The 60,948-nt window shown below is 38.0% G+C and overlaps 1 protein-coding gene across 3 annotated transcripts; it reads left to right on the forward strand.

Moving 5' to 3' along the window:
- Nucleotides 1-24,776: 24,776 nt before the first annotated feature.
- Nucleotides 24,777-57,929, forward strand: LOC140694096 (uncharacterized). Of its 3 annotated transcripts, XM_072957537.1 has the most exons (15): nucleotides 24,777-25,343; nucleotides 27,386-27,506; nucleotides 28,804-28,869; nucleotides 29,668-29,731; nucleotides 31,078-31,145; nucleotides 33,108-33,239; nucleotides 34,585-34,692; nucleotides 36,544-36,654; nucleotides 37,033-37,095; nucleotides 39,321-39,405; nucleotides 48,036-48,280; nucleotides 50,287-50,412; nucleotides 54,047-54,090; nucleotides 55,044-55,130; nucleotides 57,794-57,929. In XM_072957537.1, exons 1-6 carry the CDS (start codon nucleotides 24,811-24,813, stop codon nucleotides 33,153-33,155), a joined length of 900 nt encoding a protein of 299 aa, XP_072813638.1. In that variant the 5' UTR covers nucleotides 24,777-24,810; the 3' UTR covers nucleotides 33,156-33,239; nucleotides 34,585-34,692; nucleotides 36,544-36,654; nucleotides 37,033-37,095; nucleotides 39,321-39,405; nucleotides 48,036-48,280; nucleotides 50,287-50,412; nucleotides 54,047-54,090; nucleotides 55,044-55,130; nucleotides 57,794-57,929. The 3 variants fall into 3 exon arrangements, with proteins under 3 accessions (XP_072813638.1, XP_072813640.1, XP_072813639.1); XM_072957539.1 differs by lacking the exons at nucleotides 48,036-48,280; nucleotides 50,287-50,412; nucleotides 54,047-54,090; nucleotides 55,044-55,130; nucleotides 57,794-57,929 and adding an exon at nucleotides 45,529-45,654; XM_072957538.1 differs by lacking the exons at nucleotides 48,036-48,280; nucleotides 50,287-50,412; nucleotides 54,047-54,090; nucleotides 55,044-55,130; nucleotides 57,794-57,929 and adding an exon at nucleotides 42,305-42,560.
- Nucleotides 57,930-60,948: the final 3,019 nt, after the last annotated feature.

Below are 60,948 nucleotides of genomic sequence, written 5' to 3' on the forward strand. Positions count from 1 at the left end.
CTATTCTTCAGCTATCTTTTGTTTTTCCCAGTTGGTATGTAATACATAATTAACACGAGGGACTCTGTAGTCTACAGCTTTGGGTTGAATTTTTTCTCCATAATTATGAATATCTCTTATGAATAACAATTTTTGTATGTTATATTATTCTTACAGGTTGAGCCAGGGCCAATGGGAGCAGTGCCATCATTTCACATAATGTTCCTAATGTAAGACACACATATTATACTAAGACCATTATCCATTATTAATGTTAAATCATGAAATATTCATTTTAAGGAACATATAAAACTATTCAATTATAATGAATAGTGTTTAATTTGTTCCTATTATTTGAGACAATCTCATCTAAATGACCATTGCTCCTGGTTTGCAATGTCAGTGGTAACACCTGAATTAAAATTATTTAGCCTTCCTTGAATGGCAGGCACCCATCTAACAGATTTGCTCCATAACTGTATAGGAAAAAATGTACTTTAGTAAGGATAGTTTAGTAATCTTTTTAGCAGTTCCAACTGCACTAGCCAAATTTCAACTTTTCTAATTATAATATGAGTGAACATTTTACAGCATCCTTCAATCTCACCATAAATAGCACTGAGCCTCATATTCGAGTGTTCCAGTAAGTAGGTAAAATTCTAACTGGGTTAGTGCTAGTAAACACAGATTTTAGCTGTTGACTAACTATTGTTATATAATTATATAGGTGAGAGATTGTTACAATTCTTTAGCTATAGTTTGTTACAATGAAATTTGATTCAATTTTGTCCAGTTCCAGATGCAGCCCCCGTTTCATTCTTGTGCAGTTGCCAGGTCTTACAGTGGGTCATGATCCCATAATGCTTGCATCTGAACTCAACATTGCTGACTATAAGCCCTATATCTCTGTTCATATATCTCTAGGGCCATAAGTAGATCTATAGGATTAATTAATATTGCACAACTGAAACTTTGTCCCCTTTGGCTAATCCGTCCCTGTTTTCCCCTCCCTCCTAGACCTTGGAAACCACCATTCTATTCTCTGTTGCTATGAGTTTGACTATTTTAGAGCCCTCATACAAGTGGGGTCATGTAGTATTTGTCCTTCTATGCCTGGCATATTTCACTTAGCATAATGTCCTCCAGGTCCATCCATAGTGTCACAAATGGCAGAATTTCCTCCTTCTTTAAGGCTGAATAATATTCCATTGTATATGTATAGCACATTTGTTTAAAAAATCTGTTCATCCACTAATGGACATTTAGGTTATTTCTGCATATTGACTATTGCAAATAATGTTGCAGTGAAGGTAAGAGTGCAGATATCCCTGCTAAGAGTGAATTCATTTCCTCCAAATGAATACCCAGAAGTGGGTAATTTGCTGGATTATGTGCTGGTTTTATTTTTTCTTCTCTGATGAACTGTTTTCCATAGTGGTTGCACCAATTTACATTACCACCAACAGTGTTCAAGGCTTTTCTTTTCTCCACATGCTCACCAACACATGTTATCTTTTCTTAAACTTATTTTATTGATGTATGGTCAGTTCATAATGTGTCAATTTTGAGTTCACAGTATAATAGTTCAGTCATATATATACATACATTATTTGTTTTCATATTCTTTTTCATTATAGGTTATTATAAGATATTGAATATAGCTCCCTGTGCTATATGGAAGAAACTTGTTAATCTATTTTATAATAGTATTTAGTATCTACAAATTGTGAACTCCCAATTTATCCCTTCCCACCCCTCTTCCCCCTTGGTCACCATAAGTTTGTTTTCTATGTCTATGAGTCTCTTTCTGTTTTTTTTTTAAATAAGTTCACTTGTCTTTTATTTAGATTCCACATATGAATGATATAATATGGTATTTTTCTTTCTCTTTCTGGCTGACTTCACTTAGAATGACAATCTCCAGGTCCATCCATGTTGCTGCCAATATTATCCATTTTTATGGCTGAGTAGTATTCTGGTGTGTGTATGGGTGTGTGTATATGTGTGTGTATATCACAACTTCTTTATCCAGTCATCTGTCAATGGACATTTAGGTTGTTTCTATGTCTTGACTATTGTAAATAGTGCTGCTATGAACTTTGGGGTGCATGTATCTTTTAAAATTAAAGTTCCCTCTGGATATATGCCCAGGAGTGCAATTGCTGAATCATATTTTTAGTTTTTTGAAGAATCTCCATACTGTTTTCCATAATGTATGCACAAAACTACATTCCCACCAGTAGTGTAGGAGAGTTCCCTTTTCTGCACACCACCTTCAGCATTTATCATTTGTGGACTTTTTAATGATGGTCATTCTAACTGGTGTGAGGTGATGATAATAACCAACTTAAGAAGTATGAGATGATACCTCGTTGTGGTTTTGATCTGTGTTTCCCTGATGATTAGTGATGCTGAGGAACTTTTCATACACCTCTTGTCCATTTGTATGTCTTTGAAATAACATCTATACAGTTTCTGTGCCCATCTGGCCTGGTATTTTGTTTTTTGAGTTGTAGGAGATTCTTATATGTTTTGGATATTAACCTTTAACCACATATATGGTTTTCAAACCTTTTTCTCCCTTTTCACTATAGCATTTTCAAACTTCATCTATGTTGTAGTATCAGTTCTTCATCTCTTTTTTGGCAAAATAATGCTCTATTGTATAGGTATACTACATTTAGTTTATATATTTTTCAGTTAATACACATCTGGGTTGCTCCCACCTTTTGGCTATTGTGAGTAACTGAAATCATATCTATCATTTTTCTGACCACAGCAATATGAGACAAGAAATAAGCAAGAAAAAACCTACAAAAAACTAAAACCATGTTGAGGCTAAAAAGTATAATGCTAACCAACCAGGGGATCACTAAAGATATCAAAAAAGAAATTTAAAAAAAACTAGAGACTAATGAAAATGTAAACACAATGATCCAAAATGTATTGGACATAGCAAAGCAGTTCTCAGAGGGAAGTTCACAGCAATATAAGCCCACCTCAGGAAAGAAGAAAAATCTCAAATGAACCACCTATCCTTACACATAAACAAACTAGAAAAAGAATAAACAAAACCCAAATTTAGTATAATGATATAAATATTAAAGACAGAGCTGAAATAAAAGAAATGAATACAAAGAAAATAATAGACAAGGTCAATGAAACCTGAGGGCTCATTCTTGAAAAGATAAATAAATTTGACATATCTTTAGCCAGACTAATCACAAGGAAAAAAGGTGGAAGGGCAAATGAATAAAATCAGAAATCAAAAAGTAGAAGTTGAAGCTTGCATCATGGATATATAAAAGATCATAAAACATTACTATGGACATTTATTCATCACTAAAATAGAAAACATAAGAGAAATGGGCAAATTCCTAGAAATTGACTGAATCAGGAAGAAATAGAAAATGTGAACAGATCAGTAATGAAATTAAAAAGTCCAGGATCAGATGGCTTCACAGATGAACTTTACCAAATATTTAAAGAAGAGTTAACGCTCATACTTCTTAAACTATTCCAAAAAATTACAGATTAAAAATGCATCCAAACTCAGTCTGTGAGACCAACATCACTCTGATACCAAAGCCAAACAAGGATAAGACAAAAAAATTATAGGCCAATACTACTGATGAATATAGATGTCAAAATCCTCAAAAAAATTTTAGTTAAACAAATTGAACAATACATTAAAAGGACCATAAAACATGAACAAATAAGTTTTATCCTAGGGCTACAATGATGGTTTAATGTCTGAAAATCAATCAATGTGACACACTACATTAACAAATTGAAGAATAATAATTATTTGATTCTCTCAATAAATGTAGAAAAATATTTTGACAAAATTCAGCACCTATTCATGATAAAAAAAAAAACTCTCAACAAAGTAGCTATAAAGGGAAAATACCTGAACATAATAATGGTCATACAGGAGAAGCCCACAGCTAGCATCATCCTTAACAGTGAAAAGCTGAAAACATTTTGCCTACGATGAGGAACAAGACAAGGATGTCCACTGTTGCTACTTTTACTCAACATAGTGTTGGATGTCCTAGCCACAACAATCAGACAAGAAAAATAAATAAATGACATCCAAAGTGGGGGGAGGAGATAAAGTAAAACTATCACTGTTTACTGATGACATGATACTACACATAGAAAATTCTAAAGATGTCAGCAAAGAAACCTACTAAAACTCACCAGTGAACTCAGCAAATTTGCAAGATACAAAATTAACATACATATGTCTATTACATTTCTATACTCTAACAATGATCTATCAAAAAAGAAATTAAGGAAACAATACCATTTATAATTGCATCAAAAGGTATAAAATATTTAGGAATAAATGTAACTAAGGAGGTAAAATTCCTGTACTTGGGAAACTGTAAGATACCAAGGAAAAAATTGAAGACAACACAAATAGATGGAAAAATATAGTGTGTTTGTGGAAACAAAACAATCCTGAGAAAGAAGAACAAAGCTGGAGATTTCTTGGCTGTAAACTATACTACAAAGCTACAGTAATCAAAACACTATGGTACTGGTACACAATCAGACACATAGGTCACTGGAACCGAATAGAGAGCCCAGAAATGAACGCACACCTGTATGATCAATTAATCTATGACAAAGGAAGGAAGAATATACAACGGGGAAAACACTGCCACTTCAACAATGTTGTTGGGAAAACTGGACATCTACATGCAAAAAAACCATATTGGACTACTCTTTCATGCCACGCACATAAATAAATTCAAAATAAAGTAGAGACTTAAATCTTAAATGTAATTTCTGAAACCATAAAACTTCTAGAAGATCACATAGGCAGTGTGCTCTTTTACATTGGTCTGAGCAATATATTTTTTGATATGTCTCCTCAGTCAAGAGAAACAAAAGCAAGAACAAATGGGACTGCATCAAACTAAAAAGCTTTGCACAATGAAGGAAACTATCAACAAAATGAAAAGGGCACCTACCAAATGGGAAAAGATATTTGCAAATGATATATCTGAGAAGGGCATAATATTCAAAACATACAATGAACTCATAAAACTGAACTTCAAAAAATAACTCCATTAAAAATGGGCAGAAGACCTGAATGGTCATTTTTTCCAAATAAGACCTAATGGATGGCCAGTAAGCACAAAAATATTCACAACATGACTAATTATCAGGAAAATGCAAATCAATACCACAATGAGATACCACCTCACTCCTTTCAGAATGGCTATTATCAAAAAGACAGAAAATAACAAGTGTTGGGGTTGATGCAGAGAAAAGAGAGCCCTCGGGCACTGTTGGTGGGAATGTATATTGGTGCAGCCACTGCAGAAAACAGGATGGATATTCCTCCAAAAATTAAAAATAGAGCTACCATATGACCCAACAAATCCACTCCTGGGTATTTAGCTGAAGAAAATGAAAACACTAATTCAAAATGATATATGAACCCCTTTGTTCATTATAGCATTATTTACAATTGCCAAGATATGGAAAACTTTTTAATGTTCATCAATTGATGAATGGATAAAGAAGCTGTGCTATATGTGTGTGTCTGTGTTTACATACAACGGATTATTACTTAGTTACAAAAAATGAAATCTTGACATTTGCAACAACATGGGTGGATCTACAAGGTGTTATTCTAGTTAAATATGTCAGATAGAGAAAGAAAAAATGATTTTATTTATATGTGGCATTTAAAAAGGAATGCAAATAAATGTAACTTAACAGAACAGAGTTAGCTCTAGATACATAGAAGAAACAGGTGGTTGCCAGAGGGGAGAGGGGTGGGGGGAGGAAAGAAATAGGTAGGGAGATAAAGAGGTACAAACTTCTATATGCAAAATAAATGAATCATGGATGTGAAATTTGCAGTGTGGGGGATATAGTCAATAAATGTGGAATATCTTAGTATGGCAACAGATCATAACTAGACTGATAGTGGTGACCATCTTAAAATGTATAGAAACATGGAATCACTATGCTGTGCACTGGCAACTAATGTAATGTTGTAAGTCAACTGTACTTCAAAAAGATACAAAGAAGTAAGTAAACAAACTCATACAATAAGAGATCAGATTTGGGGTTACCAGAGGCAGGTGTTCAGAGTAGGAAGAACTGGATGGAGGTAGCCAAAAGGAATAAACTTCCAGTGAGAAGATAGGTTAAGTATGATGGAATGTAATGCACAATGTGATAAATGTAATTAACACTGCTCTATGTTTAGATGAAAGTTGTTGAGAGCAAATTCTAAGCGGTCTCATCAGAAGGAAAATTTTTTTCTATTTCTTTAGCTTTGTATCTATGTGAGTTGATGGGTTTCTGTAAACTTATTGTGATAATCATTTTATGATGTATGTTAAGTCAAATCATCATGTTATACACCTGAAACTGATACAGTGCTGTATCTCGATTATATGTCAATAAAAGTGGAAGAAAAAAAATTTTAGCTCCATGTAAAATTTCAAGTTTGATACTGAAGTTCTCTTTCTTCAGCTCTATAGCAAAAGAAAATCCATTGTTTTCTTAACATACATTGTTGCTGTTGAAAAGTCTGATGTCATATTAATTTCCTCTTCCTTTCTGAGTGATTTTTTTTTTCTCTCTGGAATTTTTGAGGTTTTTCCTTTCACTTTGATGTCCTAAGTTTTTATAACATGTTTATGGATTTGGGGGTTTTTTCTGGTCCTCTCTATCCTGTTTAGCATTACTCAATTTGACACTTTTAAAATTGACCTTAACGTAGAAAATTCTCTATCATTTAAAAATTATCATTTTCTCCACATTGCTTTCTACTCTCCTAGTGCTTTCGTTATACAGAAATACGACCTCTACTTTCGCCACTCATATCCCTGAAGGTATTTCTCATTCTTTACATTTCTTTATCAACCTAATTTCTTGGCAGAGTTTTATCAATTGCATTTTCCAGCTTCTAGCTCTAAAACGGCAGTAGTGAAGATGTGATACTCAGATTATCACATGTGAAAATTTCATCAACGCCTGTCATTCATCAGTAGCACTCAGGTCTCATTTGCCATTTCCCTCCCTTATTTCCATCATTTCTGTCTCTACAAGCCTATCTCATAATTTTGTATTACATATTGGAATACATAAATTACCTCCTGAAGCATTTCCTGTTTCACCATCTTCTTTTAAATAAGAACTCTCCAAGTATTTATTTTCTTACACATCAATTTTGTGCTATGCAGTTTTTTATGTGTGAACAAAAAAAATTAAATTGAATATACAGTATATTTAAAACTAATTTGCAATTGCCATACTTCTTGTTTCAGTTGCTCACTTTAATTTCAAACTATTTGATCCTAATTTTGGATATATTTTTCTTCTCTAAAAGTGTGTGTATATTTGTATTTTTTTATCTTAAAACTGAGTAATTAGAGACAATATGTTCTTAACATAGGAAGGTGATAACTAAATGTCTATCCAAATCCTTTTGGACATAGCTTGCTTTCAATTGTACTCATAAAATGTGTCAAGATATATTTTTCTTCTGCTATTAGTACATTGGGAAACATTAATCTCGGATATTTGAGAAACACTGACTAAGCTACTAATTTCCAATGACACATTTGTACCTGTCATTTAAATTGATAGAGTTATAATGGAGTATAATAGTAAAAAGGGTACCTTCTTTATCATTGAATATTTAGTGATTATTGAATTACTTACCTAATGCAACCATGAGCCTTGAAGTTGCTTACAGTAACTAAATATCAGAGTCATAACAATAAAGGTAGATGATCTGTTTAAGTAGATGTAACCTTTTTTAGGGTAATACTTCATCTTTTGTGTTAAGTTTTTGCATCTAAATTTGGAAATCAAACATTTTTTCCCAGAAAAACGTTAAGGCAATGAGTATTCCTGAAATCTATAACTGAATCAAATATCCTGGGAAATTTAACAAGAAAATATAGGCAACAAGGGTGTTAAAACATGCACTGTTCTGCGTAGGGATGTTACACGGCGTTTGTCTCTGTGCAAAAGCCATAGTTTGAGTAATTTAAGAACTGGGGGGAGAAATGTTAACTTTTATTTATTTCATTAATCTTATACTATTATTTTGCATAAATTGATAAACGAACTTGTGTGTGTCTGTGTGTGTGTAGAATAGAAAGCATGATACTGAGAGAAATTTTAATTAAACGGGAAAAAACTGCATTCATACCAGTTGTCTAACAAAATGACAGCAAGTTTGTTTCTGAAAGAGAAAGCATTCATTTGGTTGCAGTGAAAGGACTCTAATGATAGTATTTCTAAGATTCAAAAGGAAATTTGGAATGAACATGGCTACTTCCCAAACTGAAATACTTTGAATGTGGGATTACCTTCAAATATATATCCTGAAAAGGATCTCTCTGATGAAAAACAGCTAACGTTTCTGTCCATTTTAAATCAGAGAAATACATTTTAAATTTCACTTCCTTTTACCCTGTGTGAAAAAATAACTCTTCCTCTTTTGGGGGGAGAAACAGTAATAATCACACAGGGGTACCCTTGTGATTTCAACAGCTCGGTATATTTTACATATTAACAAGTTTTTAAATTATGAGTTTTTAAGGATATTGAATCATGCATAAGATTGCAATATTTAATTGCATAACTAACAGAATCTATGATAATGATTGAATGGTTTCTTCAATACAAAGTGAATTTTATGTTTAATTTAAATGTAAAGATCAAATTTGCCTGGAATGCTCAGGGAGTGGAAAAATCAGTTTTCCTTAAATTGGATTAATTGCTTCATTTCTTTGTTATATATTGTATTCATACCAATGCTTCATTTTTTAAATTTAAATTGGCATTGGTGGAATTATTTGTATAATTTAAAAAATGTCTGAAGTACAGTCTTCGCTCAGATTTCTTTGGTCAGAACAGAGCCACCTTTTGCTGCAATGCTATGTCTGTATATAACACATCTAAATGATACATTTGCCCATCTTCCGTGATATGCATTGTCCTACTGTGGATAATATTCCACTTAAAACATTTGATAATTTGCTATTAAGTATGAGGCACTATTTAGGGACAACATTAAACACCAAAGTGCACGTAACACAGCTCCTGGTTGCAGGACCAGTGCCCATCTGAGGTTCCTGCTCCAGACTGCATCAACTTGATGGCTTCTTTTTCCTTCCTTCCTCCCTCTCTCCCTTCCTTCTTCCTTCCTTCCTTCCTCCCTCCCTCCCTTTCCTTTTTCCTTCCTTCCTTCCCTCCTTCCTTCCTTCCCTCCTTCCTTCCTTTCTCTCTTTCTCTTTCTTTCTTTCTTTCTTTCTTTCTTTCTTTCTTTCTTTCTTTCTTTCTTTCTTTCTTTCTTTCTTTCTTTCTTTCTTTCTTCTTTCCTCTCTCTCTTTATTTTCCTTTTTGTTAAAAATATGTCTTTTTTTAATTTCATTTTATTGAGTTATAGTCAGTTTACAATCTTGTGTCAATTTCCAGTGTAGAGCACAATTTTTCAGTTATACGCTAACATACATATATTCATTGTCACATTCTTTTTCACTATGAGATACCACAAGATCTTGTATATATTTCCCTGTGCTAGACAGTATAATCTTGTTTATCTATTCTACATATACTGTCAGTATCTAAAAATCTCGAACTCCCAGGCTGCCCCTTCCCACCCCTCTCCCTCCGACAACCAGAAGTTTATATTCTATGTGAGTCAGTATCTGTTTTGTATTTATGTTCATTTGTCTTTTTCTTTTTCATTTTTTTAAATAAGCCTTTAAACAGGACACACATTTATGGGGAATTTGTTATTTGTGCAAGAAAGTGTACAGTGAATTTTAAAGCTGCTTGTAACAGTGGCCTCAGTGCCTGTGTGCCCTGGAGGAGGTAGCCTTATTTCTGCTCTGCAGGTGAGCCAATGAGACCCACAGAGAGAAGTAACATAAAATTCTGACACAGCAGATGAAGTGTTTTATTACTTTCGTGAGTAGGACCACCAAGGTAACATATGGTTAAGCAGTTAATTAATAAATGCTTCCTAGTGAAATAATAATGGTCAGCAACATTCAGTTTTTCCACAATGTCTAAATGTATATTATAATATTTCCCAATTTTGAGAGGCATAAAGAGTTCAAAATATAAGTAATGCTCCGATCTATATGCATGTTGGTTTGCACAGTCCTCTCTGCAGTGGAGAAGGCCTTTAGCTTTAAAGGGGTGCCTGTGGTGAGAGGAAATATAGCTGAGGATAATGGAGACAGTGGGAATTCATACACTTCAAATGAATCTCGCACCCACTTCCTTGCAAGTCATCTAACCAAGGTCCATGATGCATTTCCATGATGTTGTTAATTGCAGCTAAGGGTCATCTGGACAGACAGGAGCTACAGTTTCCAGGTTCCTCTGCAGCTGGATGGAGCCATGTGACTAGTCCTCACCCACAGAACAAGAGGACGGATGTGCCTCACCTCCAAGTCAATATGAGCACGAAGAGGGGAACTTTCTCTGCCATCTCCTCCCCCATGTGCTGACTCGCAGAAACTGACAGCATCTCCAGGACTGATCCCTAAGTGATAGCTGAAGACGGAAACCACCCCCAACCCCTGATGAAGAACACTTGGATTGTACAGTCATGTGAACAAAGAATACATTTTTATTGTAAAAAGCCTCTGACATTTTCAAACATGAGAGTCAGAAGAGCTCTTATTGGCTCATTGAATACAAGTTACTTCCACCGCGAGCCCTGTGGTCACTTTTGACCTTCAAGGTATGTGATTGACTTATTTTGATTTTTATTGGTTCTTATTTAGAGTTAAAATAAGAGTAAAAGAGAATTATTCAATATAAGGAAAGAAGAAAAGTGTAAATGATGCCAGACAAATTAAAAGCCAATCAAAGAAGAAAGCTAGGAATTTGCTAGAGTACTTTCAACGAGTCAGTGAGAAATGCATGCAGAAAAAAATATGGAGGGTTCTATACGACATCCCCACTGGACACTAATTGATTTAACACTCTCAGAATGAAAATATACAAATTCACAATCAAACAGGGGAAAACATACACCGGAGTGTGTTGAAGAAACTCTGTCAAAATACAAACAGGTTGTAGGCACTATTTTTCCCCCTTGGCACACCAGAGTAAGGTTGAAATCCAATAAAAGAAAACAAATGTAAAAACACAGGGCTCAGAGATGTGAGTGAAATATTTCCAAAGCTCTACAAAGACTATTTGGAAAACTGTGTACCTGAATCACCACATTGCAATTCAGAAGATGCTTTTACAAAGCTAGAAATAATTTCATCATGTAAAGAAAAGGAGCTGAAACGGTAGGAAATGCTGTCAGTCTCCAAGGAACTACAAAGAACGACTTCCAGAGGCTTCCTTCTGGAAAGGCAGGAAGAGTCCATGAGTGGCTGAGCTAGCATTCTTCCCGTGGGCCAAAACGTTATCTAAATAAAGCCTTCTTCCTATGCGTGTGAAGTTCAACCAACTTCTGAAACCAGATTAAAGCCAAGTTACTACAGATCTCAGCGGAAGAAAGGATCTCTCACAGCAAGATTAGAACATTTGATTATGAACTGCATGGTAATGTAAGTGCCACTGTGACGATTTAGTGCCTGCGCCACACCGGCTGTTCTGTGGTTTTGAGAGATTCTCTGTTTTAACTCCACAGAGAGTCATTTTCTTCCTCTGAAATGCAAGGTGATAGCTAAGGCTCTGAGATGACATATACATAAAAAGTGTCTGGGACCTTTTTCTTTCTTTTTAAATAGTTGTGATTTTTATCTCCAAATCATCCTGTTTACAGCATGTGATTAATTTTTAGTGGATATTTTAACCTACACTTCTTTTGCATGGATTAGGAATAAAAATGTTTAAAATTAAATATTTTTAAAGAAAAACTCCCTCACCTTTTTTATCCATGTTCTCGGCTCCAGTGTTTTTAGTTTTTCTCCAGTTTCTCAGGAAGGAAACCCCAAGGCAAGCTGTGCTCCATAAAAAAGAGCTTTCCCCATTTCTTCAGTGACTGCCCTGATGTTCAGGTGCTGTATTTCTGGAGATTATACCAGACCCCAGAACTCTATTACAAAATTCTTCTAAATGCAGCAGGAATGAAGGCTCTGGACTAGCTAATGACAGTGCCACTTCCCTTCATGGATTTTTACATCTGTCTCCTTCTGAACATCTGTACATCCACCTGCACGGTAAACTTAACTTGAGAATAGACATGAATATGCCTGTAAGTGTGATGGAATCCTGGTTTGCTTGAACAGAGCACAGTGACAAGCTCATGTTATTCTTTTTTTTTTAACACCTTTATTGTGATATGGTTCCTGTACAGTACACTACACCTTCCTCAGATGTATACTTGGATGAATTTTGATAGATGTCTTCACCCATGATACCACCACCACAGTCAAGATATAGTTAGCATTTCCATCACTCCCCAAGTGGTGCAATTTTCTTTTCTTTTTTTAATATACATTTTCTATTCAATTATAGTTGGTTTATAATGTTGTGTCAACTTCTGATGTACAGCACAGTGATTCAGTCAGACATGAACATAAAGATATTCTTTTTCACATTCTTTTTCACTGCAAGTTACTACAAGATATTGAATATAGTTCCCTTTGCTATATGGTATGAACTTGTTGTTTGTCTATTTTATAAATATTAGTATCTGCAAATCTCCAACTCCCAATTCATCCTTTCCCACGTTCTTAACCCCCCAGGTAACCATAGTTTGTTTTCTATGTCTGTGAGTCTTTGTTTTGTAAATAAGTTTGTTTTTCTTTTTTTGTTGTTGTTAAGATCCATGTATAAGCGATGTCATATGGTATTTTTTTCTTGCTGGCTGACTTCACTTAGGATGACAGACCACGCTTCAATGGACTTGTAAAAGCAGAAGGCTGGACAGAAGTCATCTAGCCCAGTCCCTCACTCTGTGGTTCAGGAAACTGAAATCTAGAGATGTGAGGTGATTTGCCAAAGGTCGTATGGGAAATTGGTGACAGAGCTAGAATAAAAACTGTCAATGCATTCCCCTTTTGACATAAGACAGTGACTTTCGTGGCTGGATAACGACCTGTCCATAAAGATTCCTGAGAGCATGGGAGGAATGTCCGTGTTCCCCTTATTGCCATTATCCTCAAATAAAAGGCTGTATAACAGTCACCAGGGAGGCTGGCTTTAAAATGTGGTTTTCCTGGACACTGTGGCCAAATATTCTGAGCCGAGAAGTCCAGTATGGGACAGAGCACCTGCTCAGAGGCGGATGTCCTGCACACCACCTTTACAAAGCAGCTCATGCTGAGCAAGTAACTTTCTGTGACGTCTTTCACATCCTTGCTTCAGCCAAGATCAGGAAACTCAAGTTCAACATGTTTTTATTTATTAACAATGAGTTTATTAATTTATGAACAATGAGTAGTGTACTCAGGACCCATTTTACCATTCAGATGATGGCTTCCATCATTTTAAATACTTCTCAAAAGACATACGCCATCATCTGATACACCAGGGCTTATGTAATTATACCCGTGAATTATTTAAGAGTCCGGATAATTCATGTATGGTTTTTATTGGCACTTGGACATTTATAAGTTATACAGATAATTCTTCATTGACCTTGATAACTTACTCTGAGGAAGGTGACTTCTCTACTTAGAGTTGTCTTTTCTGTAGAAAATAAACAGCTCATTTAATTCGCCCAATAACAAATGGAAGTATTTCATAGATTCACTCAAAGACATAACCCAAACCTGTGAAATGTTCATACTTTAAATGGAAGAACTTACAATGAGTTTTTTCAAAGGCTATTTAAAGTCTGGTTAAAATTGAAATATTGATACAAGCACTCAGGTCTGTCTCACATGGAAAATCATTTTAATTCTCCACTAAGATCGAGAATTTACAGGCATCACCTGGAAAAACAAATGCCAGCATCTACGTCATTCTTTCCTGTTAGATGTTCACACTGTGTTAGCCTAGTCTTTGTTCCCCACGTTATGGGAGGAAAGGTGATCTTACTGAAAGTGTGCTGGTTTTAAATGATTTTAAATCATCAACACCCAACAATTTCTGCAGAATTAAAGTATAAATTCCTATGTGGAGAATAAGAAAATAATTTGGTTTCACACAATGTTCCTTAAGAGAGATTTTACAGCTTTTCTGCCAACTTTCATCTCTTAACATAAAAACCTCATCACAGAGTAGAACTGAAAATGTAACATGTTATAACACAGAGTAGATTTACAGAAAGCATTTTTAGCCAGAACTACTGAGTCATAAAAGAGATAAAGTGCTAATTAACTTACCCAAGACTGCTGATAATATATGAGAAAAGCAAATACTTGTATCTGAGATTTTCTCTTTATTCAGGACTTTTTGTCCAGAAGGATAAGTGTTTGAATATCTGATATAGTAAATAATTCTGGGACTAGAACCTCATACATTGTTTGTCATTCTTACTAGTTTTCTCACAAGGGCTGGCATTATTTTAGACAATTTTATACTTCCTATCATGAATTTTATAGCATAATGTCATAACTCTGTTAGTCAAGGTTAAAACTCTAATGCAGCTTTGTGCCCAAATTGAGAAGCTACGTACCTTTAAAACAATCTTCTGTTTGGAAGGAAATACTAAACTCAAATTACCCTCTTGAATTTGCACTGTATTTTAGCCTCTGTGTCAAAATACAATTGATGTTCTGTATGTTGATACTATACACAGCCAGCTTAGACATCTATTGTTTCTAACAAATTCTCTGGGAATGATTTAGCTTCTTTTCATGCTGATAATTATATAATTGATACATGTTACTCTTGTTTCCCCCTCCTTACGTTCCTGGAAAATTTCCAAATATCTACTTTTATCAAAAGTAGATATCAGAATGCAAAGCTCCCATATATCTATCAATTTTGTACAATAATAATCAACTCATAGGTGGTCTTATTTTAAAGCATAATGACAAAGCATCACACCTAAAAATTGTTTACATGATTTCTTATCATCATCACGTGTTTAACCAGTATTCAGTGTCCTCAGCTGTCACATGTATCTGTATTTTTACAACAGCTTTATTGAGACACAGTTCCATAGATTGAATCCCGCCATTTTAAAGGGTACCATTCAGTCATTTTTAGTATATTCGTGAAGTCGTGCAACCATAATCACCATCTCCATTTTAGAATATTTTCATCAACCCCGAAACAAACCTCATATTTAATCCCCTGGCCACTAGCAACTCCTAATTTCCTTTATGGATTTGCCTCTTCTGGACAGTTCATATAAATACAATTATTATATATGTTAAGATTTTTGCAACTTCCTTGACTTAGCACATATTTTCAAAGCACATCCACATTGTAGCACATCAGTGCTTCATTTTTCCCCCAAAACCTATTTTATAACAGGTGCACAGAACCAGGAATATGAACAATCTGCTAAATGAACCCGAAATTCATTTTTCTGTTTATGAGTTAAGTTACTGCACCTGTTGGTTAGCGGGTGCATTCCAAAAGTAGGCTATTTCCAGAAATAAAGCCTGAGGGTGGAGAAAACATCACAATAAGACAGGGAGACACAGGGCTCTTCACAGGAGGGGCTCACAAGCTCTCTGGTCACAGCTCCCGTGGGTGGGGCATAGCCAGCTGTGCACAGCACACTCCTACAGACACAACAGAGCCCTTTGTTAAATACCTAGAAAATTTGTCAGCCTGTTGTTAAACATAGCCACTGTTATGAATTAAATTGTAGAAATTTATAATTAATAATTATATTAAAACAGAGGTAATAATACTCACAATTCCTCACCTTTTAATAATTTTGCTACTTTCTACTAATATCTTTGCTACTGAGGTTATTTAAGTCCATTACAGCCAACACAGAAATACCATGTGATGGTGTGCTACTCTCATCCCTTCTCACTTTGTTTTAAAGCCAAATATTATTCCATTTTACAGATATGCCATATTTTGTTTAGTCATTCATCATATGATAGACAGTTGAGTCATTTCCATCTTTCTTCCTACTAAATAAACACTCATGCACAAGTTTTAATGTGGACGTATTTCAGCTCAGTTGGTCGTATACCTAAGAGTGAAATTCCTACATTATAAGAGTGTTTAATGTTTTGAGGAACTGCCAAACTGTCTTCCAAAGTGTCTGCACCGTTTTACATTCCCCACCACCAATGGAGGAGGGTATTAATTCCTCCACACCCTCGCTGACACGAGTGATAGTCTGTCATTTTGATTCTAGCTAACATAGTGGGTATGAAGTGTATCTCACTGTGGCTTTGATTGTATTTCCCTAATGACTAGTGGTATTTGGCAACCTTTCATGTGCTTATTGGCCATGTGTGCATCGTCATTGGAAAAATATCTCTCCTAAGCCTTTCCTAATTTTAAAATTATTCATCTTTTGATGATGGTTGAGCTGTGAACATTCTCTATATAATTTGAATCTAAGTCTCGCATCAGATGTATGATTTGTGAGTATCACTTCTCATTCTGCGAGTTGTCTTTTCAATCTCCTGCTGGGGTTCTTTGAAGCACAACATGTTTAATTTTAATAATGTCTACTTTATCTGTTTTTTTTTCTTTTGTTGCTTACGCTTTTGTGATTAAGTGATTAAGGGATCACTAAATGATTCAAGGTTATGAAATAATTCTACTTGATTTTCTTCTATTAGTTTTATTGTTTTGTTCTTACTTTTAGGTCTTCAATTCACTTTGAGTTAATTTTTGCACAAACCATGAAGTACAGGTCCAACTTTTTTTTTTTTTTTGCATATAGATAACCAAGTGTTTAGAAACCATTTGTTGAAAAGACTATTTTTCCTTCATTGTCTTAGTACCCTAAGTCAAAAATCAGTTGACCATAAAGGTGAGAGTTTATTTCTGGATGCTCAATTCTGTTTCTCTGATCTCTATGTCTAGTCTTATGCCAACATAATCCTGTTTTGATTACTGAACTTTGTAGTAAGTTTTGAAATTGGGACATGTGAATCTTCCAACTTTAATTTTTAAAAATTGTTTTGGTTATTCTGATCCTCTTGCATTTCCTAATGATTTTTAAGATCAGCTTGTCCAATGTTGCATATAAAAAAGACATCTGAGTTCTTGGTAAGAAATCACCTTGAAATTGTAGATCAATTTTGAGGAGTATAGTATTTCTGTGTGCTAACATTGAAGAAACAAATTAAAAACAAGAAGGCAATTTCATTTACAACAACATCAAAAAGTCTAATATACTCAGGAATAAATTTTGAAAACTAAAAGTAAAACTTCGACTCTGAAACCATAAAAATTATTTTTTATGTTTCAGAAAGAATCATAAAAGAAATGAAAGGAAACTTAAATAGGGAAACCATTTCAAATTCATAGGTCAAACTTAATATTATGAAAACGTCAATACTTCCCAAATTGGTTTAAATGACATATTTTACGGGTACAGAATTCTAGGTTGATAATGATTTTCTCTCATGAATTTGAACATTTTTCACTTTTTAAAAAATATTTCTGGTGCTGTTGAGAAATCTGTCAGTTTAATACTCACTTCCTTGTAGGTAAACTTTTTTTCTTTTTCTTTCAAAATAAATCTTTTGTTTCTACAGTTTTATTGCAGTATTTCCATTTATTTTTGCTTTAGTTTATCCTGTTGGGTATAGATTGTGAGTTAATACCTGTGGATCCTTATCCTTCTTCAGTTTTGGAAAATTCAACGTGTTATAATTACAAGTGTAACTTCACCTTCCTTCTCTCTCTCCTATCCTTTGAAGGCACTCATTAGACAAATGTTAGATATTCTTAATTTTCCTTCGTAGGTTTCAATGTTTCAAAAAATATTTTCCATCTCCCCTAAATGAAAATTATAGACAATTTGGGGGGTGTCTTCCGTTCACCAGTTTTCTTTATGTTAAGTCTGAAGAGGTCCACTCATCTTGTTTGTTTGCTTTTTTTCCCCAGCTATCTAAATTTTTTTTCCTAAATGTTTCATTTGGTTCTCTTTCAAATCTGCCTGGTCATTTTTGATAGTCTCTTACTGGTCATTTTTGTGACCTCATTGGTCTTACCTTTAAACATTCATACGTGGTTATTTTATATTCTGCTACTGATGTTTGCAAGTCTGAAGTCCTCTGGGGGATGCAGGTCTCCCCATCCAACCTACTGATTCTCACTCCTCGTGGAGGTTTTGTCCTGGGCTTGGTGGCCTTTAACTCTAAACTCGAATGCCGTTGGCTTTCATCAGTGGCAGCCAGAGGCCCTTATTTCTGCGAGACCCTGCGACGGTCTTTGTCAGGAACCTGGGGATGCCACCAACCTTGGGCACTTTACCCCTTTTGTAGGACTTCAGACTTAAAGCCACAGTCTCCAGTCAGCTCTAACGACCTGCCCAGACCCAGACTTAGGAATCCAATGACAGTGCAGATGTGGGGTTTGTTCACAGAATGAGTTGTTATTAGTAGTTTCTCGGTGCTCAAGATTTTGCTCCAGCTTTATTTGCTTATTTGTTTGAACAGGAGGAACTTAGCAGTTTCCTTGGCCAGAAATGTCTTTAAAACATCTCTCATCCAAAAACTAGTTGTTTTGTATGAGGACTTTTCATAGTGTCTCATTTGTCAGACTAACAAAAACATGTGTTGTTATATTTTTTAAATATTAGTTTTATGTTTTTTAACGAATTTAGACAGGTGTCTCTACCCATAATAGAATGACAGAGCCCAAATATTATGAAAGTTATCTGAGTTAGTGACTTAGATAAAACGTATCTGATAAATGACAATTACTGTCATCACTAGCATCAGTATTAATATCACACGTTGTTTATGTATATCAGACATCAAACTAAAACTCAGAACTTCTCTGATGATATCCAGTGTTTCCAACAGTTCATGTTGTTTTGACCAATCAAGTGCAATACAGGTGTTTTATAAGTGTCCTACTAGAATGTTATGTTATATCTTATTACATGTAAAAGCCAGGAAATACTGATAGAATTTCAAAAATACAAGGTTCTCAAAAATTATTACTTATGCTATTTTAATAAAACAGTTTATGTGATATAAAGAGAGGTTTATATTGAAGTAAGAATTGGAAAGAGATTAGAAAAATTTAATCTAGCCAAGTTTAGGCTGATTAATTTGTTCACTCAATGGATATTTCTGGAGCCAGAATTTGTGGGGGGAAAAAACCAACAGTGCATTTCATGGTATGTAGAATCACTTAACAAACATTGCTTGAGCCAAGAATATTTATGGTATGATTCAGGATACAGGCACCTCAAGGATTTAGTTTTTTTTTTTTTCCTGTAATGGTAAGAATTGCAAATATATACAAATCGATGCATATGCCAGGAAGTATGCAAAATATTGTGTATGCAAGATCCAAATTAATGCTCTGAATTAAACCAACAAAATGGGTTCAGTGATTACCTATGATTTTTCTGATGAGAAAATTTGAACCTAGAAATTATGTAAATTTCCCAAGGTCACTCTCCTCTTAACAGACATGGATTAGCCCTCATCCAATCAGGCGTCAGAATTTATGCTTCTAGTGAGTACACAACGCCCCTCTGTATCACTGAATTAGATTCAATAATTAAAGGGCACGACACAAGGTCCTGATAATCCGTATGGAAAGACGTACGCTGCCTTGGAGAGAAGACAAAGGTGTCGGAGTGGAAGCGTATTTGAGGTGGATATGGGAGCAAGCCAGTCTGAGCTGGGGCATTGGCACAGAGGAACTGACCACGCTTAGATGCCAAGGCTAGAGAGCAGGATGACCTGTTCAGAAAGGAAAAGGGTCCGGGGCGGTTGACGCTTTACTGAGAACCCCAGCAGGTGAACAGACAGATCGAGACCAGCGTGTGGAAGGCTCTGAAGCCAAGATAAGAAACTTGAATAACTTTCCCAGTAGGCACATTTACAAGCCAGTGAACCTTTTGTAGGGGACAGAAATGAGACGTGACTTGGATTTTAGTGGATGACTTTAGCAGCATCCTCAAGACAGAGAGCTGAGAACTTCTATGCAGGTAGAGCACTTAAAATGTTATAATGTTATTGACAGGGCATAAGCATCAAAGGAAGGGGTAAGAGCTGTGGAAATGGAATCTTTCCAGCCGTAAAAGTGTTATACATTTTTAAGCTCCTAACCCATTTCCAAATTTCTGAAACTATAGTGTTCTCCTTTAGATCTAATTAAAATGTAGCTTTATATAATTTGACAATATTCCATATTTCCTTCTGTGGCAATTTAATGTTCAAGTAGTAGAAATATCTGGAGTGCATATATTAAATTTTGGTTCATCTTTTCATGGTTGAGTTGTAAACGTTCTTTATATACTTTGAATCTATGCCTCACATCAGATGTATGATTTGCGAGTATCTTTTCTTATTCTGCGAGTTGTCTTTTCATTATTTTAGACAATGTTTTACTTCCTATCATGAATTTTATAGCATGGATTTTATAAATTTCAGTTCTTATTTATATTACTCAGATGTTAAACCCCAAATCTAATCTAATTTGGGGGGAGTGTATAGCCCAGTGGTAGAGCACAGGTTGAGCATGTATGAAGTCCTGGGCTCAGTCCCCATACTCTCCACTAAAAACATTTTACACACATAAATTATAAATTCAAATTGGAAACCAAAGAAATTACACTTCAATTGGTACTCCATGTTTGGCAGTCTTTTCTGAGGTCTTTGTGAAATAACATTGTGAGTGTTCTACTGTCAACAGCTGATGAAAATACTTTTAGACTTGTATGCGTTAGTAAAGCTAAGAGAGTGATGAAAGGAAACATCTGTTAATCACTTCCATAATTGATCATCTCAATATTAAATTACAAGATGCATAACTTGGTCTCCACGTATCCTGCAGTACAAAATAAACACCGAAATGCATAAAAATTTCAAAACAGTAAAATCGTGCCCCGATGTGGTCAAGCACCAAATGCAACACAGAGTGTCACTGCAACGGTCATGTTTTCTTTTTTTGATTATTCACACTGTCTTTCTACTCTGTCTCAGGAGGAGTATGAAACATTCCTGAGTCATAAAGCATGTAAAGAAAAATCCGCATCTCCCAGAAGATCAGTTTATCACATTACCATATTTCTTATTCATGAAGTTTGATCTAATTGCCTCAGCATAAAAGTGTATTACTTTTACGGATCATAATGATGCATGAATGTAATTACATTACTGATTTTCACATATTAGCAAAATAATGTCTGTTTTTAGCAGTGAAATAGTGTTTGATTTCTTTGAATTGCAACCTACAAATTACATGCATGTTAAAATTATTACATTCATTTCAATAGCTTATGATACTATGACAAGTGTAAATTATAAATATTTTTATATATACTGTTTTCCTCTTAAATACATGGTTCAATGCATTTAGGTGACTTTATAGTTCACATAGTTTACCATCAACATAATTCCTGTTTCCAAATAATTTCCTAGATTACTGTCTTTATTAAGCCTTTAAAATTTCCTGTCCTTCTGTCCAAATTCCAGGCATACGTTATCCAAAAGTCAAATAGCATATTGTCAGTCAACCAAACTGAAAGACATCAACCCTTCCAAAATAGCCTTTCAGATTATTACTTCCATCAGTTGCATTATGATGCCATTTCTCTGAAAAAACAAAAATGTTATAAACGATTATTCCCCTTAACATTTTTATTTGAATCATTTTTTGCTTACTTTTTTCTCCATTATAATTTTATATTATACTTAAAATATAAAGACTTATGATTGATAAAAATTCACTGTTAAATCTTTTATTTGTAAATATTAGAAAAGAAAGTTATTTTTGCTATCTCAACTTTTTTATAATTTTCTTTTAATTGTATCTGTGTTATTAACCATATAATAATCAATAATGCAAATTGATATAAAGTAACATGCATTTACAAAATCAAACAAGTTAGACGGAAGTATCATTTTAAGAATTACTTTTATTTATTGGCATTTATTTTGAAATATTTTCAAAATAGACGTGATCCTTATTTTGTCTACCTGTAGATTCAATACCCTTTAACATAGCATTTATATAATCATATCGTACTTCTTAAATTTTAAAAAATGTATCCTTTACTTAGTATTTATATATATATATTTAGGATAAATATATAGTTACCATTCCTTCTGATTCTTTGAATGTCTTGGTATTACTTTGGCTTAACTACAAACATAACAACATTAGTGGTAACACAATTATAGAATTATAATATTTTTTCTTAAAGCTTTATAGCTATTTCCATAATATTTGGTGGCTAGTCAGTCTTTAATAGAAGAAGACAAGGCTATTCTTTGTTTTCTCTATAGAAGTAATTTTATTTATTTTTTTTTCTGGTCCAATTTTAAATTTAACATTTTGAAATAGATATAGATATATATCTATTTTGCATTATAATTAAGCTTTAAACATGGTATATTCTTTTACTTATCTTGATATGCCTATTTCCCTGCCCTGGGAACAAATCTGGATATCCAACAGTTTGGCACATTTTCTTGGTTGTTCTCTGATTGCTTAGAGTCAGGTCATACCCATGCTTTAGCTACTGCACTGGATGACTGAATTTCTAATGCTATTTCCGTCTTTTGAGCTGCAGTTTCATTAAATTTATGTATTATTTATTGTAGAAGCAAATAAAAGCTTATATTTGTAGGTAAATGGCATAAGTTTTAGTGGAATGTGGAGGTCACAATACAAATGTTTAGTTGATATAGATCTTTACTCTAAATAATGATGTAATTTTTTGATGTTAAGTTGCCTTCCTGCTTTCCTTCCCTCTTCTTTTCTTTCTTTTTGATTGGGTTTTTTGGCTCTAAAATTTATTTTTTTGGCAAAATCTTATTTGAATTGATACAGAGATGAAGGATACACACACACACACATAAATGTCTATATAAGCTCTGCTAAATAATCATAAAATCTGTTTCTCGAATCAATTCAAAATATTTTAAGAATGCTGCTTTCCTTGAATTAAACTTAATTCTTCTCACTTATTTATTAAGCAGCATTCCTTTGTCATGCACTGACTACAGCCTTGTTCTTCCACTAAGTAATTGTGTTTTATAAATTTGCAAGCAACCAGAGTGATTTCAGAATTTGTTAAAGATTTACAAAAAATTGACATGATCTTAACCGCATGCTGCTATTGCCAATATGCCCGTTAGAGTGATGATTTTACTAAAAGCAATGTCTAACTCCTTCACATTCCTACAATAATGGCCTTATTATTATACTACAAAAGATGACATCTTCAAATAAAAATGTCTAACTCTATAACAATATTCCATGAATTCACTTATTACACAATATTAACAAACTACTTAAAGAATGAATCAAAACCATATAAGATATTATTTCACATGTATTGGAAAAAATAATACGATGAAGTAAATTAAATCTAATAGTGTTAAAATATTCAAAGCCTTTCTAATGATAAAAACTTTAAATATAAAATATTCTACTTCAAAAATGCTTTCAGAGATGTTATAAATGGTGAGAGGATTATATATCATATAAAGTTTTCTGTTTATGAATTTGATTATAGCAATGGAACAGTGTAATATTAAATTTAAAAAAATGCATATCAATTGAAGATATAAATTAACCTCAAATTTGGGTTGTAAATAATTTTATATTTAGCTTTCAGTTTTCTTTATGCGTTTTTATATAATTTCAGGAAAATAATTATCATATACAAATGTACAGATCTGAGTTTTTATCTAATATGTCTCAATCTCAAGAGTTCTAAAACCCCTCCATTTCCTTCTTTCCTTCCTTCCTCTTTCCTTCCTTGGTATAAAAGTTAATTGTTGGCAATATTTTATCAGAACTTATAATGTGAATGAAGGATGAAAGATATATACATACATACACACACACATATAGTGATGATCCAACTTGGAATAAATATTTCCATATTTCTATGAAAAAAATATGAATGAATTTAACTATAGTATGTAATTCCTTATCATTTTTCATAATATACAGTATATGTACTTACAACTTCATACAGTGAACTTAATTGTTGAATATCAACCTTCATGCATGGAAGAGTTTTTATGTTATTATAAAGTATACTTTAATAATTGTGATAAAGGAGAATTACATGGTGTTAAGGAATTATGTTAATGTAATGGGCTTTATGAATTCACAAATTAGCTGAGCAATGAGAGTGATTGGAATTAGATAGGCAAATCCCTTGAGGGGAGTAGGGGATTGATCTGTAAAAGATTATTTCTAAGAGTGAGAATAGCATGTGTATGACCCTGTAGCATGAGGGAACATAGTTAAGTACGAGGATTGTCAGAAGTATATCTATGGTAATGATCCTGAAGGTGAACAAGGAGTGATTTGAGGCTACTAACAAGGGTAAGGCCAAATATGTAACAGTCAACATATTATAGCAGGCTGTCCGGCGAGCCGGCCCTCCGCCCGCGCCGCGGGGTGAGCAAGCGCCCCGCAGGGGTCTCGGGCTCCCAGCCCACTGCCCGGCCTCCCTGCCACCTGCTATGCGTCATCCGGGGACGCCCCTCGCCGAGAGAGACCCTCAATCACAAGTCACCCGCCCTCCCCACCCTCCTCGCCGTGCCTTGCAACCCCGCCCCCGAACCGCCCTCCCGATCCCCGTGTAGTACCCCCCGTCCCTCGCCGGGAAGAACGGCAGTAACTCCAGCAGCCGTGGCGGCTCTTTGAGCCCAAGGGGCGAGCGAGGCAGCCATTGGCGGAGGCCGCTGCCTTCTGCTGTCAATCCCGCGGCCCGGCCCCGCCCCACCGGCCGAGCGTGGCAGGACGCAGGGCCGCGGGGACTGTCGGGACGGCTCCAAGATGGCCGCGCGCTTGGGGTCCCCACCGGCTGGTGGCCCCGAGCTTCGTTCACTGCCACCGCTGCTGACCGGAGCCGCTGGTCGGGCCGGCGACTCCGGGGGCTGTACACGCGGGGCGGGAGGCCGCCATGGCGACCCTGGAAAACCAGGCGAAAGCCTTCGAGTCCCACAAGTCTTTCCAGCAGCCGCTGCCGACGCCTCAGCCCCCTCAGCCGGCACCGCAACCGCCGCCGCTTCAGCCCCTTCAGCCGGCACCGCAGCCGCCGCCGCCTCGGCCCCCTCAGCCGTAACAGCCGCCTCAGCCGGCACCGCAGCCTCTACCGTCACCGCCGACCGCCCAGCCCCCTCAGCTGGCACCGCAGCCGCGGCCGCTTCAGCCGGTACCGCCGCCGATGCCGCCTCAGCCCCCTCAGCCGGCACCGCAGCCGCCACCGCTTCGGCCCCCTCAGCCGGAACAGCCGCCTCAGCCGGCACCGCAGCCTCTACCGCCACCGCCGCCCGCCCAGCTGTGGGTCAGGAGCCGCTGCACAGACGGTGAGTCCCTGCGGGCCCCTCCCCAGCCCTGCGCGGGTCTCCGTCCCTCCCTCGGCCTCCCACGAAGGCCCCGAAGCGGTCCGGGCCCCACGCCTCTGCTTTCCCGGCTGCGAAACTTGGGAAGGAAAGGGGCTGTGTTGTGATCCGAGGCCGCGCGTCCTGTTCGGCTTCCTCTGAGCCACTCCCCACCCCTCTCCTCCTCTGGGCCAGGTGTAACATTTTGTCTTCCCTTTTCAACTGACGGTTTAAAACAGTGTTTCAGATAACTGTCAAAACACTGTACATGCAAAATATTAGGTTAACTTAAGGGAAGGAGTAGGAGAGAAGGGGGAAAGGAGCGAAGTTCACTGGTCACTTCTGTGGGGGAGGGTTAAGTGGTCACAGTGGTGAACGCGTAACTGCTACATGGCCCCGTGCGCTTACCATCATAGTCGTTACTGTTACTAACCCCAGACAGTTCTGGTATTAAGGAGGCATGACCACAGAACATGTGCTCATTGAGCTTAATTTTACACAAACAGTAAGTTTTCCACGGAATCAAGACAGGCAGTAAACGCCAGCTGCAGAGGACAGCTTGTGCAGGGCTGGAAAAGAGCATGGCATGATCAGAACTTTAGTTTGACTGGCTTGAAATGTAGAGGGAAAGGGAAACTTCACACTGATGAATCAGAGAGGAGATAGCTGTTTTTTATTAAACTAAAATGGTTGAATGAGCCTTGTTGATTAATGATTTGCCTTAGCAATTTGAATTTGGATTCTGCAAGTATTTTATAAGTTCTGTAAGAAGCTTGTTTTAAAATTTCAGAACTCTTAAGGTATTAGAAGTTCAGTTTTATTTTATAAGAATTTTTAAAAAGTGTTTATTTAACTCAATTAGAACAGAGTTCCTTTAACATAGGAGACTTTATTATCTCATGTATTAATACCCTCTAGAGGTACACAATGAAAAATGTGATTTATAAACAGATACATACAGACACAAGGAAAACAGAGCATGTAGCTTCAGTAACAGTTTAAGAGAAAAGTCAGAAACAGAAATCTTCCCTGGTCAAAATACCAAAAAAAAGCACCTGGGGCTTATATCCCTTAATTGATTTGAGCTCTAAATGGACAAATACACATTTTTTTTAAAAAAAAAAATTGGTAAGAACAAGATTCTTTTTCATGTTGAGTAATAATTTTGGAGTTTAAATAAATACCAACAATAGAGCTATGAGGGAGAAAAAATACAAAATACTGATTTTTTTATTTGATTTCACCGTAAGGTGCATTCTTAAATACATAGGAGACAACTGTCATGATTTGCACAACTCGCTTGCAAATAGTTCAACAGTATTAACAATGATTGAATTTAGGTGGTGGGCATATGGGAATTTATCATCGTATTAAACAGTTTTCTGTACTTCTGAGACTTATAATAAAACATTGGAAGGAACCTGTTAGACATAATGCTCTATGTGAAGTAATTTGTTCCCTTTGTGAAATTCTACGAAGGTTAAAATGCATGTTCATAACTTCAAGAAAGTCACAAGCATTTATGATGTAATCAGAACTACCTGAGGATCTGTGAAACTTGGTGAGTTGGTGAATTTTTTAAAATGTCTTAAAACATTTTGTTTTTACAAAGATTACAGGAGTAAGAGAAGGTAAATCTTAATCAACTCTTAATATTTTTTTCCTGGTTGATGTGATATAATTAAATGTGGGGAAAAAAGGTAAATTCTAAAAGGAGACAGTACCTTGATGGTTTTCTATGGAGGAAACTCAAGCAGGAGGAAGTTTAATTTAAAAACATAAATTACTGCTCTTTATAATACATTCTAAGTTGTCATTCTTTTGAATGCCTTCCTTTCCAGACAGATGTGTTATTCTGGGAGATCATCAGGACTTCTGGGTATTTGGAGGTATTGACCTAACCAGTGGAACTGCTGATTTATAAGAAGTTGTCCAGAATTTTGGAAAACTGATTAGTAGAGGTAAATAATGTTTCCATGGCAAGTGATGACAGAAAGTGACTTCAGTGAATTTTCCTTTGTTTTTAGGCAGATGTACCTAACCATGTATGTTAACAATGATTACAAGCTGAAGACTGAGAAGAACTGCCATTTTTGCCAGCTGGGATGCAGAAAAATTTGGACTTCTGGGTTCCACAAATGGGCTGAGGTAACTAAGACAGTAAACATATCTTCTTGGTCAACATGTATCTCAGGGTAATCACAGATGTGTTCCATTACCTGATACTGTTTTAATTTGGATAAAAACAAGAAAATTTAAGAAATAGAGTTTGTTTTTGCTTTTACATCAGTTTGGCAAAACAGAACAACCTCTTAATTACTAAGCACAAACCAATTTTTTCATTATTTTTAAAATATTTTAGTTTCTATTTATATTGGTTTTGTGATAAGTAAGTAAAATCTGTAAGCTCAGAAAATAGTCAAACCTAGGAAGCTGCTTCTGACAAGTGAATTAGCCTATTGAAAATCTGATTTAGATCCTTGGCATTAATTTTCAAGTTTTTACAGTTTCCTTGGATTTCTTCTATCCAGGAAAACAACATGCTCTTTTTAGATGACTATACTCTGATTATAGTCTCTCCTTTATGGATTCAACACTAAATTGTAACCATAGGTATATTTTACCTTTTACAAAAGTGCCTAGTTGGGAAGTGTAATACAATGATTTTGTAAATTGAATTACTCTAAAATTTCAAGGATTTATTTTTAATTCAATTATGATTAATTTTCATTTGTCACTGGCTCTTAATGCTTTATTTTAAAGTGTCTCTCATAGACCCCCTTCTTTCATCTTCTTCCCTTAGTCTCTCTTTCCAGTAACTCTAAGTTCTTACATGTTCAAGGTAGGCTTGTGTATTTTTTTAAAGGCAGGCGCACCAAAAAGCACTTTCCTGTGACTATCCTCTGTTTTGTTCATCATTTATGAGTCCAAATTTTATAGAATTGATTTAAAGAATGTCATATCTTTCTTATTATTGTGAATGGTTTTTAAAATGCTTTCCTTCTGACTCATTTCTGCATACTTTAAAATAATAATATGAATCAAATAAGTATGGGAATAAAATCACAGTTACTTGTATCACATTTGATTCCATTTATATGGCAAAGTCTTATTATTATGTTGTTGTTATGAACATGCATTTCATAATACACTTATTTAGATGAATCAGAGCTTATTCATTAAGGTCATTTACTTTTAGAAATATGTAATTTCTTGTGAACACATGTATATAGAAATACATGTGTCTTTTTATAATTTAAGCAGCTTAAAATACAGATAAAATAAATCCAAGATACAAGATAATATGCCTTGCATTAATTTAAATTCATGTGAGTTAAAAGACAATTTGAATATTGTTTCCCATTTTCTACTAGCTTCTTGATCATATTCAGCAGCACATTTACCTTTACATATAATTAAGGAATCTTTTTTATTTCTACTGTAGCTCTGTCATAATGGAAACTCTGCCGCAGAATCAGCTGTCATCTATCCCATGTGGTCAAGTGCAGAGGTGAGAATTCTCATTTGTGGGATGACCACTCACAGCTTTAAATGTTTTTACTGTAACTGCTTTTATAAGGTATCAAGCTAGAGAGAGAGAGAGAAACAAAGAGAAGAAAAGAGTTCTCTCTGCATATTCCCATGTTGTGTGATGGCATTAGTCTTCTTCTGCTGTATTTTTCTAGAATGTGTGTGCGTGTGTGCATGTATGTGTGAGAAATGTCTTGTCTTTGTCCTAATAGCCATCTTCTCTCCCTCGAGTTTTTTTCTCTATCCTCCCCTCCTATATTTTTCTTTTTCATCAATATCTTCTCTTTCAAAAAATTCTTGATAAATCAAATTTCCAACTTCCTCACTTTTAATATGGTAAAGTTACTTGGATCCCCAACATCAAGGGATCTCATACTTTAATGTCTGTAAGGATTTCCAGAGACACCTTTTAAAAATACAGATTTCCAGGCCTTACTTTGAGCAGTCCTCTTCCAGTAGATCCAGGGTGAGGCTGAGCATCTCCGAGCCTTCCCCCTTCATATTATGGTGCAGGGGATCAGGGGCAGTTTTCCTCTGGGTCTCCCTGCTGTTGCTATGAACAGCGGGTACAGCATCACTAATATTTTTCTTTCTTCTTTTAATTGCATTAATATTATCAACCAGTTAATAGCATTTTCTTAAAATTATGGTCAAAAGCATAGGTGTTTGATTTATAATGGTATCTGCAAACCACTCTTTTACTGAATTAATTTGTTTTGCTTGTATTTCCAAAATTGTAAACGCTGTGAGTTAAGTGACTGCTTTGCTTCAACTACAGGAGAATGTGAAAACACTCCAGGAGAGAGAGGTTGCATATATCAATGCAGACTCATACACAGAAGGTAAATTTTATTTCAGATTGTCATTAAATAGTATACCAGTATTTAAGTCTATCAACTCCAACTCATAAACTAGGATTATCCTCTTTCTATGAGATGCCTCAATAATACCTCCATTTCTCCATTTTACCAGAGAGAACATTATTATGATTCAAATGAATCAATATGATTCATAACTAAGCTATTGATCCTAATTTCTTTAGTATATTTACCATTTGCCTATCTTGGATTACTACTTAAAACTTTAGTACTTTTGACATTCTTCCTGTGGAGCTATTTTTAAAAGTTGGGCTAAAATATTTCATACAGAAATAGTTCCTGTATGTATTGGAACAACTCTGAAATAAGCACCCACTACAAACTTCCTTTTGACCCTGACATGTGGCATGTGCATCTGTAGGCTTTCATCGTATTATGGTTATTTCTAGGTAAGTGTCACAGGACACATGTTAGTTACTGACATGCTCTAGTCTAAAGTCTTCATATTGAATTGAATGAATGAATAAAAACATGAACATTATGGCCTTACCACTTCCTTTGCCAAAGACCCCTAGGTACTGCTGCCGTAATAAGCAATGACCCTTTTACTGCAGGAGCTGCAGCCTTAGCAGCAGAGTCTGCCTCTGCAGTCTCCTATCCTGAGTGTGTGCTGCAGCCTCTCTGGCTCCTGAAGAGTTATTTCCACCTTGTGTTTTAGTTTTAGCCAGACTGTCTGCCTGTCTGTCTATTTATCTCCCTACCTATCTATCTATTCTAAAATTTTATTTATTTCTTTTTACTGAAGTACATTTGATTTGTAATATTAGTTTCAGGTGTACAGCAAAGTTACTCAGTTATATAAATATACATATAAATATACATATACATATACATATACATTGTTTTTAGATTCTTTTCCATTATAGGTTATTATAAGTTACTGAATATAATTCCCTGTACTATACAGTAGGTCCTTGTTGGTTATCTGTTTCATATATAATAGTGTATATCTGTTAATCCTGAACTCCTAACATATCTCTTCCCTTCCCCCTTTCCCCTTGGGTAACCATAGTTTCTTTTCTATGTCATGAGTCTATTTCTGGTTTGTAAATAAGTTCATTTGTATCATTTTTTTGTTTGTTTACATTCCACATATAAGTGATAGAATGTGATATTTGCCTTTCTCTGTCTGACATACTTCACTGAATATGATAATCTGTAAGGTCCACCCTATTTTTAATTCTCCAGGAATGATGCCTTGAATTTGAAATCTGTTATATATTGTTTATAATTAGAAAATAAAGTTAGAATTAAATACAGGTTTGTAGTCCATTTGGAGGTATTAAAATTCTCTCTTATTTATTTTGCAGGCAATTATACTCTCAGAGTTGACTGTACACCCCTTCTTTTCCAGTTGGTATATAAACTGACAGAAGAGGTATGTAAATAGATCTGTTGTAATGATTTCTGATGAGTAGATAAATCAATAACTTTTGTTTTCTAAATTACTAACATTTAAACTGGTGACAGACATAGCTGATTTGTATAAACAAGAAATCAGAACGAGCTTTAATACACTACTTATGTGACATAACTATGAGAACAGTAGTGCTAGTCTCTGTTCTAATAATAGTTCCTAATAATTGTATACATTTGTTAAAATGTGCAGGGTCTATTGTTTCATGGGGCAGAGTCTCTTTGATATAACAGAAAGAATACTGAGCTGGGTTGGGGAAGCCTTGGCTGTGAAGATTGCCTTGGCTATTCATTCATTCATTCATTTATTCATTCAGGAAGTATTTATTGTGTGGTTACTATGTATCAGGTCCTATGAAAGGAACTCTAGCAGCAAAAGTGATAAAAGGACAAGGTTACTGAATCCAAATACTTTGTAATCTAGAGAGGCCACAGACCTGTAAATGAGGACTCATACTTCACTTGAATATTGGATACTATATACAGTGGAGGACAGTTGCAGAAGAGAGAAGTTAAAATCCTAGGGTAGCTGGTGAGGTTGGAAAGCATTAGAAGGTGTTTAGAGAAGGATTAGTGGTTAGGCTGTAAAATGGAAGGATGTGAAAGTGGGGAGAATGTTTCTCCTCAGAGGACACAGGACCTAATAAAGATGTGGATGTGTGAAAGAACATTTCCTGACCTCTGGGTAATGCAATATAACCTCAATGTAAGGTGTTGGTGAAAAAGCTGGTAAGAAACGGGGCCTGACACATAGGCCTAAATGTTCATAAATCTGGTGATGGTGAAATTAAAGAATCTTTAACAAGGTTGTACATTATCATTTTTATTCATTAGAAAAATTACTCTGTATCAGTGCAGTGAATACGTTAAGCTGTAGTAAGTCTAAAAGCAAAATGGAAATAATTCCACATACTTGTTTAGCACACAGGAATTTATAAATACTAGTTATTGATGTAAAAACTACTCTGAAAATGCTACTGCACTCTGAATCTCTAAAAATTATGTGATCTACTCATTGAGTATATTTGTGCTTCATTTAAATAACCCCCCATTATAGAATTTAACTGTAGAAATGTTTCTTTCAATTAGGTATCACTTAGATGACAGTGGGAAGTAGATGTCACATCTCTGTGGTCCTGTTTCCCAATCGCCCTTCATCTTGTCCTGTCCTTTTCACTGTTAGTGTCTTTAACATCTCATCCTCCCAAGTGAGCATCCTCCCATGCCCATCACAACTCCCACCATACTGGGAAGCTTAGGTCCTTGATTCTTTTATTGAAATGTCCCATAAAAACATCTAAAAGCATGCTGTAAAGACAGCCCTTGTTGGGGAATCCTTCTCAGGAGATACATTTACACTCTGTCCTATAGAGGAGGCTCCTGCCTTTATAGGAGGGGTAGTAAGAATTTTAGGGCCAAGAAGGAGAAGCTTAGGTCTATCCCCTTTGTACATTTATTTAATAAGTATTAAATGTGTAAGTGGTTACAATAGTGACAGGATAAATCAAACACAGTTTCTGCTATTAGTGTGTTACCTGTGTAGCCAGGAGAGACTATGATCAAGAATTTTCAAATCCAAGATACAGATTAAAATCACCAAAGGGTATACAGATAAAAGTGTGGGAAGCAAAAAATAAGTATCTTAGTTTATTATTTTACATGTTGGAATTAAACAGCCTGCTTAATGGGAAATTGCAAACTTTTTTCCCATTTTAAAGCCTCTTTTATGTTAATTTGAATTGAATTTTCATGCCACTTTAGTTACAATATATTTGTCTTTCAGAGTTTTTGTTTTAGGTAGTTTTTTAACAGTTTAACTGGGAAATTAAAATGTATATTTAGAAGTTACATTATCAGGATGAACTACTTAATTGTCCAGAAGAGAAGAGTGAGATTTTATAATCTTGTTTGATTTGATTGTCAGTGGAAGAATCAGACATCATTCATCTGGAGTAATGCTATTGGTTGCTGAGGGCTCAATCCCGAACTGGATGATTTGATTTAGAAACATTTGGCCCATTGCCTTCACCACCAATTCGTCCATCTCTGAGTGAAGGTGGGAATCCTTCTATTTTCTACAAATGTTCTTTCTAAACACGTGAGCCTTGTTCCACCTTTGGAGCCTTGTGTAAGTCGGTTTACCGTTCTGCACCTGAATATTCTCATATATAAAATCAGTTTGAACAAGACAATCTTTATGAAACTGTGCTCCAGTGTGGTGCCTCAGCGTCTGGTGCAGGGTCAGGGTGGTGGACACTGAATAGGCAAAGCTCTAGCTTCCACACTTGACCCCACCTCTTCCTCAGCTGAGGAGTGTCTATTGTATTTCTTTTATATAGAAGAAGGTTCCACTGCTGTATCCTTCCCCCACCCTTAAAAAATTAAAAACCACTGGACTAGACCATCTCTAAGGTCCCCACTTAGCTCTAAACTTTTCACTACTATATATATTAAATGAGGTTTACAAGGAGCAGTTGTGGGTGATAATCACAAAAACTGTATTTGAAATCTGAAAGCTTGGTTTCTTCTTCTGATTCAGAACTTTTTAAAAAAATTTCTTACTTTTAGCAAGTCATTTAACTACTTCTTAGCTTCAATTTTCTGCTCTTTGAGGACACAGAATTAGATTCTTGAAATAGACAGTCTGTATTCTTCAGGTTTCTAGTGTGTTTTAGAAATATTTGTTAGGGGAACTAGAACAGACAGGGCTTCTACTTCAGCAGTGCAGTTATGTTTTTACCTTTTTATAATTAGAGATTGAGAAATCATTTCATTTGAAAATAAAATGATTCCATTTATTTTTTAGGAAAAGTTTAAAAACCACAGGATTAGATTATAAATTGCCCTTTATTTCTGAAATTTAATATATTTAGTTATACAGATTAAGTGGTACAATGAAGACTGCAGTACAGAATTTCTGTCTCTTATAATATAGTGTGTTAGTTTTCTTTGCTTCATGAAGGAGCTGTATGTAGCTCATTAATAACAACACAGTATATCTTTGATACAGTTCAACTTTTCTTCTTCTTTTTTCCTTTTTCTTCTTAGTCTTTCCAAATTAGGATAATTGTGGTCTCTGACTTTTTTCCAGTTAAATTTTTAAAATACATTTTTGTTTTTTACATTCTACAATCACTTTTGACTTTTGGAATTAATATAAGATAGAGACAGGTATGCAGACAAAACCAAACACTAAATGATAGTATTTTCTTCTAGGAAGTTAAATTTTGGTTATAATTATGCTGGGGGGGAAAAAAAAACAAACTTCCTAAGACAGTGGAAACTACTGATAACTTTTAAAAACTAAATCAGTTTATGTGAGTCATGCCTCCTTTCATAAGCATGTCAATATTAACAAGAAGTTTGTTGGCTGTGATTTATTCTGTGTTCCTATTTTACAGGTTTATTTAATGCTTTTGATGAAAATCATGACAGCCACATAGATTTTAAGGAGATATCCTGTGGGCTATCAGCTTGTTGCAGAGGACCTCCGGCTGAAAGACAGAAATGTAAGTGTGTTAAACATCACAAAATTTGGAAGCTATACAGAGAAAAAATTAGCATCCATTCATGTGAAAAATCATCTGATTAAGGCTTGAATTTTCATCCCTTTTGCAAATAGCAATCTCTTGCTAAGGTTTTACTGAGGTCAGTGTAAAAGTTCAATCATCTATTCTTTTTTACTGTGGAGTAATTTAAGATCTTTGTTATTAATAATGGTTGATTTTCCAGATAAATGTGCAATTCATGATAAATGAACTACATCAGTCATGATGTGTTTGAAAATGTTAAGCATATAGAAAATATTTTCTGGTAGTCTATATAGAAAATTTGTCTTGCTTAACTTGAATTGCAACTTATTTTCTATCACTGTGTATATTGATATTTTATTAGCAAAATTAAATTTATGATAAAACAATTTTATTAAATACTAAATTTATCTTTTAAGCCTAGCTAAAATATTATGGCATAATTTATAAGCATATTACATTCCTAAATCTTAACCATATTTGTTTAGAAAAATGCAGCAGTTTACATTTAATTGGAACCTAATTCTTACATATTCACTAGGGTCATTATCTCTGCATCTTTCTAAAATACAGCTTCACAAATACTGCATATTTTGGGTATGATACTTAATAGTTCAATATTCTTTAGTAATGTTGTACTGTGATGCACTCAGTTAACTTAATAGCATAATTATTACATGGGTGTGTGAAGTAGATAATTATTTAATCTTAAAAATTTAGATTTCTTTTATCTTCCCTGATAGTATACCATTACTCTAACCTGGCTTTGTGATACATTATTTGTTCACATTAAAGTTCTGGTATTAAAGAGGCTGAAGTCTTTGTTTCTCAATTGAGGTTAATTGTTGTCTTAAATTTTTTTTAAATTTATTTTTTTGCCAGTGGACTAGTGGAAGTTAACCAACTAGACTAACTAGCAATTTTGCTGATATTGTTGTTAATTAGCAAAGTGCTGATTCTTTGGGTTTTTAGCTTGTTCTATATAAACTTCATTGAAGATTTGAAATTGTTCTTAGGCAAAAATATTGGGTGCACATTAATTACATTGGAGAGGCAAAATCTTTATACAGTCATGTCTCATTATCTGCTGAGGATTGGTTCTGAGACCCCCTCAGATACCAAATCCATGGATGCTCATGTCCTTATGTAAAATGGCATAGTATTTGCATATAAACTATGCACATCCTCCTGTATACTTTAAATCATCTCTAGGTTACTTGTAATACCTAATACAATGTAATTATTTGTAAATACAATTTAAACGATATGTGAATAGTTGTCAGTGCATAGCAAATTCAAGTTTTGCTTTTGAGAACTTTCTGGGAAAATTTATATATATATATATATTTTGATCTATTGTTTATACCTGTGAATGCAGAACCAATGGATACAGGGGGCTGACTGTAGCAGCTTTTTGTTGATTCTTAATGTAGATGGAATATTTTCTGCATTGTAAGAATCAACTCTGAAGTGATCAGTTATAAATATTAGAAATTAATTTAAAAGCTTTAATTACCTTCTCAAAATCTGAGATATTGTATAGTAACTTGGCCCTTCTTTTTCAGTTTGCAAGAAATTTAACTTTAGATTTAGGTGAAGGATAGAGTTCTCTAAGCTGGCTAATTATATAAGGAGAGAGACTTGTGAAGTGTACAGGAATTCCTACAAGTTCAAAGGACTTTAATGACACAATCTCCTCCAAATATGAACTTAATCCAGAATGTAGTTGTTTGAGGAAATAAGTAATTTCATTAGGGCAGCTTGTAATAAAATGTATTATACTTCAGAATATAAAAGTAATTTTCCTCCATAAGAGTTTCTTTTCTTTAGTTTGCTTCAAGGTATTTGATGTTGACGGTGATGGAGTTCTCTGTAGGGTTGAACTGAGAGACACGTGGTTGCACAGAGGTCTGGAAGGACAACTGCACCGATGATACCCTGGTAAAGTCTGATTGTATACATCTTGCATGTAAACTTCCAACAGGAACATAGAGTGAAAAATTTTTTAAAAGAGGTTGAGAAAAAGATTTCTTACTACTTCTAAGTTCTATATTATGCTACTCAAAATATTCATAGCCAAAGATGCAAAATTGGGAAGAGAATTTGCCTTAGAAAATTTAGTAAACTGTATGTATTATGTAAAATTAAAAAATGAAACCACTGGAAAATTGTCATAAATTTTTAAGGCAAACAAGCAATCTATTTCTGGAATTAAAAAAAAAAAAAACTTGACCGAAAATATTTTATACTTCAGCTACTGTCTAATAAAAATGATACCTTCTCTTTCCTAACTACTGATTTGGGTTTCTGGTTTTAAAGGAATTACTTGTGGATCTATCCAACATTGTAGAAGACACATAGAATGCACATGACACCACAAAGGTGAGTCTAGCAGAGACTAATTTATTCTCTTCTAAAAATACATTATATTCTGAATTGGTATACATACCTTACATATACATACTTGAATCTCTTCTACATCATCCCTGCTAAATGCTTATTTGGACCTGTGGTTACAATAACTCCAAGTTGTCCCTAAGGAAAGCCCATTTGACCTTTAAAAAACTCCATTAAGTGTTATTTACATAAAAACATATTTTATAAACTAGGCACTTTGTAAAAATTAAGTAGAGACAGCCCTTGCCATCTGTAGTTTATAATCTTTACTTCTCCCAGTTTAATACATTATGGTAAGACAAAACTTATATTGAGCAAAAGAAGCCACAGAATAAAAGAACACATTGTACAAATTAATTTATATGAAGTTCTAGAAGAGAGACAGAACTAATTTTAATAAGTGTTACAATAGTGATTTTGGAGATGGGTGATTTAACTGGGAAGGACAATAGGATATCTGGGATGTTGGAAATTATTTTTTATCTCAATCTGTGTGGTGTATATAGTTTTTAAATTTTTTTTCAATAATATTGGTGATGGTCTGTCCTAAGTTCTTTAATAGCAGCCAGAATAAGTGTATAATAGTAGAAACAAGCATGTACTTTACAAAGAATAAATCCTTGAATTTTTTTAGTTTCACAACATTTATTAAAGATATTATAATAGGTTTGCCTTAATGTCTATGTATCCCTGTGAAACTGAAGATAATCCATATATGTGAGACACATATGAGTTAATTTGACCCTTTCTATTCAAATGTTGATGTGTACCAAGTTGCAGATGGTAGGATGTAGACCATAGTGGTCTTCCACAGGCTTAGAAAAATAAGTAACTTTTTTTTCAATCACAAATCCAGAAGAAATCATCATAGTCTTATTAACTGACACTCAATAGAAATAAATAATAGAAATGAATTTTTCAGCGCTTGATCTTTGTTTGGCAATTCAGATAACCGTCTTCATTTACTTTTCTGCCCAAATCTAAGGTAGCCATTTCTATTTGATATATATGAAAACAGAAAAACAGGAAAGTTTCTATTAGGAAATACCTTATGTAGAGATACAATTTCCATCGCCTTTCTTCTGGGTGTTTGATAAGTATGGAGGTTATCATTCTTGTCTATTTTTATATAACACCGAGTTTCTTCTTATGGCTGTACTTTTGAACATTAAAAAAAAAGATCATTTAGCTTCTCCATCTCCGTGTAACCATAATAATGAAATGGTAAAAATTTAGAATAGAATTTGGACCTTTCAACCAAACCTATTACCCATATTCACTGGTGACTAGATGGTGACAATATTACCCATTATTTTGTATCATTACATTGGTGTTAATATACTTCAATGGAAGTTGCATCATGAAAGCCAATAATTACCATCACAGTGCTTTAAAATGTTTTCTTGTAATAAATGGTAATATATATTGAATGAATACATGAATGTCATTAATAGTAAATATTATTAAATATCTTTAAATAATAAATCATTAGATAATAAAAATATAATTAAGTTATAAACACAAAGAACATTATTATTCATCTAGGATTGTTAAGGTGATTGTTCAAAACATGAAGTAAGAAGCATTTGGTTATATTTTTGCCTGCCAAGAAATATTGTCTACTGTATATAAATGTAATTTTTGGTACACTTTGACACCAAAAATAAAAGATACTGCTTTACTCAACTTGTGAAAGTAATGTTAAATTTTATTTTGAGGAAATGTTAATATAGATACTCATTTATTATATATATTTAATTCTTTTAAATCTCTTAAGAAGTCTAATAATATTGCCAGATGTTTTAAAGATCTTAGAAAATTGTTAGGGTCAAAGGGCATAATCCAAAGAGTTTGGAAAAATGCTTTCAAAGTTAGTAAATAGTCCTTTTTCTCTACCCAGAGCCTTTTGTGGGTTCTGTTAGTAAACTTCACCTTGAACCGGAAGATACTGTGAGTTATTTCCCAGGTCTTACTGGAGGAAGAAGATTTTTGGTGATAAATTGCCCATGTTATGACTGACTACTTCAGAGTTTGGTTACTTTTGAACTTACTCTTGCTGGCCTACTTTCAGATGAATACACAGCATCTACATTAAATCATTAGTTTTCTTTCAGACAAATGACCATTGCAAGTTTAATAAAACAAATTTAATTCAAATAATATAAGAAAATGAAGATTTAAGGTATTCTTAAATATTGCTTCTCTTTCAGAATGGCCATCTTAACTCTAGAAGAATATCAGATCTGGAGTGTGAAAAATGTTCTTGCCAATGAGTTTTTGAATCTACTTTTCCAGGTATGTTTAAGGTAAATGACAGAGACTGAGGGCAGTGGTACCAGTAGTTCTACATCTTTTCCATTGTGTAGTAGTTAGACAACTAGACTACAAACCGTATATTGTCAAGAGAACTGCATTAACCTGTACACCACCTGCAGATGGTAAGTTAGAACGTGCGTGCTTCTCAGAGTCACAATGTGCATGATAGGAAAGTAGAGTATAGCTGATAATGTTTATCTTAATAACTCATGATAGAGCAGATTGTAGACACATAGAAAAGAATTTAAAATGTAAAAGCCATTATAATTTGCTATTTTTCTTTACTTTTTTTTAAGACCCTCCCTAACAAGTAAGGCAGTGTGGACAGAGACATAGATCATAAGTTGGCAGCTGTAAATTTTTCACAATGTATACCATCTTTCCAGTTAGGAGGTTATTTTAGATGCAGAACTGTTTCTTAATTTTCTTTCTTTCTTTTTTTCTTTTTTGTAATTTAATTCTTTAGAAGGTCCAATAAAGATTGAAGGAGAAAGGAGGAAAGAAAAGCTGTCAGGGGTGAACATGAAATCATAAAACTTGCCAGATTTTAAGTATTTTCCCAGTTAAAGTAGTTCTCTTTGCTCCAATTTAAAGAAACAACTTATAGTTTCCCATTTTTCATAGTTCTTCAAAAATATATGTTGATTTAGTAGTATTTTACAGGGGGGAGGGGTGTGAGTAGGGACAGACTGGAAGTTCAAGATTTGTAAATACTGACAAGTATATAGAGAATAGATAAACAAGCTTATACTGTACAGCACAGGGAGATATATTCAAGATTTTGTAGTAGCTCATGGTGAAAAAATATGAAAATAATTATACGTATATTCATAAAGGACTGAAAAATTGTGCTGTACACCAGAAAATGACACATTGTAAATGGACTATAACTCAGTAAAAAAATAAAAGATAAAACTGTTAGAACACTATAAAAAAAGTAGTATTTTAGATTTTCCTTATTTTATTCTCCTTTTCTTATAAAAGCACCCCTATGAAGATCAATAAGGCTTGATATCTTTATATCTATCGTGATCCTCCATTGTAAATAGAGTAACATGCCTGTGGCACAGCTATGTTAGAATAAATGAAAATTGAACTCTTCCTGACAGCTAATAACTAATGTATATTTAAAGCATATGAAATCTGATAAGCCTATGATGCCCATTTAAATCACTCAGTTGCTCCACTGTCAGTTATCAGCCAGGATCTAATTTGATGTCTTTATAAAATATAAATACATATAAAAATAATATAAACCTACTATAAACAGAAATGACTTGGTTAGTAATATGAAAATTGAGCAGCTATTTTTATCTCATTTAAAATGATGCCCTCAATTACTTTAAATTATCATTAATTATATAGACATTTTGACCACTTAAGTTTGTGTTTGAGTCATCTTGCAGCTCTTACATAGCAAAGCATTTTGAACTTTATATTGCCTTTCCTATTTTCTCATGCTTATCAGGGACTTGCATAGGCACTATTTTTTCTATGACTCTATACACAGATGTATGCCTGAAATTTTCTTTTGTGTCTCAGTGTTTCTAGCATTATATTACTGACAGATTTTTTGTTGGTTAGCAATCTAATTTTTTTCTTGGTATATATAGTCCTTTCAGTCCTTTCAAATATATATATATATATATATGTAGTCAGTTTACAATGTTGTGTCAATTTCTGGTGTGCAGTACAATGCTTCAGTCATACATGAACATACATATATTCATTTTCATACTCTTTTTCACCATAAGTTACTACAAAACAGTATTGGATATAGTTTCCTGTGCTATACAGTATGAACTTGTTTATGACTTGGGAGTTTGAGATTTGCAGGTACTAAATATTAACATTACATTTTATGATGCTCACTTTATCCCATATTCAGACATGCTTTTAAAACTTTATGTTCACTTAATATATAATTAAGCAGACTTACTCTAAATTGTTTTATTTTCTGTCTGTTTCTAAAATAGAATTAGCTAATAAATTCAGTGATAAAAGCTTGAATTATACTTTTATTTTATTTGCCAAGATCCCACTCCTGGCTGACCATTTTGGGTATTTAAGTATAAAGTAAGTAAATGTCAGTAGAATTAGGAAACCATTCCTGTGGTAATATTATTTTCAGTCCTTTCAAATAAACTCAGTGCCCAATATTTTGCAGAGGAAGCATTCTAAACATGATCAGGATCTTCTATCTTGTACGTTTGTCAGAAAGCGTGAAATGTTAAACAGTTTGATAAACAGAATAGTGCACCACACTGGCCCCTACCTATATCCATGTTCTAATCCTGAAATCTGTGAATATGTTATTTTACATGGCAAAGGGGATTTTGCAGATGTATCAGGTTAAGGACTCTGAGACAGGGAGATTAGCCTGGATTATCTACATGGGCCTAGTCTAACAACAGGAGTCCTTAAAAATTGAAAATCTTTCCCAGATGTGGTCAGAAAGATATGACTTTGGAAGAAGGATTAGAAAGCTGTAAAGCTGTTAGCTTTGAAGATAGAGGAAGGGCCATGGGTAAAGAAATGTGGGTGAACTCTAGAAGCCGGAGAAGAGAAGGAAATATATTCTTCCTTTGACTTACAGAAGGGCATACAGCCCTGCTGACATCTTGATTTTTAGCCAAGTGATACCTGTTCCTGACTTGACCTACAGAACCATAAAATAATGTTTGTGTTGCTTTAAGCTGCAAAATTTGTGATAATTTGTTACAGCAGTGATAAAAACAAGTATAGGGGAAGTAATCCAAATTTATGGATTGGAGGGCTCAACATTTTAAAGATGTCAGTTCCCCTTCAACTGATTCAAAGATTTATATGTGCACATCAAAATCCCCAAAACTTAATTGTTGTTACTGTTTTTTTGTAGAACTTGACAAGCTGATTCTAAATACATAGAGAAGCTTGAAGAGCCAACAATAGCCAAGCTGATATTAAAGAACAATGTTAAAGAACTTATTATAAAACAATATTAAGTCTATGTGATAACTACCTAAAGTTAGACATATAGACCAATGGAACAGTATTGAATTAAACCCTGTACCATACATGAACAGTAATTTTAGATAGATTATAAATCTAATAAATTTGAAACATAAAGCACAGCATCTGGGGGAGGGTAAAGCTCAGGTGGAATGTGTGCTTAGCATGCATAAGGTCTTGGGTTCAACTCCCAGTACCTCCATTAAAATAAATAACCTAATCCTCCACCAAAATAAAGCATCTAGAAAATAGTGTAGGAGATATTTTAATGTCTTTGAAATGGCAAAGAGTTCTTAAATAGGACACAGCACTAAACATAAAAGAAGAATTTTAAGTTGGACTTCAGTAAAATTCAGAATTATTTTTATCAACAGATACCATTAAGAAAGTGAAAAGCCACACGGTGGGAAAATATATTTTCTATACCTATATCCAACAAAAGACTTATATCTAGGGCAAATAGAGAACAAAAACCAGTGGGGAAAAAGGCAAAACCTCAATATTAAAATGTGCAAAAAAATTGAACAGGTGCTTCATAAAAAAAAAAAAAAATCCAAATAAGCTATGAAAAGGGGCTGACCTCTTTAGTAATAATAAAAATACATACTAAAACCACACTTGGAACACCATTAGACATCCACTAAAATAGTTAGTTGTTAAGTGATATGAAGCATTGGTGAGGGCAACATGCAATGGGGACTCTTACACATGGCCAGTGGGAATATAAATTCTTACAAATACTTTGAAAATAGGCTTTTTGAAAGTTATATATATATATATATATATAACACACACACATATATACATACATACACACACACACACTCCCTGTGTACCCTTCAGAAGCTTCTACATCTGAGCACAAAAGGACATCCAGAAAATTCTCATAATCACTGTTATAGCCCCAAATAGAAAATGACCCAAACACCTGTCAACAATAAATACATAACCATAAGTGGTGGCACATGCATACAAGTTGTATACTTTAAAGCAATAAAAATAAATATACTAGTTTACAGAAAACACTAGTGGATGAATCTTACATAATGTTAAGTGGAATGTACGGGACTAAAAATTTCAAAAGCAAAAAAACCAATCCATGGTGGCTGAATTTAGGATGGTGAATCCATCAAAGGGGTGCCATAGTATCTGGGAAGAAACCCAAAGTGGAACAGCAATGTTCTGTTTCTTGACTGGATGAAGGTTACATAGATTTGTTTACTTTGTGAAAAATCACTGAGCTGTATACTTAAGATATGTTCACATGTAAGCATGTATATTATATTTGCATTTTTAAAAAAAAATGTTTGCTTGCAAAAAAAGATATCCAAAGCCTAAGTATTTATCAGTAGGAGAATGGATAAAACAAATGATAGTATATTCAAACAATGGAATACAATTCAACAATAAAAAAGAATCAACTACTGATACAAGGATGAACCTCAAAAGCCTAATTTATACATTTCATTGTCAGGTAAATTTTAACTCAGAAGGTAAATAAAACTATAAGCAGGCATGTGCCCTGGGGGGAGGGGTGCTGAAGCCTTTGTCTCCTCAGACCTGTGCCATTACTGGCACATCTCGCAAGAAGAGAGGCAGGGCTCAGCCACAGCTACCATCTCCTCCTGTGCATAGTGCCCGGGCGGGTGCAGGGCTGAGACCTGAATCTGCACGTGGGGGCCCCACAACCTTTTAGGCAGGACTGAGACTTGTTTATAGCCTGAGGCAGAGAGGATTTTTCTACCCTGACACCTCAGAGAACTTGTGCCGCCAAGGGAAACAAGGAGCTCAGATTTGGCACAGAGCGTAGGTGGGGCTGTTCCGTGGTCTTCCCTGAGCCCACCTACAGACCACCTACCCGAGGCAGAGCAGGCAGCTGCACAGAGCAGCAGAGCGACCAGCACCAGGAGAGGGCAGGTGGGCAGCCACCCACCTTCCTGGCAGGAACACAGCACCTGACCACAGTGCTGGGACAGGGTGTGATCTGCCCACCTGCTTCCCCCCAAGCACAGCATCTGACTGTGGCATCAGGAGGGGGAGTGACCTGCCCACCCACTGGGTAAGAGCTCAGCTCCTGACCTAGTCTTAGGAGGGGGCACAATCTGCTGGCCAACAGCCACTGAGAGCAGCACAGATGAGGGTGCCAACAGAAGGCCTATGAAACAGCAAGCTGAGTTCATGAAGCAGGGCAAAGACACAAAGACCTCTCGATAAAATCATTAAGGGCACACCATCTCCAGGATAAGTAGGTAACTTCTACTCCTTAAGCCACGGTGCCAGAGAGATATGAGCAATGTGAAGAAGCAGAGAAACCACTCCCAATGAAAAGATCAAGAGAAATCCCCTGAAAGCATGAACAAAGAAATAGACATTGATGGTCTATTAGATCAAGATTTCAAGAAAGAGTGATCAAAGTACTGAAGGAACTAAAAGAAATAGTGTTTAGGTATATAAAATGTATCAAAAATTAAATAGAAACTATAAAGAAGAACTAGGTAGGGTTAGTAAACTCATTGGCTGAGATGAGAGCTGACCTAAAGGCTGTGCAAAGCAGACAAGAAAATACAGAAGAATAAATAAGTGACCTAGAAGATAGGACAACAGAAAGCACCCAATCAGAACAGCTGAGAGAAAAACAAATGAAAAACAAAACAATATACGGGACCTATGGGGTAATATAAACTGTGCCAATGTATGCATAATAGGAGTTCCAGAAGGGGAAAAAGAACAAAGCGGATTGAAAAGGTATGGGAAGGACTCATGACTGAAAATTTCCCAAACCTAAAGAAGGAATCATATCCAAGCACAGGAGGCTCAGAGGGTCCCAAGCAGGAAGAACTGAAACAGACCCACACCAAGGCATATCCTAATCAAGATAGCCAGATTCAAGGATAAAGAAATGATCCTAAAGGTAGCAAGAGAAAAACAAAGATTGAGTTACAAGGGAACCCCCATAAGGTTTTCAGCTGATTTTTCTACACTATTTACAACAGCTAAGACATGGAAACAGCCTAAAATGTCCATCAAAAGATGACTGGATAAAGATGTGGGATATTTATATGATGGGATACTATTCAGCCACAAAAACTGACTACATAACGCCATTTGCAGAGATATGGATGCTCCTGAAGAATGTTATTCAAGGTGGAGTAGTTCAGAAAGAGAAAGAGGAATACCATGTGAGATCACTCATGTGTGGAATCTTAAATATATGCAAGATCTTGTGGTAACTCACAGCAAAAAAAAAAAAGTGACAATGAATATATGTAAGTTCATGTATAACTGAAAAATTGTGCTCTACACTGGAATTTGTCATAACATTGTAAAATGACTATTACTCAATAAAAAATGTTTAAAAATAAGTAAAATAAAATATAACCTTTAAAATACTGTATAATGAGAGGTGTGATGTTCTAGTATCTGTTCTAAGTAGTACGTTAGAGACACGTAAGAATAGCCAATGGTCAGAAAGATCACATATTATCAGCTACCACGCCATGCAAATTAATGGCATTTAGCAGATATTCATATATGTGTGTAAATATATAAAATAGGTATTAGTCTATATGTAAATCAAATAAAATATTATATTATAATCTAATGTAAAATTATATCAGCAAAAGCACTGTGCTGACATAAGTGTCTTGGTGTAAACAGATTACAATTTTTTATTGAGTTGTCATAATGGGATAATATTGTGAACCAAGTGGAAATTGTAAAAAAAAGTTATCCAAAAAAAAAAAAATCCTGACTACATGACAAGATGCAGTTACTATAAGGCCTTTCCCATTATTTACTATCAGTGTCAGAAAGTCTTGGAATAAGTTAGGAGAATTAAAAACTCTAACAAGACACAAGAATGCACTCTCTGTTAAAGAAAATAAACGAAAAGAAAAAAACAAATGAATAGACAATTAAGGTCCTACAGATAAAAATACCAATTTTTATGGGAAATAGCCTTAAAATAAAAAATAAGGAGATTATATTCTAATTTCACCTTTTGAATTAAGATATACAAAATTTAGCTGAATACCTTCGTATTTTGCACTTATGAAGAAAAAAATGTATTTGCAATGAAAAAGCAGCCATTACCCTGCCTTTTGAGTATTCTAAAGTTTTAGGTTTGAATATATTTCATCTTAAATGATCTTAAGCACTATGCACTTGTTGGTGTTTTAAAAATACCACTGTGTGTGGAACTTCTAAAAGTGCTTCAAAAATTTTATATTTTTGTAATAATTTAGCAATGGCCTGGATATTATTTTTAACAAGACAACTCACCATGGAATACTGCAAGATTTTTTCAATGAGTTTATATTCACACATGTTTAAGATTGTCACTGTATTATGAGAAAATGTCAACCGTGGCAGTATTTTGACTTGAAAATGAGATAAGCTGAGAAGCATATTTTAAGTATAAACTAAATGATTGCATTCCTTTAAAGACAAGAAAGTAAAAGCATGATATACTCTGACTTTGACACACTTAAAATATAAAAATTAACATAATGTAATTTTACACACTTCTCTTTAACTCTCAGTACTTTCTCAGCCCCTTTCCCATTACACCCGCGTCCCCGCACCTGACCCTTGGTGTACACACCTCCGTTCACACGGGGGAAGGGGGGACCCTGGCGGTGAGGACCAGGGGCGCGGACACCCCAGCGGCCCCGATGGACACAGACACTCACCCGCTCCCGGCGACCGAGGAGAATAGTCGAAGCGGGCCCGCCAGCGCACCCGTCCCCTCCTGCCCTGTTTGCCGGGACCCCAGCTCGGTCAGGTCCACACACACCCCGGCAGGAAGCGGGCTCAGGCCATGGGAAACCGGCATAACTTCAGACAGAGAGCGGGGAGCATCCTCCCGCAGACACGCAGGCAGCGCTGTCCCGGAGCCTCCTTGGCGCCGCCCTCTCAGCCCTGAGGAAAGCAAGCTCCGCCCCCAGGGAAGACGCTGGCTGCTGACGCGGACTGCGCATGCGCACCGCCACCTAAGGCACGCTGGCTTCGTGCGCCCCCTTCAGGTCCTCGAGGGCGGTGCAGAATACTCGGAACTCAAGTAGAACACATGACCCCTCCCAGCCGTGATGCTAAATCACTGGAAATCTCAGTGCCCTGGCCTCTTTTTTAATGGCACTGGTGATGCTCTCATCCAGCCATGCCTGCTCTCTTGCCTGGCACATGCCTCAGTCCTTGGAATCCCGCCTGATTCAGATTCTGTTCTGGAGGAAGGACAGGTGCAGAAGAATCTCAAAATTCCAGACTTAGAAGATGACCAGGAACCCAAACTCAACTCTGTCAACTCCCTGGGGTCCCCTGAGGAGTGTGGTTTTCTCAGAACCATCTTCCCTGTGTCAGGAGCAGACCAAGCCTCAGGTAGCTTAGAGAGGCTATCATGCAGCACATGCTTTGGATGGTTCTCAGTTCAGACCTGCATGATCTTGAGACCCTTTTGTAACTCCTAACACTCTGTTTTCTCATACCTATAGTGATGGTTATTGATGACTGAGTTAAACCTCTTACAATGCTGAGGTGCTATTGTTCCTTGGATAACAGAATATTTTGAAGGGATCAACTGTTTATCACTTCCCCCTAATGAAGTATGTTTTTAAAGCTAGAAATGTTTCAGGGGGCACTCAGGTCCTCCTCTTGCACCAGTTCCTGAGGTGTTGGCAGTTTCTGCTCTGAGCTCCAGATCCTGATCCTGCCGGTGGTCTATGGTGATGCCAGTGTGTACATGCTCTTCCTTTTGCACCGGTGTGGAAAGGAGACAGCCCTTCCCCTACATGAGGCTGCAACATGCTGACACTCAAAGCAGGCACAATGAAGAACCAGCTAGAGTCCCCGGTACCAGCTGTCCCAGGTAGAAACGTCACCTTCACCACAGTGTTCCTGTGCTCCTATCAGGCCTTCACTACTCCCAGCAGGCCATGCATGAGCAGTGTGACAGTGTGACACCTGCACAGCATGGTGGTGATGATCCCACCTTATCTGTTTCTTTTTGGAATGTCCCCACACCTCTCTGAGCTTCACTTTGCTCTTCTCACAGGCAGAGTTGTACAGGCATGAACCTCACAGGGTTATGGTATGTAGTCACGGTAGCTGCTCACCCAGTGGCAGGCTCTGCCGAGAGGGCTGCTGGGAGTGCTGTGTGTCTTCACACTTGTCCTTCACTCTCCCCAGTGAAAACACTCTTGGCCTTATCCTTCCCTGGCCTGCGGCCTTTCTGTGCTTGCAAAAGAGCATGGAAACAATCTGCAAAGAAGTTTTGAGGTTCTGTCCATCTGGTCCAGGAAACGCTGACTCTCCTAGATGTGCTGTTGGGTGGGCTCTCATGGGAGGGGCTTGGGCAGGACTTCCCTTTGCAATAAGCTGCCCCACCCAGGCCTTTCCATGATCCAGACTCCTGGGGCCAGGGTGCAAATCCCCAGCTCCCCACTTGTCAACCATGTGACCTGGGCAACTTTCTCAAACCCAAGCTTTGTCCACCCAAGGTCAGCAGAGATGGGGGATAACAGGATGTCCCGCAAGAGTGTCTGTGCAGATTAAGTGAGGTAGAACAGACAGAACAGTGGTGGGGCCTGGCCCATTGGTTGGCAAAAGGGAGCTTAACATGTGCAGCAAGTTCCACGGGTCACCCAGCAATCTGCCCAGAGGCTTAGCCACTCCATCGCTATCATGCATCTGAAGTCCACTTAACCACATGGGAGAGAAACAAACACATTTTCTGAGTGTAGCTACCACAGGGAAAATTGCATCTGAGCGGGGAGTAATACCAGAGGGTGATCAGAATGTCGGAAGATGCCCCCTGGGTTTGAGCAGACTGGAGCTGCCCTCCAGAGCCTGGGGTTAGTGAGGATGGGCTTGTAGAAATGCCCCTCTCCTTTACCCATCAATGCTGGGTCCTGCGGGTACTGAGTCCCACAATCGGTGTGCTGCTAGGTCCCTCAGCACAGAGAAAAACCCAGGGGTTCCCACAAGGCTTCGGCCACATCCTCTGCTTCCTGAACTCCCACTCTGGTGACCCCACCTGGGATGCAGAGATGAGGTGAGGCAGGGACCTGTGCTGTCAACATCACTGCTCTACCCTGGGAATCTGGCACACAGTAGGTGCTTGGTAAGACATTGTTGAATGAACAGCAATACTGGGCCAAGTTTGTGTGGGTGTCTGTGCCCCCAGATCAGGGACCCCTCAGGGCCCACCTCATAAGTGACATGAAAATAATGATCCCACCAGGAGCAATAACAGTTCCTCAGAATAAATGGGCTTTTCCAAGCACTCTCCACCTGTTGCAAAGGCCTCCCAGCAGGGAAGTGGGCTGTCAGGGGCAGCACTGCACTCTCCACTGTAACAAGGAGAAAGCCAAGGGCCACAGAGAGGAGTGCCTTTCCAGTGTCACTGCTCACTTTCCCACCTTTTGGGAGACCAGGAGGCTTTTCTACTACATTCTGGCTCTGAAGCCCCAATACTGTGTGGACATGCCTCCCTCCCTGGAGCAAGGAAACACTAAGTGACCTGTCACTTGTCACCAAGCAGACAGGCTCATTCCAGCTCATTGTGCCACCAGCAGGTTGTGCTAGAAGCAGGATCCTCTGGGAGATATCACACTCTCCCAAGCTGGAAACAGGTGAACAGCTCACAGGTTTCCTGAAGAGGATGGTCACATGGCCTTGATCTGGCCGATCAGCATTTTCCATCCTCTCTGGCCACTGTGATTGGCTCAAGGCTGGGCACCAGCCCAATCAGGCTCCACGGAGGTCAGGCCTAGTTGCTGGAATCCTGGGAGCAGAGAAGTTCTATTTCAGTTGGGAGTTGAGGGGTGGTGATGTCAGCCTGTGGCAGTTGGTGACTATCTTGCTTTCATAAAGGCAGAGCCATGTGAAGATGACACCAGTGGCAGAGCCCAGAGGTGGGGAAGGATGACTTTTGTTGATGTCACTGAGCACCAGGTACAGACCTGCCTGAAGCTATCTCCCTGTGGACGTCTCAGTTAGGTAAGTCATTCTCTCCTGCCCTGTTTGCTTCTTAAAGCCACTTTGGTTTTCTGACACTGGTTTTAAGAAAAAGTTTGACTATTCCTTCAAGCTGGCTAAATGGAGACCCTGGAACTGCAACAGTGAGGTGACAGGCAACAATGTGGCAAATAGACTCCAGAGGCCTCTGTTCAAACAGGGGATTGTAAATGACAAGGGAGAGTACACATGGCCTCAGTGAACAGATTTGCTACTGGTAGCTCCCAGTTCCTGGATATTAGAGTGCATTCACTCAGCCAAGTCTCAACTCTGCTGTCACACCTGCTAACCCACACCACTCCTCTCCCACCTGCCGGGCCTAGGGGGGCTGGACACCCCCGGGCACCTGAAACAGCCCAGGGCTTTGTGTTGTAATTTACACAGGCTGCCCCTAGTTCTGAGGGTGAGGGTGACTGGGTTCCAGTTTACAGAGAAAACAGACTAGACGTTCTCACTGGTGAGATGTGGGGGTGGGACCCCAATCTACCATCTGACCTATGACTTCGGAGTGGACAGCCTCCCCACCCTCAGCCAGGATGCTTGCTAAGCCTCGGGGCTCAGGAGTCCTGTTCCCTCCATCACCCCTCCTGGAGGTGAGAGTGGGGGGCTCTTCTCTATACAACATTCACCCCTGCAGGGGCACACGTGTGACCTCACAGTCTGTCATCCCTTCCTTATGACCTGGACCTCCTTGATGTGTGAGCACTGCAGATCATGGGTGCACACGTGGGCAGGTGCACCATGACTGAGAGGACAGCACTCCAATTTAAGCCCCCTCCATGCTCAGATGATTACATCCTGGAATTGAGGGGTTCCCAGGGGTCAGGTGGCCAATTCTGGCCTTAGGGGCAAATTCTTATCACCCAGGGGGCTAATGTTTAAATTAAATTACACATTTACAATTCAATAGTCAAGCCTCTTTCTAGGCAGCCTTGTAGCCTCTCAGCTTTTACCCCTCGCTGTGACCATGTTCTAAGCTTCAAATTGAGTGCCATTATGGACATGAACATGTCCCTGTCATGTGTCACCTTCACAGTAAGCGGCCACCCCAAACTCCCCTCCTTTCCCCTTGTCGATATCTCCACACAGGGAGTAGGGCCCTTTTGATGCAGTTGTGCAAATGTGTGAGCTAAGGGTTTAGAATGTCCAGGCTAGGAGGGGTCTGCTCCACATGGCAGGGCAGGTGGGCTGGCAGGGGGTGATGGTTCACTTGTAAAACCTCAGCTGGTTTCAGGCAGTGACAACAGACTGGCAGCCAAGGGCTCACCTGGTGCAGAGTAAACGGATTAAATGTGTTCACCCAGACGCCTTGGGGGTGGCAGCCCTGGAGTACGACTACAAGTGAGGAAGGTGGAGGGTCCCCAGTGCCTGGACCTCCACCTTCTAAAAATCAGGACTGAGATGTGGCTTTGAAATCAGAACACTGGAGTTCAAAGCTTCTCCCACCACTTTGTCAATAATTCAAAGCAAATGAGCCTCAGTTTTCTCATGTGTAAAATGAGAACTTTGAAGCCTCTCCCTCTGAGGGTGTGGAGGGAAGTAAATGCGGTGACAGCAGAGCATAGGAGCTGTCTGGGCTGAGCCTGCATACAGGCAGGCCTTTGTTGCTGCCATGACCACTGTCTTCCAGGGCAGGGTCTGCACTCTCTACCTGTGAAGGTCCAGACAGTAAACATTCCAGGCTTTGAGGGACCTACAGTCTCTGTCACAACTACCACCCTCTGATGTTGGAGGGCAAAGGCAGTTCCTGCAGTAGGTAGTCCAGGCTCGCACCCCCGCTTCCTGACATAAGTATTCCTGAGATACAATTTTCACATAACTTTGTTGGCTTTAGGTGTGCAGCAAAATGACTTGTTACATGTGCATATTGTGAAATGATCAGTTCATTAACTATACTTGACGTCTGTCATCACCCATAGTGACACACTATTTTCCTTGTGATGAGAAATTTTAAGAGGTACTCTCTTAACTAACAAATGCACAACGCAGTGCTGTTAACTACAGTCACCTTGCAGTACATTATGTCCCCAGGACTTGTTTATCTTCTAACTGGAAGTTTGTACATTTTGATTATCTTCCCGAATTTCAATCACCCCCTGACTCACCTCTGGCAACCACCAACCTGATCTCTGTTTCTATGTGTTTCGGTTTATTTTGTAGATTCCACATATAAATGAGATCATAGGTATTTGTCTTTCTGTCTTATTTATTTCACTTAGCATAATACCCTGAAGGTCCACCCAAGTTGTCACAAATGGCAGTATTTCACTTTTTTAATGTCTGAATAAGATTCCATTTTATATACATATATATGCATCACTTTTTCTGTACCCATTCATCTGCAGATGGACACTTAGGTTGTTTACATATCTTGGTTATTGTAAATAATGATACAGTGAACATGAGGGTGCAGTTGTCTCATTGACATAGTGATTTCATTTCCTTTGGATATATTTCCTGCAGTGGACTTGCTGGATCATATGGAAGTTCTAATTTTAAATTTTGGGGGAGCCTTCTTACTCTTTTCCCGAGTGATAGCACAATTTACATTCCCACCAACATTGCACAAGTTTCCCTTTACTTCACACCACCACCATCACTTGTTATCTCTTGTATTTTGATGACACCCACCCTGACAGTTGAGAGGGGGTATCTCATTGTGGTTTTGATTTGCATTTCCCTGATGGTGAGTGATGTTGAGCACCTTTTCATGTACCTGATAGACATCTGTGTGCCTTCTTTGGAAAAATGTCTATTCAGTTCCTCTGCCCACTTTTTAAATCAGATTGCTTGTTTTTTGCTGTTGAATTGTAAGAGTTTTTTATATGTTTTGGGTGTTAACCCCTTATCAGATATATAGTCTGAAAGTACTTTCTCCCCTTCTGTCTGTTATCCTACCCTCTGCTTTCTGGATGACAGGGGTCCAGGCACTTGGGAATCTCTGCTTCTCACGTGTTTCCAATGGTGGGTGGGTGAGGGCTGTGTTCTGATAAAAGTGTGCACAACCGTGGGTCACTACCCCTTAGTTTAGAAGGTGGGCTCTGAAGAGTGCAGTGTGGGCAGGGATGTTTCCCTGAAGTCATCATTTGGATGGTCATGTGCTCTGGAACTCACATCATCTAGCCCGGGTGTGATGGGGCAATTTGCAAAGGGAGGACCTTGTAGCTAAGACACTGACCAGGTGATCTTGTGTCTTGTTGGAAGGACCTGGAAACAAAGTTGTGTGGAACAGGGACTCCTCCAGGTCACAAGGCTCAGTTCAGACTTCTGGGATGCAGAGACCTGCTCAGAGCCACTGTCACTGAGGAGGGAAGGGCCTCAGGCAGGAGGGAGGAGTTGCTGGATTTCACTTGCCCTGTTTGTCAAGTTTCAGCTCTGGTGATGTGTGGAACATGGGCTTAGCTTTGGGAATGTAAGAGGAGAGGTTCCTGGGGAAGGGCTGGCTTTTTCCTCTGATTGAGGTCCTACTGTGTGCCAATCACAGCAGTCCTCTGAGTCAGGGCTGGAAAGCCAGGCACAGAGAGGTCAGGGAGTTTCCAAGTCACACAACATTAGGGGCATCATTAGGGTCTGATGCAGACCTGACGCCCAGCCCACATTCTCTCTCCTTTCTCAGGACCATCATGATCCCACATGTCAGAATCACCCAGAGAGGCCCAGGTATGGGCACTGGGACCTTTCCTGCCTAACATGCCAGGAGCCTTAAGAGGGACGACAAGACACTTCCTGAGTCCATGATGCCCAGAGGCTGCTCTTAGCAAGAGGCTCAGCACACACTCCTGGATGAATCCTAGCTCTGTCCTGAGTCACTCTGTCCTCCCTGCCTCAGTTCTTCTGCCCACATGGGGCTGCAAACAGCAGCCACTTCACAAGGGTCTATGGAACCTCCAGGACCCCAGAAGCAGCGCCCTCACACAGGGAGCACGGTCTCCTTAACTTTTCCTCACCTCTTTGCTGGATGTAGAGTCCCAGAGGGGCACTGGCTTGTCCCAATTCTCACCCCAGATCAGGGTCCAGCAGGGGGTGGTGTCCAGGCTGGACTCTGTCCTCTGCCCCTTTTGGGGACCCTCATTCATTGCACCTTGGCTGCCTGGACACTGTCTTCCAGGGGCCACTCTGTGCCTCCCACACCTACCTAGCATCCACCCACCCTGGGTTACTCCAGCGCCCTCTGGCCCTTGGCCACACACCTACTCCGTGTTGAGTGGAAATGAGGTGACCGACATGCTGGGCCTCCTGGACAGTCTGGAGGAGCCCGATATCCCCAACCTGCCCACCACACCAGGTGCCCAAGATGGGGAGAGGGTGTGCCTCCATTCATACTCTGATTTGCTCAGATTCTCAGCACCTACTTTGCTGGGTGGATATGGGGGCAGAGGTATGATGTAAAAGCAGGAGACATGGACAGCAGACCATGAGAAGGGGGCTAGCCCAGGCTGGTCTCATAACCCCCTTAGATTTGACTTTATCATCTTTAAAGTGGGACAGACTCTTGTGAGGTGAGCAGGATCCTGACCCATAGCCAGGCACTGTCCTAAACACCTTAGAGAAGCTTACTGACTCCTCATGAAAATCTGTGGGGCAGGGACAGGCATTATCACCCATTTCTGCAGAAGTAACTGAGGCGCAGAGAGAACAGCTGAGGTGACCACCCCAGATTACAGAGCCCAGGTCATCTGGTTCCAGTGTCCAGGCTCATGGTAAGTGCCCATTCTGGGTTTTCCTCCTCCCTTCATCCTCCACTGGGACCCATGGCCGCAGCCTCATCTCAGTGTGATTGTTCATGGGGAGCAGGGTGGTTGCACTGAGGGCCCGTTTCTCTGAGGACTGCTTTCCCAGAAGGCTCAAGGGGTTGACTGTATTCACTACTGGACACCCAGGCCTGGGCCCAGGCCAGCCACACTGCAAAGCCTGAATCAGTGATTGTTGAGTGAATACCTGAACCTCTGCGTGTATCTGCATGTTGCCCCCATTTCCTCATCTCCACAGCTGGCTACCCGGCCAAAACGTTGTGTAATCAGGCCTGGGCCAGGGACAGTCAAGGGGACCAGAGCTGCTCAGCTGGGGACAGGAAGCCTCAGGGGCCCTGTGGCTGTCCCAAGCACCTCCTGGGGCAATTCACAGGGAAACCCAGACAGCTTCCAGGAACAGCAATCAGGTCCCAATCCCAGGGGTATAGGGTAGGTCTTGAGGGGTGTTCCTGAGACTGACTTTGTGTATGAAGGGGGCCTGGGGGTCAGGCTGCTTTCAACGTCCATTCCAGGCCCACACCCCTGCTGGCAGCATGGAGCTAGTCATAAAGGACACAGGTCGTGGGGCCAAGGATATAGCAGGGCTCTGCTCCCTCTCTGTGGCTCAGTGTCCTCATCTGTAACAGAGAACTAGTAACAGGGCCATGGGAGGGCTCACTGAGACCCTCCTCTGTGGCTTTGGTTGGACACTGCCCTCTCTCTGCTCAGTGCCCTTCTCTGTAATAGAGAACTAGTAACATTTTTCTTAGCCCGTTTTGGCCCCATTTTTCTGAGTCTCTTTCTACATTGGGCCCAGGGCTTTCACAGAGATCACAGACTTGGGATGTAATCAGAGTGTGGTCACAGCCCTAGTGGTCTCAATTGAGGCCAGAGGAGCTTCAGGGGGGGTGGGAATCCAGAACTGCTTCATGGAGGAGGTAAGATCTGAGCTGTGTCCCCAAGGATGAGCTGTCATCTAGCTGAGGCCTGGCATTGAGCAGGACCCATGTACATGGTTAATGAGGGTGTGAATGAATGGATGGGCACCCCTCTAACAGAGAGTGAGGGGGGAGTCCCCTAGGCCAAAGCAGGAAACACAGGGCACCCTGGGGGAGCAGAGGGCGGGGCTGCAGTGTGATGCCTGCCTCACCCTTTATGGGTGTCTTGCCACCACTTTAGCGTGTGTTCTGGTGGATTTAGAGCCCTTTCCTCTCCTCTGCTAAAGTATCCTGCTCTTCATTCCCAGCAACATCCGCCTGTGTCACCTCAGTGTCCCCAAGTGGACCTGGACCTGTCTTGTGGGAGATTGTGAAGAGGGATTTGGTGTGCATCCCAAGAATGATGTGGGAGGGAGAGGATAATAGGGACCTCCATAGGGGATCATGGGCTGGGAGACATCGGAGGGGTGGGGAAGGCAGAGCCTCAGAGCTGTAGGATCCTGCTAGTGGTGGCTCCTTCACGAGGGGCTTCACAGGAAGGAAGCAAACATGGGGTAAAGGCAGAGCTCAGTTTGGGGCTTGCTGACATGGAACAGCTCATCACAGAGATGTCCAGAGGAGCTGGATGTAGGGAACGAAGATGCCACTGATGTCAGGGTCAAAGCCTGAGACCCAGATGTGGTGGGGCGGTGGTGCAGGGGAAGGGGCTTGAGGATATCAAAATGTTCATTCATTGGGGTCCTCAGGGTGGGGACCTTCATGTTCATTTCATAGCCACCTGGTGCCTGACAGAGTTAGGCTTAGGGAGGTCACTGAGTAGACATGTGCCGATAACCTAGATTCTCCTCTTTCCACATAAAGTCCCTGGTGTGAAGCCAGCAGGCACTCTTCAGAGTCATACACCCTCACCCATGGGCTCTCTGTGTGCCTAGAGCCCAGTGGCCCCTTACCTCCCACTCCCCACTGCAGGACCCTTTGCACACCTGCATTTCCACAAGCTATAAAACATCTTCTCTTGCTGTGTGTTTACCCTATGAAACCTCATTGCCCCAGGAAGAGAGAACTCACATCCTTCCCTTATTAAATTGGTAAAGCCTTTTGTTCAGAGAAGCCCCTGACAGATCTCACAACCAACAAGGTACCTGTGCATGAATTGATCATGCAGCCCCCTCCTCCTTGTGTGCACAGCACCCCCCCAATAACAGACCCCACACACTCAACATTGGCTCTCGTGTAGGCACCTCTTGCCTGTGTGGCTTGATGTTGCCTATAGCAGTGTCCCTATTGAACTTTCCTAAACCCTTCTCAGACGCTGGTAATTCTTTACCAACCCAAGTAATTAGCCTGCCATTGTGCCCACAACACCTGAAACAGAGTTGACTAAATTATGCAGACTGATGATGCAGGTTAATTTGCTATAAAGTTGAAATCAAGGTTTACAAATGAAAGCAACATACATACTCAAGGCAGGACTAAGAACTCACACGGATAACTAAGACCCTCCACATACATCCCACTTTGCCCTTAGGGCCTTTGGGATGGCTGCTCTTTCAGCCAGGCTCTCTCTCCCCCTGCTTCTTAAACACCTCCAGGAATCTGCTCAAATGTCCTCCCTGACCTTATTTTTCTCCATGGAACATATCACCTCCGGACATTGTATATATTTTACTTAATTTTCTCTGTGTCCCCCACCAGGCTGTCTGCTGCATGTGGATGGAGACCTGACTGCTTCACTACCTGCTGTGCCCAGTATCTGGAACCCACCCAACACAGTAGGACCTCAGAGATTGTGTGACGGGTGTGTGATCACTGTAGGCCACAGACAAAAGCCTTCCCAGCAGTCATGGTAAGAGTCATTCATACTCTACTTACTGAGCCCTACTGTGTGCTGGTTACTGACCTGGGTGGGAGGCATGCAGTGGATTAGACACAGTGAGCACACACAGCATGTTAGGAGGGACCTGTGCTCTGGAGAGCACATAAGGCTGGGGGAAGTCAGGAGTGCAGGAGTGGAGGAGAAGAGGGCCAGGTGGAGACAGTGGTGCCAGAGGAGACAGAGAGGTGGGGCCCAGGTCTTGTAGGGCTTTATGGTTCCTGTGAGGGCTTTTCCTCAGGGCAGCGGAACCATGGCTGGGTACGGAGCAGGGGCCCGTGTCCTGAATGCTATGCAGGAAATGGAGCAGGTGTCTGCTGGGGAGATGTGCTTGGAGGAGGCTGTCCCTGTAGACTGTGCAGGCAGAGAAGGCTCCTCTGAGGAGGTGACATCTGAGCTGAGCCCTTGTATGGACCGTGTTTCCACCTTCTGTAGACTGGATGCTTTCATCTGCCCTGCAGCCCTGTGCAGGACACACCCTGTTCTCAGTCACCTGGACTTGGCCTCCTGCCTCCCTTGTGGGCCCTCCCACCCCAGAAGGAGTCCTTCTAGATCTAACTCACTACCTCCTCCACTGGACTTGGACTCACACTGAGCCACTGTCCACCTGCCCAACTCACCCAGAGTCAAGTCCAGAAACTTGGGGGAGCCCCTCCACCACAGAGCCCATGAACTTACTCAAATGGCCAGTCCTCAGCCTGCTCACATGCCTCACACTCCCCTCCTGCAGAAACCCTGTGACAGATCATGTCCACAGCACCCTGCTCCTCCGATCCTGACCCCAGGCTTTCCCATGGGGTGTGACCCCGCATGGGTTGCAGTCCCCTCCTCCAGTCTGGTGAGTAGAAACTACCTTTTCTTTTTTCTTTTGTTAATATATTTGTTTTTTTAATTTTTATTTTATTGAGTTATAGTCAGTTTGCATTGTTGTGTCAATTTCCAGCATAGAACATAATTTTGTCAATTGTGTTTACTCTTTCAAGAAACCATCTCTTGGCTTGATTTTTTCAAATGTTTCTTATATCTCTATTTTATTTATTTCCTCCCTGATCTTTATTATTTCCTTCCTTCTGCTTACTTTTGTTATTTTTGCTCTTCTTTTTCTAATTCTTTTAGGTGGTAAGTTTGATTGTTTATTGCAGTTGTTCCTCGTTTTTGAGGTAGACCTGATTCTCTCGCTATAAACTTCCCTCTAAGCACTGCCTTTTCTGGATCCCATAGGTTCTGTATGGTTGTGTTTTCATCATCATTTGTCTGAATGTGTTTTTTATTTCTTCTTTGATTTCATCATCCACCCATTTTTTTTTAAAGTAGTATGTTGTTTAACCTCCATACTGTCATTTATTTCTCCTTTATTTTTCTGTAGTTCATTTCTAGTTTCATGGTATTGTGGTCAGAAAAAGTTGCTTCAAATATTTTCTATCTTCTTCAAATTGTTAATACTTCTTTTGTGACAAAGTATATGATCTATCCTAGAAAATGTGGTATGTGCACTTGAGAAGAATGTATGTTCTATTTTAGGGAAATATAATGTTCTGAAAATATTACCCAAGACAAATTGTTCTATTGTATCATTTAATTTCTATGTTGTCTTATTAATTTTATGTATGGAATATCTGTCCAGTGATGTTAATGGATTGTTAAAATCTTCTACTGTGATTGTGTTCCGATCAAATTTTCCCTTTTTATCTGTTAGTATTTTCTTGTTATCTGTTATGTATTTAGGTGCTCCTATGTTGTGTTCATATATGTTAATGAGTGAAATATCTTCATCTATGACTCCTGTAATCATTATAAAATATCCTTCTTAATCTTTCTTTATAATCTTTGTTTTAAAGTCTATTTTATTTGAAATCACTGTTGATATTCCTGCTTTCTGGTCATTTCCATTTGTGTGGAATATCTTTTTCAATCCTCTCACTTTCAATCTATGTGTGTCCTTCTCCCTAACGTGGGTCTCTTCTATACAGCGTATTGTAGATACTTGCTTTATTATCCACTCTGCACTCTATGTCCTTTGATTAAAGCATTTAGTCCACTGACATTTATATTAATTATTGATAGAAATGTGTTTATTACACTTTGAACTTTGTTTTGCAGTTCATTTTGTATTTCCTCTTTGTTCCTTACTTTTTCTTTTTGTGGTTTGATAATTTTCCTTTTTATTATCTTGGTGTCTTTTTAGTTTTGTGACTCTATTGTAACTTTTTGGCTTGTGGTTAACCTACTTTGTACATATATTAACCCATTACTATATCTGTTTGTTTTAAACAGATAGTAATATAAGCTCAAACCCATCCTACCAAGAACAAAAAAGAGAGAGAGACAGAGAGAAAGAGAGAGAGAGAGAAACCTGTATATTTTCTTGCTCGCCTCTCCCACCCTTAATGATTTAGATGCCCTCTTTTATGATTTCATGTTTATTCTGTTGTAATTCATTGTAGCAATCACCTTTCCAATTATGGTTTTCTCCTTTTTGTAGCATCCTGCTTCTTTTCTATTTAGAGTAGGTCTTTCAATATTTCCTTTAGCATAGGTTTAGTGTTGCTAACTTCTTTTAGTTTTTGCTTGTCTGTGAAGTTCTTTATCTCTCCTTCTATTCTAAAGGATACCCTTGCTGGATAAAGTATCCTAGGCTGCATCATTTTTTCATTCAGGACTTTGAATATACCTTGCTTCTCCCTTCTGGCCTTTACTGTTTTTGTAGAGAAATCAGCTGAAAGTCTTATGGGGGTTCCCTTGTATCTCATTCTTTGTTTTTCTCTTGCTGCCTTTAGAATCATTTCCCATTCTCAACCCTGGTCATCCTGATTGTAATATGTCTTGGTGTGGGTCTGTTTGGGTCCTCCTTGTTTGGGACGCTCTGTGTTTCCTGTACTTGGATATCTGATTCCTTCTTTAGGTTTGGGAAGTTTTCAGTCATGATTCCTTCAAATATCTTTTCAATCTCCTTTGTTCTTTCTTCTCCTTCTGAGAC

This window comes from Vicugna pacos, unplaced genomic scaffold (assembly GCF_048564905.1).
Source record: "Vicugna pacos unplaced genomic scaffold, VicPac4 scaffold_20, whole genome shotgun sequence".
Lineage (NCBI taxonomy): Eukaryota > Metazoa > Chordata > Mammalia > Artiodactyla > Camelidae > Vicugna > Vicugna pacos.

Coding starts and splice junctions, on each gene's coding strand:
- LOC140694096 (XM_072957537.1), top strand. CDS start 24,811: ATGGCCGCGCGCTTGGGGTCCCCACCGGCTGGTGGCCCCGAGCTTCGT. Junction 28,870..29,667: donor CCATGTGGTCAAGTGCAGAG/GTGAGAATTCTC, acceptor CTTCAACTACAG/GAGAATGTGAAAACACTCCA. Junction 31,146..33,107: donor TATATAAACTGACAGAAGAG/GTATGTAAATAG, acceptor TTTGATTGTCAG/TGGAAGAATCAGACATCATT.